The sequence below is a fragment of the Poromitra crassiceps genome (genome assembly GCF_964638095.1).
Source record: "Poromitra crassiceps genome assembly, chromosome: 1".
In the NCBI taxonomy this organism is placed as follows: Eukaryota; Metazoa; Chordata; class Actinopteri; order Beryciformes; family Melamphaidae; genus Poromitra; species Poromitra crassiceps.
In genome coordinates this window covers 114,062,411-114,134,499 of record NC_139623.1, presented here as the reverse complement: position 1 = coordinate 114,134,499, position 72,089 = coordinate 114,062,411, and the positions used below count along the sequence as shown (strand labels likewise).

Here is a 72,089-nt window from a genome sequence, read left to right as displayed (position 1 = left end):
CACTACACAGCTGTCCACCTGTCTTCTCTTTCCTGGGAAAGGACTGTGGCGCCTGTTCACGCCGAGGCACGGTCACCACACCAAGAGCAGGGGGGAGAGTCAGGCTAGGCCCCTGCAGCCAGCGAGGGGCCCGGGGAATGGGGGGTGATTCATGCCACAGAGAAGCAGGAAGAGCATCTTGGAAATATTGCTACTACTAGCTTGCCAGATAGGAAAAAGTAACAAGGAAAAAGGAAAAAGGGGGAAACATGAGAAAAAAATACATCAAATATGAACATACGCAAAATGACTAGCACTCGTCAACTATGTTGATCATTAGCTCTATATGGGACTAATATTACCTGGAGACTACATTGATTTGTAATAATTGTGGTGTACAGCGCTTTAATCATGCGCAAAGCGTTATGTCTATAATTTGTCAAATAAATTCCAGTGCAAATCTATATAAAAGGGGCAAGTGGGCAATCTCTGTCTGTTCTCTGTTCTCTGTTTACATTTTTGTCACACTACTGATGAGCAAAATCATCTTTTGACATCACTGATGTTATAGACACTGAAGATGTCATAGTGATGTCATAAGAGCAAAATCATCTCATGACATCACAGATGATGAGGCATAGGCATTGATGATATCATAGACATTGTGACATCATCAGTGAGGTCACAAAAGCAGGCGAGGCTACGCTGCGAGCGATGTATAGTTCATCCTCGGCGTGTTTGGTCTCATCTACCATCCGACCACCTGCTACGACACCAAACCTCTGCAGCAGGCCCAGTTCTGGGCCCAACCCGGTATGTTTTAATCCAGTGAAGTTTTCCATTTGTACACAAATAGCCTACCACTACTAGACCTGATCATCGCAGTGGGCTCCTAACGGAGCACTCGCAAGTAAGTGCCGTAGGCTAAGCTTAGCCGCTAAGCTAGTTGCTAACAGCTGCTAGCTCCCTGCTAGTACAGTCTGCTCTACACAAACAACATTGCCTCCTACCCGTAGTTCTGTGTACTGGCAATTATTTTCTCTATCCACAGCATGCCTCCACTTACCTTAGCTGAATCGGACTTATCCTGCGTGAGGTCTGAAATCCAATCAATCGAGTGCCTCTTCCATGATGTCCCCCAGCGGCAAACTCTACTCTCTTCCCGCCTGGCTGGACTGCAAAGGGACGCTACCTCCAACCCTGGGAGTCCAGTTGGAAGTCTCACTCCTGGCCCATCCTGCGCATATGTGGCGAAGAACGGGAGAAGGGTCTCCCTCCCATTGTTTTCTCCCAGCGACGACGATGGTCTATCCAACTATCAAATTTCTATACTTCTATACTTGTGCAGGTAACTGAGCTAGCAGCTAGTGCTAAGGCTACTAGCGTTAGCTCGCAGACTTCCGCGAAACAGCCATCGAGGCATCGAGGAAGCATCGTATTCCAAACTGTAATGGTCTTTCAACATTAGAAAACGTGCAAATCAGCATAAGTAAACGTGATCCTATACCTTCCACATCCTCCTCAGATGATTTTAAGTTTGCATTAATATTAGATTGCTTTTGAACTATGTTAATGATTGTATCTCAGATTTTGGTCTACACTTTTTATTTCTTACTGAATGATGGCTCTCGTCCACAGCTTCAGCGACACATGTAGAGGCCTCCCCCCCAGGCTATAGCTTTTTATTTTCTGCTAGGCAAAACAAGAGAGGTGGTGGAATAGCAGCCATTTTCTCTCGATAGATAGATAGATAGATAGATAGATAGATAGAGTACTTTATTAATCCCCTGGGGGAAATTCTTGTGTTACAGCAGAAGCCAATGTTAGTACATCTCAGTAAAAACACACAAGAGAAGAGAAAAAGCCAATGTCAAAAATATGTCAGACATAGAAACCATGTCAGAAACATGTAAAAAAAAAAAAAGCACAGCATTTAAGTTACCCTATCTACAATAAAGTTAAATAAAATAAGATAAGAAATTACACCTAATTTACACCTGTAAGCACATGTTCTATGTGGCCAAAATTGACATTGTGCAACATAATTATAAAGTGACATACAGATTGTGCAACAGCAATGATGAAATGAGGGTTCACCTCATTTCTATGGGAGGGGGGGGGGGGGGGGGGTCAACCAGTTTACCTGCATTGAATGCACTTTTGGAGATTTCTCAACTTTTGAATATCTGGCCATGGTTATTAGAACGCAACAACACATTCTTACATTAACCATTTATAGACCCCCTAAGCACAATCAAAAAATTTGATTTGAGTTCTCTGAATTACTATCAATGGCTCTTCTCAAATGACAGTGTAATTTTACTTAGTGATTTTAACTTGCATGTTAATGACTGTTCAGATACTAGAGCAATGGAATTTATTTGCTTCTACTCTAGATTTTATCCAACATGTGAAAAATGCCACCCACAATTGAGGAAATACACTTGACCAAATCTTTACAAAGGGCATCGATGCTGATGTGTCATCTATTGTACAGGTCCCAGTTTCTGATCACTCCTATGTCTTTTTCAATGTTTCCTCCAAGGACGTGTTCAGATGCTGAGACTACTCTGGCTGAGTGTTTACCTGACCTACTTGATTGCTGTAATAATTTCTCCGGTTCTCTTAATAATCTCACTGACAACGTGAATAGTGCCTCGCGCGACGCTGTCGCCCCTCTTACAACCAGGAAACAAACCCGGATAAAATCAGCGCCATGGTTTTCAGATGACACCCATGCACTCAAACAGAGCTGTAGGAAACTTGAGTGCAGGTGTCATACGACAAAACAACTGATCTCTCACCTTGCCTGGACTGAAAGTTTTAAGAAGTATAAACATGCACTCTCAGCTGCTACATCATATTTCTCCCAACTGATCAACGTAAATAAAAACAAGCCACGTTTTCTATTTGACACTGGTGCTAAACTTACACAGAATGCCCCACCTGCTAACAGCTCTTCTTTCAATGCTGATGATTTCCTGAATTTCTTTACAAATAAGATTGATTCAATTAGAAATAAAATCGCCAGCTCACAGTCTAACTCTTCGATCGTTTCAGGCACTGCGATTCGCACCACCAGCACTCTATCACAGTTCAAAATGCTTTCCCCTGAGGGCCTTTACCAGCTTGGTAACCGCTTCGAAACCCACAACCTGTATGTTAGACCGTAGAGGCATGTCTGTTAGATATAAAATACAGGATGGGTTCACATTTGTTGTTGTTAAATGCTTCTAAAACAGAGCTATTAGTTATTAGATCTACTAAGCATGAGAAATTGTTCCAGAATTTGTGTGTAAATATTGATGACTTTGTCCCTGAAAGTCCTACCGTCAAAAACCTCTGAGTGATTTTTGATTCTGATTTGTCGTTACAGTCTCATATTGCAGCTATTACCAAGACATACATTTTTTATCTTCGTAACGTTGCTAAAATCCACCCTTATATGTCCTTATCTCTGGCCTCCCTAGTTGTGCTACGAGAAGTCTTCAGATGGTACAGAATGCTGCATCTAGAATATTGACTAAGACTAGAAAATGTAATCTACACCCATTCTGGCCTCGCTTCAATGGTTACCAATACCAGTGCATGCTAGAGCTGATTTTAAGGTTCTTCCTTTAACATACAAGGCCTTGCATGGCTTTGCACCACTGAATTTATCTGAGCTTATTACATCATATGTAGCGGCATGCCCCCTTCGCTCTCTCCATGCTGGTCTTCTAGCCATTCCAGTGGTTAAAAGAAAACGGTTGGTTCCAGAGCTTTTGCCTACTGCGCCCCCTATCTGTGGAACAAGCTTCCACTGTATGTTAGGGAATCGAGCTCAGTTGAAATTTTTAAATCAAGACTGAAAACGCACCTTTTTTCACTCCACTATGGCCTTTTTTAAATGTTTTTTAATGTGGCTGTTTTATTAGTTTTTTCTATTATTTGTATTCTAACACCCTTTTTAACTTGATGTTTTTAATGTGGCTTTTATATTGTGTTCGTTTTGTTTGTAAACATCCTTTTAACATTATTTTTAATGCATTGTTTGTTATACTTTGTCCTATGCTTTCTTTTAATTGTAAAGTGTATTGGGCCCATGCTTCATCGTGATTTTGCACTTCAAATAAAAATTGATTGATTGATTAAGGAGAAGAAACAAATTAAAGAGGATGCTACAAAAAAATGCTACAACAATATGCTACAATTAGGCTACACAAGATGGCGCACTACAGGAGATGAGTTAACACATTGTGATTATTTTGAAAAAGAGGTTAGTGAAGGAACAATTTAAACTTTATAGCAATAATGCTTGTTAGCAACTTCATGTTTGTTTGATGGAGGTGTCTGTTATCCCCACACTGTGTCACAATTTTATCTCACATTTAAGGACAGTCCTAACACCTAGGCGAATAAAAGCTTCACTCGCTCGAGTTTGACCTTGCAAATTATTCGCTAAACTTGAACAATTTCAACACCAGCGAATGATGCGAATATCGCATTATTTGTGCTGCAAAGCTTTGCTTTATTTGCATCATCATCATCATTGCCCGGGGCGAAACGGCATCTGTGACACAAGGTGACACATCTGCTAGCTTCAGCATGGGCCTGGGCTTATACCATCTACCATCCAGCTCTGCTAGCTGTGGCCTGGGGCTTTTCACCATCCACCATCCAGCTCTGCTAGCTGTGGCCTGGGGCTTTCACCATCCACCATCCAGCTCTGCTAGCTGTGGCCTGGGGCTTTCACCATCCACCATCCAGCTCTGCTAGCTGTGGCCTGGGGCTTTTCACCATCCACCATCCAGCTCTGCTAGCTGTGGCCTGGGGCGTTCACCATCCATCAACCCTGCTCTGCTAGCTGTGGCTTGGGGCCTCCACCATCCACCATCCAGCTCTGCTAGCTGTGGCCTGGGGCCTTCACCACCCACCGTCCACCATCCAGCTCTGCTAGCAGTGGCCTGGGCCTTCACCACCCACCATCCAGCTTTGCTAGCTGTTGGCCTGGGGCTTCCACCATCCAGCTCTGCTAGCTGTTGGCCTGGGGCTTCCACCATCCTGCTCTGCTAGCTGTCGCCTGGGGCTTCCACCATCCTGCTCTGCTAGCTGTCGCCTGGGGCTTCCACCATCCTGCTCTGCTAGCTGTGGCCTGGGGCTTTCACCATCCTGCTCTGCTAGCTGTGGCCTGGGGCTTTCACCATCCTGTTCTGCTAGCTGTGGCCTGGGGCTTTCACCATCCTGCTCTGCTAGCTGTCGCCTGGGGCTTTCACCATCCTGCTCTGCTAGCTGTGGCCTGGGCTTTCACCATCCTGCTCTGCTAGCTGTGGCCTGGGGCTTTCACCATCCTGCTCTGCTAGCTGTGGCCTGGGGCTTCCACCATCCTGCTCTGTTAGCTGTGGCCTGGGGCTTCCACCATCCTGCTCTGCTAGCTGTGGCCTGGGGCTTTCACCATCCTGTTCTGCTAGCTGTGGCCTGGGGCTTTCACCATCCTGCTCTGCTAGCTGTCGCCTGGGGCTTTCACCATCCTGCTCTGCTAGCTGTGGCCTGGGCTTTCACCATCCTGCTCTGCTAGCTGTGGCCTGGGGCTTTCACCATCCTGCTCTGTTAGCTGTGGCCTGGGGCTTCCACCATCCTGCTCTGCTAGCTGTCGCCTGGGGCTTTCACCATCCTGCTCTGCTAGCTGTGGCCTGGGCTTTCACCATCCTGCTCTGCTAGCTGTGGCCTGGGGCTTTCACCATCCTTCTCTGCTAGCTGTCGCCTGGGGCTTTCACCATCCTGCTCTGCTAGCTGTGGCCTGGGGCTGAGGCCCACTCCATCCACCCTGCTCTATATAACTCTTTATGACTATAACTATAACTCCAATGACTCTTGGGCCCACATACATGGACATGCACGCACAGTCCTACCCTCTCCTTCCTTTCTTTTTGTTGTTTGTCTGTGTTTTATGTCTGTCTCTGTTATGTTTTATGTTCAGAGGTTGGCCCTGCTCCGGTTGAGTGAACGCTGCCGCGTTTGGCTGCCGCTGCTCTCTGGTTGCTATGGCCAACCCCCCCCCCCCCCCCCCCTTCCTTTCCTTTTGTTGTTTGTCTGTGTTTTATGTCTGTCTCTGTTATGTTTTATGTTTGACCCATGTATTCTGTAAAGCGACTTTGAGTTCTTGAAAAGCGCTATATAAAATAAATGCATTATTATTATTATTAAGGTCCAGTATAAAAACAGACAATACATAAAATCATAACATACACATACCCCAATACATTACATTAAAAAGTTGTACCATGTGCCCAAATGCTAGACTGGTACTTAATAGCACTGAGACCAGGTTGAGACAGCAGCATAATAATCAAGTTCTGAGATACATTAAGACAACAGATAAACTTGTACGTCAGATTTCTCAGCAGGGCATGCACCACAAAACATTTCACTAGCACTGCAACACCTTGGCTTTCTGAGCAGAATCCTCATGCAGTCATTGTATGCAACCTGAAGCTTTTGAATGCTAGCCTGCTTAAACTTGACCCACAGGGGGGCAGTATAAAGGGGAGTACAATAGGCTCTAAACAGGCTAATCTTGACCTCATCAGAGCAAAAATAAAACTTTTTCCTCAGCATATTAGCTTGTGCATACAAGACACGCCGCTGCCTATACATGTCATCATCATCGCTCATTTGATCAGTAAGAATGTGACCCAAGTACTTGGTTCTACAGCACACTTCCAGAACCTGTCCTGACAAATAAAAAGAAGGGAGAGATCCTTATCATCTCTTGTTCTGCAAACCATAATGACACTCTTTTTAGCATTATATTTCACATCAAAATCTACTCCATACGCAGAACAAATATTCAGCAGCTGTTGAAAACCAGCACTGCTTGGAGACAGGATGGATCGTCAGCGCTCATAAAATGATTTATCCAGGTGTTACCCAGCACACATCCAGATCTACAGCTACTGAGCTATACAGAGATGCTGTTCCCCACCCCAAAAGGAGTAGAGGCCGAATTACCCCATCTGATCTGCATGGTCTGGTTGGCATACCAGAATGCTAGGATTCTAATAATGCTCCTATGGCACACCGCTCTCTCTCATCTTTAAGTTCTTACCTTTATACATACCAATCACTTCTTTCAGTGCATATAAAGTCTGTACCATATTTGGCTTTAAACCCAAACTGGTTGTCAGTGGTGTCTAAAAAGGAACTTAAACGATCTAATAAAATTAGCTCTAAAACCTTGGAGAGTACACTAGCCAGTGCTATTGGCCGGTAGTTGTCCAAGCTCCCCACCTTGCCCGCCTTGTCCTTGATGACTGGCACTAAGGTGACAGGCAACATGGAGTCTGGCAGCAGCCCATGTGACATGAGGCCTGTAAAACAGATGGAGAGCAGTAGTCTAGTAGGAACGGGGGGTCCCCGCGCACCCGAAAGATATATTTTTCTAACATAGATTTTTGTACTCCTCAAGGTGTCTAATAAACAAATTTTGTTGTTACCCCGTTGAAATAGTGTCCCATGGGTCCGTTTGGCGGCCATCTTTGCGGGCATATTGCGATGTCTGATGAAAATGGATAAGGGTCATAACTTTTGAACTAGACGTCATACAGAGACAAATGACACCACTTTTCTGTATGATTTCTGCATGAGGAATTGATTGAGAGGGTTGTTTTAATGATTTTAACAGGTTTAGTATAGTAAAACTCAAAAACATATGAAAAAAGTGTCTAATTTACTCTCAAAATCTTGCAAAATAAATCTATCTACATATTAGTCCATGGGCCAGAAGGGTTGGGAATAATGCTCATATTGATTTTTGGCAAGGTATACATCTCTAGAGTTAGAAAATATGTGAGAGCATTGCACCAATGGTAGCTAAATGTGTGTTATCACTCGATTTATAACACCATGCAAAACATAATAGTTGCGGGACTTAGGGACATTTGAGGCTAAGTTCATGCAAATCAAGTCTAAAAGCACCAGAATTTGCCCAGAATTAGCCCAGGGCATGCTCTAACAATTGAGCCAGAGTGCCCGAGCTGGTGACCCCCGGGGTCACCATGGCGGCCAAATCCAATATGACCACTGTCCGAAAAAGATTTTGGCTATAACTTTTGAAAGAGATGAGATAGAAATACAGACTTGGTGTCTATCTTATGTTTTTTGACCATTAGAAAGGTGTTGGAATGTTTATCTTTACTAATGAAGATGTGTGTGGACCCCTAATCTGCATATTTCCAAGATGGCGGCTACCTGAATATGAGTTTTACCATAACTGTTGATGCTTTTAGTAAACTCTGTGTCCATTTTATGGTTTTTGAGTTTTAGAAACACATTGTAATACTCAGATGTATGATTGAATCTATCTATAGCACTCTACTTTGCATAGTAAATAGGCTACCAATATGGCTGCTATCCCATTTCTTTTTTACATACACTTTTGTAGTTGTAAGAATGAGTTACCATCAAACTGGTGGAAACAAACAATCTACAGTATTTATCTTACATATTTTATTGAAACAATTAGTGAGTAACACTTAGGTATGTCCATGGGTTGCGGGGGTTAAATTAGATTGAGTGTAAAGTGTTTTTTGTTTATATCCTTATATCCACAGCCAGATTAATCAAATATTGTTGTCTTGACCGCATTGTTGGTACAGGCACTCTTGCATCCACATTGAGGTGCCACGGGCTCCAGCTTTACAGCATTCACAGCACCCACTACATGACTTTTTGCAGCTGCAGCAGAGAATGATGACTCAGGCTTTACTGGCATCTGAAAGATGGGTCCAGTAAGGTTCCCAAGTCTTGGTCATGGGAGTACCAGTACCAGCCCCACGTACTGAACTCTGGATGTTTTGCTGGACAGAGGTTGCCTGATTCCAGTAGAAGCTGGTCTGCAGCAGTCCCCATTTGACATGCTGAATCAGTGCATCTTGGGTGGGAGGCAAGTTCTCAAGGGACTTGGTACCATTTGAGAAAAGCAGATGTCTGGCTTCTTCTTGGCTGGAGACACAGCTCTTGCTGGACATGACAACAACCATAATGCTTCCAGTCTTTGGACATGGACATCTGAGTTGATCGGTTCAGGCTCCAAGGTGAAGGCATCCACGGTCTCAGTGAGATCCGCATGTTGCTTCCTAAGCTGCCCATCCACTCCTTTTCCCATAGCCCTGGAAGGCTGATGTAGTATCACATCATTTTAGCACATGGAAGAGATGTAATGCCAGTGATCTCTGGGGACCAAGAACATTGCAGATTTTGTGAACATAAATGTACTTTCCACATGTGAAGCCGATCCAGTGCTCTGTGAGGCCTAATGTGTAGAAGAAGTGTATTGCAAGTATTACAACATCACTGTCGGACGTATGGATCCTGAGTTTCTATGGCTACTGGCCGCAGCATGTGCCTGGTGCTATAAATCATTCTACTGTAGTGTCTGCTTCAGGATGGTTACAAGGCTGAAGTGCAGATATGTCATATTCAGATCTGTTGGAAGGTATAACATCCTTCTTGGTAGAAAGGAGGAGTTCATCCCAAACCCTGGTCGCCCTCACCTTGGGGTTGTCATGTACAGCAAAAGCTGTGGCTCCAGCCAAGTAGATGATGCTAGACATTGGCTTTTTTCAAATGCATCAAGAGAACCTGCCTCCCACTCAAGATGCACTGATTCAGCATGTAAAATGGGGACTGCTGCAGGCCAGCTTCTACTGGAATCAGGCAACCTCTGTCCAGCAAAACATCCAGAGTTCAGTACGTGGGGCTGGTACTGGGACTCCATGACCAAGACTTTGGAACCTTACTGGACCCATCTTCCAGATGCCAGTAAAGCCTGAGTCATCATTCTCTGCTGCGTCTGCAAAAAGTCATGTAGTGGGTGCTGTGAATACTGTAAAGCTGGAGCCCGTGGCACCTCAATGTGGATGCAAGAGTGCCTGTACCAACAATGAGGGTCGAGACAACAATATTTTAGTAATCTGGCTGTGGATATAAGGATATAAACAAAAACCACCACCGTCATCTGAAGTCTTTTATGCAAAATCAGTCACCCTGGTAAATCAAAAGGACTGAGCACTTCTAACTCAATTCAACCTATAAGTAGGCTACTACTCACTTGTACATATAGGCACCAATATATGTTTTGTTCTGTTGTTTTTGTTTCTGATATTGTAATATTTTGTTCAAATTCTAAACACCTTTGATCAGTATTGATAGCATTTCACATTTATGGAGAGCATTGATGCACAGACTGGCTATTACCTGTATCAATGGGAATGGGTTCTACTCTATTTGTCTAATTGTTTCAATAAAATCTGTAAGATACATACTGTAGATTGTTTGTTTCCACCAGTTTGATGGTAACTTATTCTTACAAGTCTACACTCAATCTGGGTGAAAGTGTATGTAAAAAAAAAAAAAAATGTTTAGCGGCCATATTGGTAGCCTATTTACTATGCAAAGAAGAGTGCTATAGATGGATTCAATCATAAATCTGACTATTACAATGTGTTTCTAAAACTCAAAAACCATAAAATGGACACCGAGTTTCTAAAAGCATCAACAGTTATGGTAAAACTCATATTCAGGTAGTCGCCATCTTGGAAATATGCAGATTAGGGGTCCACACACATCTTAATTAGTAAAGATAAGCATTCCAACACCTTTCTAATGGTCAAAAATCATAAGATAGACACCAAGTCTGTATTTCTAGCTCATCTCTTTCAAAAGTTATAGCCAAAATCTTTTTCGGACAGTGGTCATATTGGATCTGGCTGCCATGGTGACCCCGGGGGTCACCGGCTCGGGCACTCTGGCTCAATTGTTAGAGCATGCTCTGGGCTAATTCTGGGCAAAATCTGGAGCTTTTAGACTTGATTTGCATGAACTTAGCCTCAAATGTCCCTAAAAGTCCCCCAACTATTATGTTTTGCATGGTGTTATAAATCGAGTGATAACACACATTTAGCTACCATTGGTGCAATGCTCTCACATATTTTCTAACTCTAGAGATGTATACCTTGCCAAAAATCAATATGAGCATTATTCCCAACCCTTCTGGCCCATGGACTAATATGTAGATAGATTTATTTTGCAAGATTTTGAGAGTAAATTAGAGACTTTTTTCAAATGTTTTTGAGTTTTAGTATACCAAACCTGTTAAAATCATTAAAACAACCCTCTCAATCAATTCCTCATGCAGAAATCATACAGAGAAGTGGTGTCATTTGTCTCTGTATGACGTCTAGTTCAAAAGTTATGACCTTATCCATTTTCATCAGACATCGCAATATGCCCGCAAAGATGGCAGCCAAACGGACCCATGGGACACTATTTCAACGGGGTAACAACAAAATTTGTTTATTAGACACCTTGAGGAGTACAAAAATCTATGTTAGAAAAATATATCTTTCGGGTGCGCGGGGACCCCCCGTTCCTACTAGACTACAGGACAGCAACCTTAGGGCTTGCATGCTTAAGATGCTCCGCAGTGATGTTATCAGGGCTGCTTACAGGGCTGTTTATTATCTTGCTTGATGTACTTCAATAGCTGTAACTCCAACTGCTTCGCTGTCGGGGATGCTGCCCACTTTAAACCACTCACTCTTGACACAGTCAAAGACAGCTGAGTAGTGTTGTCTCCACAGCTCGGCTATGCTATCAGCTCCAGATACTCCCTCAACTGGGCATGGTAGCAAAGTGCTGCCTCGGTTCAAGGCCTTAACCTCTTTCCAGAAGCCTGTGACATTACAGTTAAGGAGCTTTACAGCCATTGAGTCTTCTCTCATGAGTTGTTCATGCTTAGTGATATAACGGATAGCAGATTTATATCTGGCATGAGTGAGCTTTTTTCGGTCCAGAGCAGGTCCCTGTCTGGGCCTGCCTGCCAGGACCCAATCGCTGAAAGCTTCTCTAGCTGCAGTGAGATGGATGGCTACATGATTATACCAACCTGGCTTACCTATTCTATTTGTGTATGTAATGAATGAGCTACTAGCCTCACACAAGGTTTTGATAATAACATCATACATAGCACAAAGGTGTTTATGGTGAGCTATATCTTTACAGTTAAAATCAGAGCACAAAATAGCATAATATGGTAAAAACACCCTACTCAACAGATCATAAGTTCTCCCATAATAAGACAGGACATCCTCACCTGAGAGTTTAGACCAGTCTAATTTAGCCATAGAGCTGTGATTGACCTCCCGGGTTAGCTCAGGGAGACTGTCTAACTCAATAGAAAACATAAAAGGAATGTGGTCGCTCAAGGATGCCTCATACACAAGCTCCATAGAGCGCAAGTTGGCATGGGCGTCAGCCGTGCAAATACAGTGATCCAGCCAAAATGTAGTGTGCCAGGCTTCACTAATATAAGAATAGCTGTCTGCTGGCAAGAGCACTTGACTGGAAATTGTGAGTTCACTATCATTACAAAAGTGAATCAGATGCCTAGTAAATAGGGAGCCTCTATCTGAGATGTCAGCATTAAAATCACCAACCACATAAACACAAGTACAGAGATTATCCTGAATAAAAGAATAAAAGCAAGTTTGTTTAAGAAATCATCCTCATTGAGTAGACACACATTAAGAATAATGAACTCTTTGTTGTTGTACTTGTACTGCACAGCAATACACCAGTCAACTTCAAGCCTGATGACACTAATCACCGAGTCTAGCTTTTTGTGCCAGAGGATAGCGACTCCTCCAGCTATCCTCCCCCTCACTATACCCATAGACGGGTCAGTTGTTGACTCGGCCACTCCATGAAAGCTAACATTAAAAGAGTTCAAAAGTTGGAAAGAAAAGTCTCTTGCAGACACAGGTCAACAGTTACACGTCGGGCTCTGTCACCAGCACTGCTCCCGAGATGCAGCCCACGACAGTTATATGAGCCAATCCGCATAGCTTAAGCGGACGGATCAGCCGAAGCCCCATTAAGCGCACTACTGCCATCTGCAGGGGGGAGGGGGGGGATTAAGTTGACTCCCACAGTATCCGTCTTGCGAGGCTCTAGTAACGCCTAACCACAGAGCCTTCAGGCTACAGATCAGGTGTATACATCTCTGCAACATCGTTAGACTCTGCACACACTTTAAACGAGCTATACCGATTGCCCACAGTGACTATGCGTTCACAGTTAACTTTACGGCCAAGTTTATCTCCAAGGTAGGTTGCTAGCATCTCTGCATCTAGGTCCGGTGAGAACTTTGTCGCAAAGACACTCACCAGTTGCGTCCAGACGGCTCTAATGTTCCCTTGCGCACCAGTCCCAACAATAGGTTTAGCCCTCCTCAGCTCATGCTTATCTCACCGCTTTGGGTCACTGCCTCGCCCGTTAGAGAAATCCCTCGGCCCCCGCCGCTGCCTTACGACATGGGACCATTTGGGCGAGTTCGTGGCAGATGCAGAGGGTAATAATAATAATAATAAACATGGGTTTTATATAGCGCTTTTCTAGGACTCTCAGACGCTTTACAAAAAAGAAACACTAAAGGGGCGGGGATGACGTAAGTGCAACAGACAATGGACAAACACGACACAGGCACACAGGGATAGGCAGGGGGAGCTAGGAGAAGGCAGAGGAGAAGAGATGGGTTTTGAGGCGGGATTGGAAGAAAGTGAGGGAGTCTGATTCTCTAATGTCCGGGGGAAGAGAGTTCCAGAGCTTGGGAGCTGCCCTGGAGAAAGCTCTGTCGCCGAAACTGCGGAGGTTGGATTTGGGGGTGGAGAGAAGGCCGGCAGAGGTGGATCGGAGGGAATGGGAGGGTTGCTAGGGGGAGAGGAGGTTGGTGAGATATGGGGGGGGGCAGTTGGTGGAGAGCTTTGTAAGTGATGACGAGGATTTTGTAGGTGATCCGGGAGGAGATGGGAGTTGTTGAAGGACTGGGGTGATGTGGTGGCAGGATTTGGTGTGGGTGAGGAGACAGGCGGCTGCGTTTTGGACCAGTTGGAGTCGATTGATGAGGGTGGAGTTGGTGCCGTAGAGGAGTGAGTTGCAGTAGTCCAGACGGGAGGAGATGAAGGCATGAATGAGTGTTTCAGCAGCAGGGTGTGAGAGGGAGGACCGGATCTTCGCGATGTTGCGGAGATGGTAGAAGGAGGTTTTGACAATATGGCGGATGTGGGGCTCAAGGGAGAGGGTGGGGTCAAAAATTACACGTTGCGTGCCTGAGGAGATGGGGAAACGGTAGTGCAGTCGATGGTGAGTGAGGGGTTGTTGAGTTTGCTGAGGGTGGATTTGGAGCCGATGAGGAGGAGTTCAGTTTTATTGCTGTTTAGTTGAAGGAAGTTGTGTTGCATCCAGACTTTTATTGCAGACAGGCAGGAGTTGATATGGGAGAGGGGTGGGTTCTGAGGGGATTTAGTGCTGAAGTAGATCTGGGTGTCGTCAGTGTAGCAGTGGAAGTTGAGGTTGAAGTGGCGGAGGATCTTACCAAGGGGGAGGATGTAGATGAGGAAGAGGAGTGGGCCGAGAACGGAGCCTTGGGGGACACCGTGTGAGACTGTGGAGGGGGCGGAGGAGTGGGTGTGGAGGGAGATGAAGTCGGAGCGGTTGGAGAGGTAGGAGTGGAGCCACCTGAGTGCGGTGCCTTCGATTCCGAGAGCCTCAAGTCTGGAGAGCAGGATGGCGTGGCTCACGGTATCGAAGGCTGCACTCAGGTCGAGGAGGATGAGGAAGGTGAGGGATCCAGTGTCGGCAGAGGTGAGGAGGTTGTTGAGAACTTTGAGGAGTGCAGTTTATGTGGAGTGGAGTGGGCAGAAACCGGATTGGAGGGGTTCAAAGAGGTTATTGGAGTGCAGGTGAGTTTGGAGTTGTGTGGCGACAAGGCGTTCCAGGGTTTTGGAGAGGAAGGGGAGGTTGGAGATGGGCCGGTAGTGGTTGAGGATGGAGGGGTCGAGACCAGGTTTCTTGAGGATTGGGGTGACAGAGGCAGTTTTGAAGGCGGAGGGGACAATACCATGGGACAGAGAGGAGTTGAAGAGATTGGTGAGGTAGGGGCAGAGGACCGGGAGGCATGATTTCAGCAGGGGGGTGGGGAGGGGGTCGAGGGAGCAGGTTGTGGGTTTCGATGAACTGATGAGTTTGGAGATGGTTGAGGGGGTAGCTGGAGTGAAGCAGGAGAGGCAGCGGTGTGGGGGAGGGGTAGGCAGGTCAAGAGGGATGGAGAGGAGAGGGGCTGGAGTAGGGGCTGCTGGGTCAGACACGGGGGATAGAGGGTCTAGGCTCTGGTCAGCAGTGTTCCATCTCAACGTGCTAATTTCGCCTTGATGTGAATGCACAGTTAGTCTTAACAACATGAGACACAGACATCGACAGTATGTCGATGGAAGTGTGTTTATGTTAAATTAATTCAAAATGCTTCTCCAGTTTCTCCTCCTCCTCTGTGGCATTAATCACCCCCCATACCCCAACCCCCGAAGATACCATATCTAACAAGGACACCCGCTTTCCTCGGCTGTTTGATCCCGAAAGTGAAACTGTGTTAGTCACGCACTGAGAGAAAAACCCCATCTGTATTGGAGGCATTAACCCCTTCCGCATTGATTGCAATATAGTCATTAACTATTCAAGAAAGAAGGGATTAAGGATACTGGCCTTCTTCATAACAGGCAGCGACTTCACTTGATTGCATTGCCAGCCTCTCACACATAATTCTCTATAAAATAAATTCATACACATCACAGCAAGCAGTATCATCTTGATCTGTTATATGAATAGGGCCTTTTATGGCAACAACAAAAAAACTAATGTTTTCTTAAAATATAATTGCTTTATGTCTTTATGTATGGTGATTTGCCTTATGATCATCACTGACTGCAAATTATAGATTTTATTCCACCTTTTCATTTACCACACTGAGTATAAGGTAAAGCTTAAAGATTCAAAAATAATAAATCTAACAGTAGCCTACACAAAAGAAGACTTTATTTTGACAAAATAAAACCAATATTGTGTGTCTCCAAAACACTTTGAATTCACACCAAATATTCTCCTCTGACACTAGTGAATGTAGGAGCTGAGGCCTCTGCCTCTCTTTTTCCATATCTACAGCAAAATAAAATTACAGGCCAATCTGAAACAAACAGGTCCGGGCTGCACTGCATGTAAATGTACAATGATAAATATTGTATTCTAATTTCTACCTAATCACAGTCTATGACACAGAAAACCCAACCATTAATATCAGGAGGAAAGGCATACATAAAACAACAACTGCAACAATGACAACAAAAAACATCATTATACTGTATGCCTGCATTCTTTCTCATGGAATATTTTATTTAAAAAATTGAAAAGAAAATAGCTGGTTTGCTATAAAAAAAAATATCAAATTGTATTCTCAATTTCTCAAGACTATACTTTATTCTATTTTTATGCATTTCTGGCTACAGGGGGAATCTGTTTGTCTTTGGTTTTTCCAAGCTGTTGAAATTAAATTCAGTAAATATGACTTGTCTTGTCTTGTCTTTGGATGGGGGGGAATTAAACAGGATTTCTCACCAATAGACACATCATTTCCCACTGCAACCTCTTCACTGTGTCCACAGGCCTGCTGCACAGTGTAATATAGCTGCACAGTGACCTCTAGTGGTCAATAGGTAGTATAACAACCTGTCAATGCCCCCATTATAAGTGATAGGGAGATTTTACAGCATGTTGGTGTTGGGATAAATCTCAAGTGCTGGGATATGAAAACCTGTGTGTGTGTGTGTGTGTGTGTGTGTGTGTGTGTGTGTGTGTGTGTGTGTGTGTGTGTGTGTGTGTGTGTGTGTGTGTGTGTGTGTGTGTGTGTGTGTGTGTGTGTGTGTGTGTGTGTGTGTGTGTGTGTGTGTGTGTGTGTGCGTGCGTGCGTGCGTGCATGCGTGCATGTGTGTGTGTGTCTAATTGTTGAGCTTCTCAGTTTCCTCTGCCCTCACAGTGGTCAACTGGTCATCCTGAGCCTCCTCCTCTCCAGGCACCTGAGAGAGAGAGAGAGAGAGAGAGAGAGAGAGAGGGAGAGAGAGGGAGAGAGGGAGATGTGATGAGTTTCTGGACTTATCCATTACATTTTCCTCACTAAATGCATCTATAGTGTTTCTTTTGCAGGTGTGTAAAGATGTCCGGTCCCTGCTTTTATGTCATTAATTTACATGGTGCAAATTGTCCAAATTTCACCATCTTTCAGGCCTTTCCACCTTTGTGAAACACTGGATCTGCAGTGCATCCCCCTTTCAGATCCTGAATTTGTCTTAAAATATGTTCAATTTTATTCGAGATTAAGTATATTTGCATTTATGAACAAAATATTGAAATACTATGGATGTAGTATAGAATGGCAATTCATGGAAAATTCAAAAGCATATTATGTTGATTGATTGATTGATTGATTGATAGATGATGTTAGGCAGGAGTGTAAAATGCCTGACGTCATCCAGGAGGTTCTGCTGTGTGACTGTATGCACCTGGTGCATTACATCATGTTTCAGTGAACTCTCTCCACCTGGCGGTCTGACAGTGCACAGCTAGTCACAGCTGCTTGTTGGTGCGAGGTCGCCATCCAGTGGTTGTTTGGTTAAATGAGAGACTTTTCATTTTGAACCCTATCCACCATCTCTGATCAAATGCTTCATTCTGCAGTAAGAAGGACTATCTCCAAGAGAAACCGTATGGTGGAAGTGAGTTTAGCTTGAACAGTGCAAAATTTGACAGAATTACAGTCCCCCTTTTGAATCCCTGTCCTTGTCCGGGTAGTGTATCGGTAGATTCCGTGCCTACAACACGAGGGTCGCGGGTTTGGTTCGCATCTGGCTTGGTCGGACGTGCATAGAAGCACGATTGACCGTGTCTGTGGGTGGGAAGCCGGATTACGGGTATGTGCGCTCTGGTCGGTCGGGGCGCCTGTTCGGGGCGGAAGGGAACTGGTGGAAATAGCATGATCCTCCCACATGCTACGTCCTACCAGTGAAGCTCCCCGCTGTCAAGTGAAAAGAAGAGGCTGGCAACTGCACATGTGTCAGAGGAAGCAAGGTGCTATAGTCTACGGCTCTCCCCAGATCGGCAGAGGGGAGGGGGTCCAGCGACTGGGGCAGCATGGGGGAAATTGGCCAAAGGACAATTGGGGAGAAAATAGGGGAAAAATCAGAAAAATAATAATAATAATAAACAAATCTCTGTCCTTGTTCGCTGTCAAATTGTTTGTTCGTTTTAGCTTGTATGCATACCTTTTCTTTTTCCTTTGTAAGTACATTGAGAGCAACGTTGTATATCTACATACTTGGCCAATAAAGCTGATTCTGATTCTGATTTTGAAAAGTGTTTCCATTGTTAAGTTTATAAGACTAGATTATGCCACTGATTATGCCACAGTGTTATTGTGCATCTTGAACTTAGTTTCCATTGGTTGATAATATACACTGCAATATGGCCACCATAAAGTAGGCTACTAAAGTGTAACCAAAACAATAAATGACGTGGTGAAACTCACCTCCCAATAGATGCTGTCCTCGAAGCAGATGGTGTCAGGAGGAGCTCCGTAGATGGGCAGCTTCAAAATGAAACCTAAAAGAAAGGTGATTCTCCATTACTTTGAAGGTCAATCAATTTTCCTGGGTTTCGTGGAGAGTTATTAGTGTCCAAATTCCCATGGTGGTCTAAATGCTGTTTCAAAGCTTTTCAACCCTGACAAGAATACAATTCACTGCACACTTGAAACATTTATGGAATTGTTTGACATGGCAATGGTTAAATTTAAAGATTTTAAATAATGGCACAAATATCAGCTATTGGCCCCTGCAATCTAACAAGGCCAGGTCGAAACCTGGCATAGGCCCGTGTGCTGCTAATTTGAGTGGGAAGAGGGAGAGAATTTGCTAGTGTAACAGACTGTTCTGTATCTGTTAAAGGGATAGTTCACATTTTGTTCTTTTATTGTGCCCTTATGTGCTTTTTGTAATTGTGTATGTGTCATCTATGGACCAAGCGTCTGCCAATAAAGGTTTGATTGATTAAAGTCTAGCCCTATTTGCTACTTGCCAAAGATGATGTTGATTGGTAGAGTTCTTTCTCAACACAATACATCCTGTTCCTCATAGTAGCTCTGGGAAGTTGTGCAAAAACGAAGCAAAGGTCACTGGGGTCACGCTCCTGTATGTAGAAGCTGACTGAAGCTCACTGAAATTTACTTTGTGTGCAGTGTGGATGAAATGTTAGCGATCCTCAGTCAGCTTGTACAGACATGACCGTGACCCCAGTGACCTTTGCTTCGTTTTTGCCCAACTTCCCAGAGCTACTATGAGGAACAGGATGGATTGTGCTGAGAAAGAACTCTACCAATCAACATCATCTTTGGTAAGTAGCAAATAGGGCTAGACTTTAAAAAATGTGGACTATCCCTTTAATGTCTACTCTTATTGTGAAGTCCGGAAGAGGAAGTGGACTGTTCGTTCACTCTCTCTAGCTCTCTCGCCCCTGACCAAGAAGAAGTGGCAGCAGCTTCCAACAACAAGCGGTCTCTGACTCCTTATTTCAACACATGAACAATATATAAAGAACCCAAAAGGCTCGGTTACATTGGTGGCAGCGGTGGTCGAAGGTGACGTTAGCGGTGGTCGTCTCTGACCCGCAATTTTTATTTATTTGAACGTGTTGGACCGTGGTGAGCACTGTTTGGTTAGCTTAGCTGTGTGGCTACAGTTAACTGGCCCGCCAAATCACACTTTATTATTATTCTTTTCAGGTCAGTAAAACGTCACCAAGCACCTTGATACAACAATAGCACTGTATATAAGCGAGCGAAACTGTTAATGAGGTGTTTAATTGTAAACTGTGTGTTTTGTGTTGAGATATGTACCGAGATAACGTACTTTGCGCTAAGCTAACGTTAGCATACTTGCAGGTCCATTCCATTAACGTTATGTGCCGAATTTACTATGCCGAGGAATTTGAACATTTATCTGTCAGTGCAATGGTAGATTTTCATGACCGGAGAATATTATTTGATTGCTTCATTATTGCTTGCATCCTAATAAACAGATTGCCTCCAAAGATTGTGTTGTTGTGTATAATGTGCTAAATCATGTGACATGTAGGCTATCGCATGCAGACAAGCTCATTCTCCATTGTCTGGTGATGGGCACAGTTGGATAAAAATGATAGATGTCTCTAAATTAATATAAATGTTGATGTTGAGTGAATGCCAAATGGACCAACCCTGGCACAGACGAGAAGAGGAAGAATAGAAGAATTAACAACCTTCAAGTCCCTGCCAGCAGCCTTCAAATCTCCAGACTTCGAGTCCTTATATGTAAAATGTGATGTCTGTAATAATTCGGCATACAATACATAGCCTACACCATTCATGCATTTCGATATTTTAAACTTTCAGAATGTTCCTCCTAATTATTCCCATGTTTCCCAGGCGTTATTTTGATCAACATTGTGTTATAGCTAGCTAGCACAATACATAGCCTACACCATTCAGCATGCATTTCGATATTTCAAACTTTAAGAATGTCAGGGCTGGTCACTTAGCATTTTCAGAAGGAGCATGTGTGCCCCTAAGTTGAAAAAACTAGGAGCACACAAAGAATTTTAGGGGCATGATAAAAAAATTATTAAATAATGCGTTTCTCCTTAATAAAGGGATATTTGGAGACATTTTTAAACAAATAACATTTATTTGAATATGAAACGTACACTACGTTTTAAAGTGAATTCATGTGCAACTGAGGTATATTTTCAAAACGGCAAGTTACATTCCTCAAATTAAATTCACAAACCTGTAGAACAAGAGTGCAGAGAGAATACAAATCAAATTAAATAATCAATCCTAGACGTGTGCGGGCTGCAGAGAGAGTGCAGAGAGCTTCAGTGACTACGTTTACATGCACATAATATTCCGCTTTTTGCCCATATTCGGAAAATAAAAACAATATTCCGACTAAATTAATAATCCACTAATATTCCCATTTACATGCAGCCGTAGCTCGCCCTCCCCGACACGTGAGGGATGGGGGGAGAGAGAGAGCTAGATGCAGGTAGGCGGAGCCGCAGAGTTTTTCTGTTGAGAATAAACAGAGCAGCACTATTCTTACGAGCATCACTTGGTCCATTTCAGGAGCTTGCTGCTGAAAAGTTTGGTGTTGCGCATCCAAGTCTTTCATAAAAAAGTAGGCTAGTAGCCTACGTTATTACCTCGCAGGCTCGCAAGCATTGTGGACTTCCGTGGGCACTGGGTGGGCACTATGACTACTCTCTCTCTCTTTAAATTAGGGCTGCCACAAACGATTATTTTGATATTGACTAGTCACCATATTGCACAATTACTAGCTCAATCGCTCTGATTTAGCTATCATCAGCAAGCTTCAAGCTTCAAGTTGTTTTAAGCATGTGCCAAATAAAAATAAAGACAAGATGATAATTCACTCAAAAATAATATTTTCATGAACTTTAAAGTTTAGAGCATGTAGCAGAATATTTATTTCTGGCATCAATGTACTTGCATGTAATAAATGTAATATAGTGCAAATTGCAAAACTGCAAAATACTACACATTGAAATTGAAAACATATAGTGCAATGAAATATGTACTATCCATTGAATGAATAATGCAAAATAAAATTAGGGCACTACTACGTGGAATGGAAATGGAACCAAAAACTATTCACTATGTATGCAACCAAAATATCAACAAAAATAAATTGTTTCAGTCTTCTCAGGCATCAAACTCATTTTTAAATGTCGTAAGTAGAGCGCAAACTGCGGAGTAAAATGAGGTTTCCAGTATTCCCGTCAGCAACACATGAGCTTAACGTTGCTATGATGACAACGTTACAGCAGGCTTTTAACGTTAATATCGTTAGCCAATAGCTAACGTTAGCAGCTCAAACTTAACGTTGCGGTTGCCTGTGAGCTAACAAGCTAATTAGCCTTTATCTGCATTCGCCACAACGTGCTTCCTTTTGAGATGCTCGTGCATCATACTCGTTCTGCCATGATAAGCGAGTTCAGCTTATTTAGCAGATTTTGCACTTCACATTATTGTGCGTGAAATGCTCCCACACTTTGGACGTATGAGGACGGTTAGACATTTTTTCTGTGGTGCACTGTGTCCTGGGAGCAAGCTGCAAGCTGCTTGTTTTTCCGCTGACGAGATATCACATGCTTTTTTTCACCAGTCACCATTGGTTCAAGTGAACTGGGACACAGGCTCTCAACTTTAATGCCGTTCTGATTTTGATTTTTAAGGCTCTGAAAAAAAAAACATATATATTGAAGGTCGAATTCTGTACTCGCACACATGCCCCAAAAGGCATTTTAGAATTCGCACTGTTCTATTTTTAGTCGCATATGCGAGTAAAACGGGCGCAGTCACCAGCCCTAAGACCAGCTTCGAGGTGCATTACCGCCACCTACCGGACTGCAGAGAGGTGCAGGACCAGCGGCCAAATAGGCCAGTAAATAGGCGAGCAAAGTCATTCCCGAGAAACGGGAATGTAAGGCCCTGTGTGTTCTCCACACACGGGCCAAAAATATCAGTATTGGCGTTTAAAAATCCATATTGGTCAAAACTTTGGTGGAATGGAGGGATACTGGTCTTACGTATTCACCTTATTCTTTGCCCACGCATGGACGCTTCCGCATTATGTCATTTCGTAATAGTATTTCCGTTTTGACTTGCCAAAAACCCCGCAGGCAAAATGGCCGCGCACACTCCCCTCCTAAAGTGGCAAAATTACTCCCCCATAAACTAACATATCTTGGCCAATACGTATGTAACATACAAAATAAAACAACCCATAATATCTTAATTTTAAGTAGAATGCAGAGGACATGTAACTGTTTAGTTAAACTTGCATTCCAGGAATATTGTGCTCTAAAGATGACGTTAGTGGAGTCGAGGCTGTTTCGTCCTGAAACCCACATACTGTAGGTTGCGCCAGCCGTAACCTATGTGTATATTCGAAATAACGCATCCAAGATAGAAACGTTATGAATATAGCCACGTTATAAACAACAAACTAACGCTGGTGATCCGTATGGAAACAGTGTTACTCGAAATGGTTCAAAGTTATATCAATCGAATTTGGTCATTCAGTGGCATTTTACTGCCATATAACATAACTACCTAGCGGCTAATATTAGCCACAGAAGGAAACTAGCGATGAACCGGAAGAACAAATACGTTTGCGTTGAACGCGGAAGAGAGAAAAAGTGGGCGTGGTGAATAAGGTGAATATTGGACGTACTGATAACTTACAAAGGGAAAACAAATGAAAACACTCATTGTGGTTGCAAAATCCCACATTGTCCCTGTCTGCTGCTGTTTGAATGTGTAATTTTGGACACTTCACTGTGTCCAATTTGGGACCACACACCCTCATGTTGCTTTGCAGATGATATTCAGCTGTATTGCTCTTTCAAGCCCGACAAAATGGAGGAACTCAGCACCCTGCTGGAGTGTCTGTCTGCCATCACGAACTGGATGGGCAGCAACTTCCTTCAATTAAATGCTGCAAAGACCGAGGTACTGATCGTAGCGGGTGAAACTACTGCATCTAAAATAAAGACGCACTTGGGGTCCCTTAAGGATAATGTGCGCCCTCATATAAGAAACCTGGGGGTAATATTCGATCAGTCCATGCACTTAGATAAACACGTAAAATCCCTGTCCCGCACCTGCTTCTTCCATCTTAGAAATATCGCCAAACTCCGGTCCATTATATCCCATACTGAACTAGAAATGTCCATACATGCTTTTATCTCTTCGAGACTAGACTACTGTAATTCCCTATTCTCCTACCTCAACAAATCATCTGTGGCTCAACTTCAGCTGATCCAGAACGCTGCTGCCAGACTGCTTACTAGGTCAAAAAAGTCTTGTCATATCACCCCCATCTTAGCATCCCTGCACTGGCTCCCGGTTCATCACAGGATTAACTTCAAAATCATTGTGTTCGCTTATAGATCTCTGTTCGGCCAAGCCCCTGCCTACATCACTGACCTCATCCTTCCCTACTCCTCTAGTAGGTCACTGAGGTCCTCTGACCAGGCGCTCCTGGTCGTACCCAGGACCAAATTAAAAACCAAAGGGGACAGAGCTTTCGAGGCGACGGCCCCGAGGCTCTGGAACGCCCTCCCCCCTGACCTGAGAGCCGCTCCCTCAGAGCTTATCTTTAAGCGTCTTCTAAAGACCCACCTGTTTAGGGAGGCTTTCAACTAGTCATTCTTAGCCACCCTTTGTTCCCTATGTTCCTTGTTTTTGTTTTATGTTTCTCCCTTTTTATACTATTCCTGTGCCTGTATTCTTTTGATGCTGTTTTTATTTATGTAAAGCACTCTGTGCACTCGTGCTGTGAAGGGCGCTATAGAAATAAAGTTTTACTTACTTACTTACTTACTTACTTTTCAACACAACATACTGCATGCATAACAACACACACTGACATGTTACTTTTCAACACAACATACTGCATGTATAACCGCACCCTCATGTTACTCTTCAACACAACATACTGCATGTATAACCACACACACTGACAACATACTGCATGTATAACCACAGACTGACAACATCTGCATGTATAACAACACACACTGACAACATCTGCATGTATAACAACACACACTGACAACATCTGCATGTATAACAACACACACTGACAACATCTGCATGTATAACAACACACACTGACAACATACTGCATGTATAACCACACACACTGACAACATACTGCATGTATAACAACACACACTGACAACATCTGCATGTATAACAACACACACTGACAACATACTGCATGTATAACAACACACACTGACAACATACTGCATGTATAACAACACACACTGACAACATCTGCATGTATAACAACACACACTGACAACATACTGCATGTATAACAACACACACTGACAACATCTGCATGTATAACAACACACACTGACAACATACTGCATGTATAACCACACACACTGACAACATACTGCATGTATAACCACACACACACTGACAACATACTGCATGTATAACCACACACACTGACAACATACTGCATGTATAACCACACACACACTGACAACATACTGCATGTATAACAACACACACTGACAACATCTGCATGTATAACAACACACACTAACAACATACTGCATGTATAACAACACACACTAACAACATCTGCATGTATAACAACACACACTAACAACATCTGCATGTATAACAACACACACTGACAACATCTGCATGTATAACAACACACACTGACAACATACTGCATGTATAACCACACACACTGACAACATACTGCATGTATAACCACACACACACTGACAACATACTGCATATATAACAACACACACTGACAACATAATGCATGTATAACAACACACACTGACAACATACTGCATGTATAACAACACACACTGACAACATACTGCATGTATAACCACACACACTGACAACATACTGCATGTATAACAACACACACTGACAACATCTGCATGTATAACAACACACACTGACAACATACTGCATGTATAACAACACACACTGACAACATCTGCATGTATAACAACACACACTGACAACATACTGCATATATAACAACAAACACTGACAACATACTGCATGTATAACAACACAACATACTGCATGTATAACAACACACACTGACAACATACTGCATGTATAACCACACACACTGACAACATACTGCATATATAACACACACTGACAACATACTGCATATATAACAACACACACTGACAACATACTGCATGTATAACCACACACTCTGACAACATACTGCATGTATAACAACACACACTGACAACATACTGCATGTATAAGCACACACACTGACAACATACTGCATGTATAACCACACACTCTGACAACATACTGCATGTATAACAACACACACTGACAACATACTGCATATATAACAACACACACTGACAACATACTGCATGTATAACAACACACACTGACAACATACTGCATGTATAACCACACACACTGACAACATACTGCATGTATAACCACACACACTGACAACATACTGCATATATAACAACACACACACTGACAACATACTGACAACACACACTGACAACATACTGCATGTATAACAACACACACTGACAACATACTGCATGTATAACCACACACACTGACAACATACTGCATGTATAACCACACACACTGACAACATACTGCATGTATAACCACACACACACTGACAACATACTGCATGTATAACAACACACACTGACAACATACTGCATGTATAACCACACACACTGACAACATACTGCATGTATAACCACACTGACATGTTCTTCCTCCTTGTCCTGTGTGTCTCTTTGTGAGTAAATGTTTCCAGCTCCTAAACACTAATACGCTTGTTCAGTCATAGTACAGGTGTTTTAGGCATTATGTAATACATATATAGTACAGGTATTTTAGGCATTATGTAATACATATAACCTTTATTGATCTCTATTGGTGACATGATAGAACTTTTCTCCCCCTCAACATGTCCCTGTCTATCTATGGGGCAGTAAACAACACTCTCTTGATACTATGGGTTGATATATCAAAACTCAATAGTATATCGCAATACAAAAATGTGACAATAGTATCGTGGGTCAGAAAAAATTTATTGGGATTTTAACTCATTTTCAACATTTGATAATCAATCATCAGAAATGGGACTGCTTGCCCATCATAATTTCACAAGCTAAATTATATTATTTGCACTTTGTAATGACAATTTTAAATTGTTGTTTACATTCTAGCAGCCAATGGCATCCTAGAAAGATGTGTGGCTCGAAATGTGTGTGCTACAGAAATACAATTCTGCACAGATGTGCTTTTCTGTACTTGTATCTATTATTTATATTGTATCGAATCGTGAACCACATATAGCCTATTGAATTATATCGTGAGATAATATTGTCCCTCATCCTTTTTAAGACGCTCTCCCCTCTATAAGATACAATGAGGAAAATGTCAGATTTGCGTCCCAGCCGTTGCCTCTCTCCCTCTCTCTGTACCTACCGGTGATGAGGCCTCCCAGCAGGGCAATGCCCAGTGTGACGGCCAGGGAGATAGCCTGCCGCACGCCCTGGAACGACGCCTCCACGTTTCCATTCGCTATATCCGGGAATACATCTGCCATCCTGACACAAACACACAGGGGCCACGCATCAAGTCAGCTCAGGTTTGGCATTGTTATCATGCTGTTACATTTCTCATCACAAATAGAATAAATGTACTGGGAAAGCACAATATAAATGGCTGAATGAGTGAGTGAGTGAGTGAGTGAGTGAGTGAGTGAGTGAGTGTGTGTGTGAGTGAGTGAGTGAGTGTGTGTGTGTGTGTGAGTGAGTGAGTGAGTGAGTGAGTGAGTGAGTGAGTGAGTGAATGAATGAATGAATGAATGAATGAATGAATGAATGCTTTTTACTTTTTCTTTTTCATACTATCTAAATGCCCCATACCCAGATCGGCTCACATGACAACAAGACACAGACTTCCAGCTCACTCAGACAAAATCTAATGTTCCACCTTGCAATTTTTTGGGTGATTTGTGTCTTCCATCGATAAATCAAGATATTCTCTGTTGATCTTGTTAAACAAACTAATTCTGTTCTTCATGGCACAATCGACAACATAAAACAATATGCATTTAATTTTTTATTTCCTTTAGTCTGTTGGGTTTTTATTAGGGGTTCAAGCCCCGAAGGGGCTAACCCCTATTGTTTTTGCTCTTTGCTCAGATTCTTATTATTCTTATTCTTATTTTTCCTCATCAGCCGCAATGCAAATTCCTGTGAGTTGTTACATCGCAGAGACCTGAAATTTGGCCCAATGACTGATATTGGTTGTTATTAGATGCTCCAGGGGAAGAAAAAAAAAGAATCCGCCCACGGCGGGTACTACAGCGATATTTTGTGTTTAGGCCTTCGCAGGCCATTTTAGGGCATTGTGACATCATCACCATCACCGTTGCCGTCTGATGACGTCTGATGTATTGACCCGTGGAACGAAACTAGGGTTGGTATTGCCAGAGGACATGTGTAGCATGCTTACATAAAAATATTGTAACTCCAGCTGAAACAATTTTACACAATGACAAAAAAAACAAAAAGTGCTTAATTCGTCCCTGTTCTCCCGTATTACTGTAGCAAACACCACAACAGGAAGTAAGCTAGGGGCAATTTAGAATGTTTATGTTGTCGAGTTGAAACTGTCTATAGACGGTTTTCACGGTATTGGGTTGCTATGGGAACAGTTTGAACCCTAGCTTATTTCCTCTCAGCTATTGTATTAGCAAACATTGCAACAGGAAGTAAGCTAGGGGAAGTTTTGTATGTTTATGTTGTCAAATTAAAAGCGTCTATACTGTATGTAACTAGAGCACACAGACAACAGACAGTCGATCTGATCAATTAGTATATTAGGTTAATAAGCTTAATGATGCATCATTGGAGACAGCTTTGGGTTCTGTTGGTTACAATATCATCTGTAAAACACTCACCCATCTCCATAGACATCCTTGGTTGCTAGGGCAGCAGTGATGGCGCCCACGATAGCACCCAGGATGCCAGGCATGCCGTGCAGGTTGTGAACACCACAGGTGTCCTGGATCTTCAGCTTTTCCTCCAGAATTGGCTGAGAGGAAAAGAAGAAGAAAGGTGGACACTTTGATCCAAAGCTTCTAACAGTATCATGAAACAGTTTAGGCCAATTGGGAATCAAACCGATGCTCTGCCCACTGAGCTACAGTGATGGGCAAGCTACTTGGAAAATGTAGTATTGTAAGCTAAGCGATCAGTTACTCTCGATTAAATATAGCTAACCTACATTGAAGCTATCCCCAGAGAAATGTAGCAAGCTGCTACGAGCAACATGGAAAAAGCAGCTTGCTACATCAAAGCTACTTTTTTCTCACATTGAATCAACTTCATGTCAAAGAACAACTTTCCACCAAACAAATAGGCAGGCAAAGAAAAATCTAATTTTGATTGTTTATTATATTATAAAACACACTGAAACTCTCACTGGCACAATATTCAAAATCACTGCCATCATCATCACTGCCAGTGGCTCCCTCTGGCTCTGCCATCTTTCAAAGTTCGTTGCTGATGTGACTTCGCTAGCACATGACATATTTTGCCCTACCCTTAACCAATCGTCAGTCTTCATTGCCTATTTTTTTTTTTTTTTTTTTATTAAACCTTTATTTAACCAGGTAAAAGACTAATTGAGATTTCAAATCTCTTTTACAGGAGGGACCTGGCCAAGAGGGCAGCATAAAAAACAAACACATTTAGGTTCTATACAGACACACAAATAAACATTTGAAGAGGGAGACTTGAAATTACATAAGTAATGAGATTAAGTACAGCAGCAAGTTCCAATACTGCCATGTTCCAAGTCCTTTAAAATTTAACCAAAGGAATTAGTATGAAATTAGTGCTAAATATGAAATTAGTGCTGGCAATTTTAAGTCTTTCTGGAAGGTGTTCCAGGTAAAAGGGGCAGCATATTTAAAAGCTTTTTTACCTAGCTCAGTGCGCACACGTGGAACAGTCAACTGTAGAACATCTTGTGAGCGCCTAAACCCAACCCAATCAGAGGCAGAGTAGTGCCGGGTCTTGCTGCAAGAGAGGCAAGGATGCTAAAAAGCAAGGATGAGACAACAATACTTGTTGTCCGTCATAATGGAACTGGAAGTGCTTTATTGGCTACACAGGCACACTTGACACATGCAATGTCTCCTCGTGTTTAATCCAAACCGCACCAGAAATCTCCACTGCGTGCTTTGCTCATGGATTCTCTCTGGCGAGTAGCTTGTAGCTTTTGCAAGAAGCTACAAGCTACTTGGGTCTATAAATAGCTTAGCTACTGAAAAAGCTACTTGGTTCAAAAGTAGTGAAGCTACCACCTTAAGCTACTGAGAAATGTAGTTAAGCTATGTAGCTCCGCTACTTGTAGCAAGCTACTGCCCAACACTGCTGAGCTATGTGTAATATTCGGGCCGGTAAATGTTGTTCTGGGTTGGATTAAAGTCGTAATGAAAGATTAATATGATTACTTCTGTACTCTGAAACACCTCAAATCTATAAATACACATGGACTGTCCATGTATTCTAAAATATATACCTGTCTAATCACTCAAAAAACAGCCCCCAGCATTCCGAACCGCCCACTGCTGGTCAGACCAATCAGACGACATCCTGAGGGATTGCTTTGGCCAAGTAGTATGGGAGGAGTTCAAGGCTGCAGGAGACCTGGGCGAATATGCAGAGACGGTGTCATGCTTCATAAACAAATGCACCGAGGATATAGTCCCAACAAAAATAATCAAAATAATGCCAAATCAGAAGCCCTGGGTCAACAGCGATGTCCGGGCGGCCCTTCATGCCCGGACCACGGCCTTCAATTCTGGTATACCAGAACAATACAAGCAGGCACAATATGCCCTCCGAACCACAATAAAAAAAGCACGGAGAGATTATGGAAAGCAGCTGGAGTCTAAATTGGACACTAACAACCCCAGACACCTGTGGAGTAGACTCCATGCTGCCACAGACTTCAAAGGGGTGAAACGGCAGAACCCCAGCACGTCACCCACCATGCCGGACGAACTCAATGCGTTCTACGCTAGGTTCGACCGCTCTGCCAGAGCGCCCACCCTCAACCACAACCCCCACCTCCTCTCCCCATAGATCCGGACCGCCCCCTAACCATCACCGAGGGTGAAGTCCGCCGGTCGTTCTTGCGTATCAATCCACGCAAGGCGGCCGGCCCGGACGGCATCCCTGCGTGTCCTCAAGGCCTGCGCACACCAGCTGGCAGGCGTATTCACAGACATTTTTAACCAGTCCCTCTCCCTCCAGCAAGTTCCCTCCTGCTTCAAAACAGCAACAATCATCCCCATTCCCAAACAGCAGAAAGTGACCAGCCTCAACGACTGGCGCTCAATAGCCCTCACGCCCATAGCCAGCAAATGCTTCGAAAAGCTGGTTATATCACAGATCCGCCCCACACTCCCCCCGGACCACGACCCGCTACAATTCGCATACCGCCCCAACAGGAGCACAGTGGATGCAGTAGCACACGTGCTCCACACCGCCCTCTCCCACCTGGAGGGGAAGGACACCTATGTGAGAATGCTGTTCGTGGACTACAGCTCAGCATTCAACACCATAGTACCCTCCAGGCTGGTAAGCAAACTCAAGGATCTGGGACTAAGCACAGCAATGTGTGACTGGATCCTGGACTTTCTAACAGACCGCCGCCAGGTGGTGAGAGTGGGCAACCTCACCTCCTCCCCACTGACCATCAGCATAGGAGCGCCACAGGGGTGCGTCTCCAGCCCCTTCTGGTATGACCTCTACACCCACGACTGCATGGCGACTCAAACTTCGAACACCATCGTGAAGTTTGCAGACGACACAGCGGTCGTGGGGCGGATCTCCAGGAGCGACGAGACAGCCTACAGAAAGGAGGTGGCCCTGGAACAATGGTGCCAGGACAACCACCTCTCTCTGAACGTCTCCAAGACAAAGGAGATCATTGTAGACTACAGAAGGGGGGGGGGGGTCACGTTGAAACTTAAGTCCTCAATAGAAATCTCAATTGAGGACAATATGACAAAATGCAGAAAATAACTTCAACAAATCAATACCCGAGTGGTTAAGAGAAAGGGCTTTGAAGCCAGTGCCCTGGGTTCAAATCTTGCACACGGTCATACTTTTCTCCCCCCAATGTAGCAAAAATGGTAAAATCTGGACATACCGGAGGCTATATGTAACACTGCTGAATGCACACTGTGCAGATTTTTATCTGAATATAGCCGTTGTGGGAGTGGCATATTTCGACGTTGTGGGGAAGGAGACGATCTACGTGCAGCAGCTGTGCAGGAAACGTCATCGACGTCACTACGATTTCCATTCCGGATATATAATTAGACCCTGACTAGACGTAGTGGTTTGACGTGCAGAAGACGGTCGTTATACGTGAACATATTTACTGGGTAGCCCCGTCTCTTATGTGTACATTATATACACTCCACGGGCGCCGGAAGCAGGGGGACATGGGGACATTTGGTCCCCCTACATTTTTTTATTTATTTTATTTTTTCAAAATCTGAGGGGGCAACTGCCCCCTCAGTTACAATGTCTCTCTTACACCTGAGAGACAGACAGACCCGGGGATCAGTTACAGAGAGCCCACTTTACACTGTTTACACAGCCTGTGACGCTTGTTAAAGCCATGATCGTTGTGGGATTATTACACCTGAGAGACAGACAGACTTTAGGATGGCTTGAATGTGTTGTCATTGGCTGCTGCTATAATGGTATAGTATACGGTTAGTTTTATTTAATTTTTTTGTTGAGATGAGATGACAAGTTTTGCACTGTGTTTCAAAGTAATAATAATAATAATAATAATAATAATAATAATAATAATAATATAGGTAATAATAATAATAATAATAATAATAATAATAATAATAATAATAAGTTCAGTGTTTCTGCCTGTGTTGCTGTCTGTTGTAGTGTAATTGTAAAACGATCTAAAGGGAGAGCAGGTCACCAAGTGAGTGAGAAAAGGAGAAACTACTGAATAATGACATCACTACAGTATAATGTTAATTTAAAATGAGATATTCCTCTAAATATGGCTAAAAATCATCCAAACGTCCAAAAAACTCCCTTCCTGTCCTGTTTTTGTCCCGATAATTGCAAACTCATTCCGGCGCCACTGATACACTCTACTACACCCAAGACTGAAGCATGAAACATGAATTGCAAGGTTGCCCGTACCGAGAGATACTTGAAGCCCAGGACAGAGATGATGCCAGCCAAGAAGCCGACGATCATGGAGCCGAAAGGTGTCAGCATCATTTCACCGGCTGTTCCTGCCGCAACTCCACCGGCCAAGGCGGCATTTTGGATGTGGACCTGAAGAGAGGAGAAGGACATTAAGTTAATATGGTACATCTTTATATCAGACTGAAGCCCAGTGAAAAAGGCAAGAGGTCCAAGCAAATAAACATGTTGTCCCCCACTAGTGATGTAGCTCCACCCTTGCCATTCATTGTCAATGGCGCCCCCTGGCGGCACAAAGTCAACATTACAGTGTGACTAACGGACGGATGGAGGCAAAAATTACGAAGCTTAGAGCGTTTTCTACAAGCTCCATGAAAACAGATTATTTCTGCCTCCAGAGCAGCTCAACCTTCAAGAAAATAAAATAAAACTCTAACCCACAGTGAGGTGAGGCAGATGGATCTCCACAACAGAAATGGGGATAACAGATGAGTAGGAGATGAGACTTTCTCAAGCAATAGTAAATAATTTAGCCATGTTACAGCCTCTTTCATGTTATGTGGGGGCGGGCCCGGCGCCACGAGGGGGCGCCAGGGGGCTTTGCACCCTCAGTTCAATTTTCTGCCCCCTCACTTAAAAAAATAAATAAAAATAAAATGTTGTTTTAGAATAGTTCATCTATAAAGGCCAGTTAGGCAATGTTTGTACCTGACATGTTTCGGCTGCTGTTTCTGCAGTCTTGATCAAATTTGATCAGTTTAAGTTGATGTAGGCTACCCCCTATAAACATAGCTCTGTTGTTTCAGAATTGGCAGGGAAGCGCTATTTGCTGTGCTTTGGTTGTCACAAGGTGTCAGAGATGTAGCTATTTATTAAATTTGAACCTCACTGCATGTTGTAGTGATCATGACGTGATTAAAACACACACACACACACACACACACACACACACACACAGAGAGAGAGAGAGAGAGAGAAATCAGCTGCACCCAAGCACACAGCATGCCATGAGCAGAAAGATGGAGACAACGCATCTGATCACTCTATTTCTTTAATTTAATGAACCTGGCACTGACTGGCTAATATTTTGTTTAGTTTTTTGTCGATTTTTGCAGGAATTGTTTATTCTATGACTTTTCATATAGACATATATGTTCAGAGTGCTCCAGACAGGTCCCGCATTTCACGTTATGCAAAGCTCAGCTCTATTAATGCCTTAGCTGCTGTGAAATGAATGTTTTGTTTGATTTTGAATAGTAGTCTCTCTTGTGTTGTTATTGCGCTTTTCAGAGGTTATTATGGTTAAAAAGTCCAGAAATGGGCATAGCGGGTATATAACCTATGTTTTGCGATATAAAAATATCATATAAAAAATAAAAAATAAACGAAAAAAACGAAATCATCCCCCTCCCCAGTTATAAGCGCCCCCTAAGTCATTTCATCCTGGCGCCGGCCCTGTGTGGGGGTGTGGCATCAAAGTAGGAACACATTATTTGAATTGCTATGTCGACACACAGCCTTTGCAGACTGATTCCGTCAGTTGATTAGATTGTCTTCATGGCATGGCCACTCCCTTCTCAAGTCTTCGCACCGAATATGATTATCTTTTGTTTGATAGCTATCCGTGCAGGAATGTCCTATCTTCATTCCTGTATGATTCACTGTCGACAGCTGTTGTTTTGTCACAAAGTTGTCAAACGACATGACAAAAGCAATAGTACTGTCTCAGTCACTTGATGAGATACCATGTGACTGAGATACTGTGTGACTGAGATACCATGCAACAGTAGAAAAGGGGCATTGCTTGAGGGGCATTGGTTTCTTTGGACAGGTGACATATTCATGATACTTTATCTTGTGAGAAACTCGGTAGTGATTTTTAAACCTTGATGAACCAAGATCTGCAGTACTGCAAAGTCCTGAAGTTATAAAAAAAAAAAAAATCTGCCTCTTCCCCTCAGGTCTTTACGGTGGCTGCCTGGTGACATCAAGTTATTTTTATTATTGCGTGGCCATGCATTAGTATCTCATGGCCACGAGATACTAATGCGTGGGAATGAGATAATTAAGTCGTGGCCACGAGTTAATGCGTTGGAACGAGATAAGTAAGTCGTGGCCACGAGATAATTAATATCTCGTTCCCACGCCTTAATTATCTCGTGGCCACACATTAGTAAGTCGTGGCCACGACTTAGTTATCTCGTTCCCACGCATTAGTAGCCTATCTTGTGGCCATGAGATACTAATGTGTGGCCTCGCAATAATAAAAAATATCTTGATGTCACCAGGCAGCCACCGTAGATCTTTTCTCTGTCATCCCTGATCATTTACATCCATTGTTGGACTTTGTATTGCCCTTCACATAATATTGGTGTGTAATATCGGTGAACTCAAGCATTGTCTACTTGTAACTCACTCTGAATAAGAGCGTAAGTTAAATGCCGGCCTAATGTTAACCCAGAGTTTAGTAGAAATAATATAAATGCTCCAACTCTTATGCTCCAAAGCTGAATATTTTACTGAGACGTTTCAAGCCTCAGTTCTTCATCTGGTCATCTATTGCCTGAGGAAGAGCTGAGGCTCCAAACGTCTCAGTAAAATATTCAACTTTGGAGCATAAGTGTCCGCATTCTATTGTTTCTACTGTGATTTCTATCTAACCCAGCACCCCTAAAAGTGATGTGTGCATTTTTTGACATTTTATATCCCAGAGTTTGGTGCAGGACTCACTGAGATTAGACTATTATGCAATGGTTCTAACAAAGCTATTTGTCAAGTAGTGGTAATTTGAGACAACAATTATGGTTTTTGTCTTTTGTTCATCTCCGGGTTCACTACCAAGTCTTGCCAAGCAACTGTTTCTATTAAGACAGCTGTAAACAGAGTGATATGTATATGTCCAACTGGTTATATTGAATACCAGCACTCATGGAGTGCCTCCTGTCCAATCAAATTACGTAATTGGAACTGTTGTATAATTAACAATACAATCATAGAAGTCAGTGTTGAGCTGAATGTTGCAGTGTGAAAAAGTGGTAAATTAGCTGAGGACTAGGGATAACCCTGATCTAAGTATGTGCAGTGCGGAGATGCTGACGTGTCTCTGTGCTGTGCTGGCTCCTGTCCCCTCACCATGTCCAGCTTGCCGTCGTGTGCAGTGAGGGCAGACAGGGCGTAGCTGGACAGAGTGCAGGCTGCCAGGGAGTAGTAGGTGTTCATGGCTGTGCGGTGCTGGTCATCTCCATGGGCCGTCACGGCAGAGTTAAAGCTGGGCCAGAACATCCACAGGTAGATGGTGCCTAAACAGAGATACAACAGATCATCATATCACACAACAGACCATCAAAATGTCACTCTTTTGGTTTGTCACAAGAAATTAAGTTGAATTAAAGCTGTGATGGGCTTCATGACAGAATTGTTTCACTTTAATACCCAGAAATCCTGTGGTGAACTACAAAAACAAATTTACAAACAAACAAAACAAAAAACCCAAGAGACGAGAGAGGAGGAGAGCGAACTTTGGTGAGTCAGCTTTCTACTGCTGTTTGGATTTCACTCTTACGTTTCGAGTTGGGAACAGTTTTCTTCTTTCTCTTGGAAACTCTCTGATTCATTTTTAATGTATTTTTACAAGATTCAATTTAAAATAATTAACTCTTATGCACAATGAAATGTACTTTCATTTGATAAAGAAAGGAGTATTTTTGAACAGATGTATATCAAATGTGAAAGTATCAGAATTCAAATAAAAAAAACTCTTCTCCCAGCCTGGTCCTGTGGATCCTTACCAATCATAGCGAACAAATCAGAGTGGTAGACCGAACTGTTCCGGTGTTTGCTCTTGTCCAGGTTGGGCCGGTAGAGAACCCGGGTCACCATCAGGCCGAAGTACGCTCCAAACGTGTGGATGGTCATGGAGCCACCAGCATCCTTAGCCTGAAGGAGATTTAGTTTAATTTGCTAGGAGATGAGTTGAGGAATACAGATAGCACTATAGAAAGTGACAGTGTTATGTGCATAAGGAGTTTCATTCCAAAATTAGATATAAACCATTTGAAAAAACGTAAACTGCTAAATTTGTGACATTTGTTTAGATGAAAATGTTGGAGATTATTTCAAGTAAGTATTACAATATTTATTTAAAAAATGTATATATCTTGGAATAGAACTTCTCATATAAAAATGATGATGGTAACTCACCCCCAGAGCACTCAGCAGGATGAACTCATTGACAGCGAACAGGGTGACTTCAAACAAAGCCATGACGAGCAGCTGGACCGGGCTGGTCTTACCCAGGACCGCTCCAAACGAGATCAGCACAGAGCCCGTGCAGAAGTCAGCGTTGATCATGCTGAACAAGACAGAATCAGAAACTACAACTATAGAAACTACAATACAAATGTTTGAGGAAGTTAGCTGACACTAAAGCCCTTTTCCCACATGCGTACCGGAAAATTACCTGTAAGTCAATATCGGACATTTCCCTGAATTTCCCTTCACAACTTAGCGCGCGCATATGGGAATGTAGTCGTCAAATAGCCGGTATGTTGGGGGACGGGGGGAGGGGGGAGCTTATTTGGGGGGTCGGCAAAACTTCACTCAGTCCTCCGTACTTTGCAGCAGCCTGACACAGGACAGACAAAGCGAGAATGGCAGAGGCTTGCAAGGCAAGCTGCCCAACGCTTGTAGCCTATGTATGTAGAGAAAGCAAATGCATGAAGCGAAATGTGTGGAAGTAGTTTGCTTTGATGTGCGCGAATGATTAGATGATGCACTTTGAAGAAGTTGGGATCCGTGTCTGAGAGAAATAGTTGCTGGTTCGATGTTTATCCGTTCACCTGCGTCGCGTTGAAGCACTTTTTACAGACTGGCTTCGTTTGATGTGTCCGGCTTGCCTTCGGAAATCAGCAAGCTGACATACTGCTCTTATTAGGCTATCACAAGATAATTTCGCCAGTTTGCTTTAATGTGCGCGAATGATTAGATTATGCCCGCTGGAACATTAAGCAACGTGTGTAGGCTACACTTCGCCCATGATTGAAGGACCGCTGTCGCGGAAAATGACTGGACCCGTTTCCACTTGCGTCCCATTAAGAGCATACCGCTCTTCTGACTGGATCGAAACTGGTGAAATGTCGGGGACGACGGGGTCGCGCTTATACCGGCACGGCGCCTTTCCCACATGCAGGCATTACACCACGTTCCGGTCATTTTGCGGTACAAAGCGCATGTGGGAAAAGGGCTTAAGTGAAACAGCAAAAGACAGCTAATGGATTGTAGTAGGTACCGGTCTTGAGAGTGAGACCACATTGTGATGGTCTCAGTCTCGTCTCGGACTCGCCCTCCCTCAGTCTTGGTCTTGACTCGGTCTCGGACAAGCCAGACTCTGGCTTTTATTTCAAGACCAGTCAAGACCACAAGGCCCATTCTGAGCCAGGAAAAACCCTGTTTTCCACTGTATGAAATTATTTTCTACTGCAGACCAACAGGTTTACATTTCAAATAAATGTTTGTTTCAACATACCACTATAGACTAATGCTTCCGTTAATTAACAGCATAATCCCACAGACAGAGCATACTGTATGATTCATCATACAGGTTATTATATACTGTATAATTTACCAATCAATGGCTGCAGTTTGGGGGAGTCATAAGCAGCAGTAAGTATATTTATATATGTATTTATTTATGTATATTTTGTACTCCTATCTGATTGTATTTCTCTGCATACTTGCACTTTGCATTGTGTTTACATTTTAAATATGTTTTGTTGCACTATGTTACTTTTTACCTCTATTAGGGCTATTTCTCTGCATACTTGCACTTTGTATTGTGTTTACATTTTAAATCTGTTACTAATATGTTACTTTTTACCCCTATCAGGACTCTAAGCCTGTATCATCTGGCAGGGGGACTAACAATGGAAATCAGTCTTGTGACTGCAATTGTCGTGCATTTAAAAAAAAATTAAATGTTCATTAATGTACACCTGTCCCCTATCGACCAAATAAATGAATTGAAATTGAAATTAAGGTGTTTTTACACTTCATTCTGCTCACTGTGTTGAGCCTTTCTGAAGGTATCTGATAAGGAATTGCAGTATTTCAAATCAAAGGATTGCCTTCTGTCACAGAGTAGGCTATTCACCTTATGTTTGCATGCCCACTTTTTCTCTTCCGTGTCAGACGCAATTGTATTTCTTCTTCTGGTTCAGCGTGTCGGCGGCCGCCCGGTTGCATTGTAAACATCGATAAACTGTAAACTATGAATGAAGTTTGGAAACATTCAGCAGCTACACTGCAGCGAGTGTGGCCAACTTCAGTTACATTCTCATAGCGTTACTGCTGCGAGGAGCCGATGGCTATGCTGACCACCCATAACGGCATAACATTAGTTACAATTAAGCACGTTGACAGTGTTTTGTCACTGCCAGCTGGGTTGACAGTGTGAGAGCAAAATACTAGCTACTGTAGTCCGACCGGTCACAGCCAGCGCTCGTCACTGCTCGTTAGAAATGTCCAAATAGGCGTTATTCTGGTAAACTGGGCACATATTTGCAATGTTAGGTTCTCATCCGAAAAAATATTAAAACTTTATAACAGTTCGTTTTTTTTAGCTTGAAAACTGCTTTTTGGCAAGTCCAAAAATGATAAAGGTAGGAGTAATCTACTTCCGGGTCTAAAACGGCAGGACTATTACAAAATGACATATGCAGAAGCCTCCTGATATGGGCAAATGATAAGGTGAATACTGTACAGTCATTTGTATTTTATTAAAAATTCTAAATGATGATTTATTTCATTGTTAGTAGAGCAATAGTGTAAAGGTTACGCCATCATTAGAGTCATGGCCTCGCATTGGCCTGGTCTCGGTCTTTGTCTCGGTGTCCCTACATACCTAAGGCATGTTTTGCCGTGTGTGTTAGAGAGGGGATTGAGGACAATGAAAAAGAGCAATAGAGTACGTATATTGCATTGTTCAGTATGTATCTGTGTAGCTATAGAGACACTGCGGAGAAATGCACATCATTGCACATCATTCAGTTGTTGATGTTGATGTTGATGTGCAATGCACATCATTCAGAAACCACGCCCAAAACGGGGGAAAACAGAAACCCCCCTCCAATCCTGGCATTCTCCTATGTCGCGTGCATGGTTGCGTGTTGCACAAAAAGATCGTATATACGGAAGATGAACACTCCAACTTACTTCCTTGACAGCTAGATCCACATTTTTCTTCTCGCCAATTCTCAATGGCCTCCTTGTTTTGTAGTACAAAAAAACTTTAATTGGTGATTTTTTTTTACATTTGTTGTCTGTGCAGCCCACCACACAACAGCTTTTAGCTATGTTTAATTGAAGGAAAATGACGCTGGTCTATGGGAGTGAACGGAGCGATTTCCCCCGTGATGGGCGTGGCCTATTTCATGCAGTGTCTCTATAGGCTATGACATGTGTGCTTCTGTGTGTATGTGTATGTGTGCGCATTCGCACTGTACATGCGTGTTAGGCACACACCTCTCCACCCCGATGTGGATCTTGCCTCCGTGCATGCCGTGGAAGAAGCCCTGCATGAGTGTGGCCCACTGCAGGGCAAAGGCAGCTATCAGGAAGTTGAAGCCCACGCTGCTGAAGCCGTAACGCTGCAGGAAAGTCATGAGGAAGCCGAAGCCGACGAAGATCATCACGTGCACGTCCTGGAAACCTGCAACCACAATACACAACATATCACATGCACATCCTGGAAACCTGCAACCACAATAGACAACATATCACATGCACATCCTGGAAACCTGCAACCACACACAAAACAGTAAGACATCACGTGCACATCCTGGACACCTGCAACCACACACAAAACACATCATGTGCACGTCCTGGAAACCTGCAATGGTTGCAGGTGTCCAGAACATGCATGTGATGTGTTTTGTGTGTGGTTGCAGGTTTCCAGGACGTGCAAATGATGTGTCAATTGTGCGTGGTTGCAGGTTTCCAGGATGTGCACATGATGTGTTTTGTGTGTGGTTGCAGGTGTCCAGGACATGCATGTGATTTGTTTTGTGTGTGGTTGCTGGTGTCCAGGACATGCATGTAATGTGTTTTGTGTGTATGTCCTGGAAACCTGCAACCCACACAAAACACATCACATGAACGTCCTGGACACCTGCAACCATGACACACAAAACACATGATGTGCACGTCCTGGAAACCTGCAACCCACACAAAACACATCATGTGCACGTCCTGGAAACCTGCAACCACACACAATTAACACATCATGTGGATGTCCTGGAAACCTGCAACCCACACAAAACACATCACATGCACGTCCTGGACACCTGCAAACACGACGCAGAAAACATATCACGTGCACGTCCTGGACACCTGCAAACACGACACAGAAAACACATCACGTGCACGTCCTGGACACCTGCAAACACGACGCAGAAAACACATCACGTGTACGTCCTGGACACCTGCAAACACGACACACAAAACACATCACGTGCACGTCCTGGACACCTGCAAACACGACACAGAAAACACATCACGTGCACGTCCTGGACACCTGCAAACACGACACACAAAACACATCACGTGCACGTCCTGGACACCTGCAAACACGACACAGAAAACACATCACGTGCACGTCCTGGACACCTGCAAACACGACACACAAAACACATCACGTGCACGTCCTGGACACCTGCAAACACGACACACAAAACACATCACGTGCACGTCCTGGACACCTGCAACCACGACACAGAAAACACATCACGTGCACGTCCTGGACACCTGCAAACACGACACACAAAACACATCACGTGCACGTCCTGGACACCTGCAAACACGACACAGAAAACACATCACGTGCACGTCCTGGACACCTGCAAACACGACACACAAAACACATCACGTGCACGTCCTGGACACCTGCAAATACGACACACAAAACACATCACGTGCACGTCCTGGACACCTGCAAACACGACACACAAAACGCATCACGTGCACGTCCTGGACACCTGCAAACACGACACACAAAACACATCACGTGCACGTCCTGGACACCTGCAAACATGACACACAAAACACATCACGTGCACGTCCTGGACACCTGCAAACACGACACACAAAACACATCACGTGCACGCCCTGGACACCTGCAAACATGACACACAAAACACATCACGTGCACGTCCTGGACACCTGCAAACATGACACACAAAACACATCACGTGCACGTCCTGGACACCTGCAAACATGACACACAAAACACATCACGTGCACGTCCTGGACACCTGCAACCACGACACAGAAAACACATCACGTGCACGTCCTGGACACCTGCAAACATGACACAGAAAACACATCACGTGCACGTCCTGGATACCTGCAAACACGACACACAAAACACATCACGTGCACGTCCTGGATACCTGCAAACACGACACACAAAACACATCACGTGCACGTCCTGGACACCTGCAAACACGACACACAAAACACATCACGTGCACGTCCTGGATACCTGCATTTGATATTTGTAAATAGTATCGAAAAATCATTCGATGATTCTTTGTCTGTTCGGCAGGACGATATTTCCTTGCTGTACTTCCACGTTGCGGGTAATCATCTCGTCGTGGTTGCTCTTTCGTAGACTTCACTCACGCCATTCACAGGTGCAGTGCTGGTTGGTGATTAGCTGGACAAGAGCAAAGTGAGTCGAAGTGGCTGCGTCTAATTGGAGCGCACCCACTCCTCCAAGAATGACGCTGAGGCAACATGGCGTCAGAGTGGTACTGGATTTGTGCTAGTACGCTCTCTGGAGACGGCACTCTTTGTATACGAACAGTAATGTTAGTTTGAGTGTTCTAGTTCACTTTACGTTACATTTCCAATCCTTCCGTTAACAATAAATCTATATTCTATAACTTTGAATCTGTTTCCGTGTGTTTTCGTGTTACTTTCCCAAACCCTAGACTTGGGGCGTAACAGGCATAAAGTGGCTTCACATCGATTCTCATATTAACTCAGACCAAAGGGGGGCTGTGTCGTCACCTGAATTGCATTTTGCCACTTTACACAGTGGCAGTAAGGGTGGCGTTAAAAGAATTCCACACTGGAACCTGTTTTCACTTTTTTGCATTTTCAGGCCCCAAGAACGGGGAAGGCACTAACTAAAAAAAAAAAAAGCCGTTGTATGCAGGGATCGTTGCTGTGTAAACAGGGCCTACTATCAACATCCACAAATCCATGAGATCACTTCCAACCGAATGTGGAGATAGGTCTGGCTAGCAAGACTACAGTACTTCCAACTTCCCTCTATCACTTAAGGCTTTGTCATTCAAAACAACCATTCTTTGTGAATCAGCTCAGTTACATAAGTAATGGTCAATGGGGACTTTGCAGGTTCAGCTTCCCCAGATAGACCACTACACTCGTTCAGCTGCCCCAGATAGACCACTACACTGGTTCAGCTTCCCTAGATAGACCACTACACACTGGTTCAGCTGCCCTAGATAGACCACTACACTGGTTCAGCTGCCCCAGATAGACCACTACACTGGTTCAGCTGCCCCAGATAGACCACTACACTGGTTCAGCTGCCCCAGATAGACCACTACACTGGTTCAGCTGCCCCAGATAGACCACTATACTGGTTCAGCTGCCCCAGATAGACCACTACACACTGGTTCAGCTACCCCAGATAGACCACTACTATACTGGTTCAGCTGCCCCAGATAGACCACTACACTAAAGACTCCATAGTGTTTTTTGGGGGGATGACACGTGACAAAGGTCCCAAGCCAGATTTTAACCCAGGACAACGCGGTTTGTTTTAAATATGTGGCATCAATACTTTTGTAAGAGTATTGTGTCACTTTTTGTTGAAATGGTGATCTCAATGCCCCTCTCTGAGTTTGCACCATGGGGCTCTGTCCTCCGCTCTCTCCTGGTTCACACATAACCTGCTAGAAACTGCATTGTAACTCTCCTTGTTTGGCCTGAACCACCACACAATATAGCACTGTGCCGTGGCTGCTGTCGCCATGGAGACGGATAATTGGCATGACTGGTGGAGGTGTTGCCAACGTCCCCGTTGTCATTTTGGCCCAGATTCTTGGTCCCATCCGCAGGGATGCCAGCACAATGAAATGACAGGTTTACTGGGTGCAATTAGTATAATCCTGAACTGTATTCTGCACAATCGCGCATGTAGCACAGGATTGTGAGTGCCCATTGTAAAACTTGCACGCATGTTTTAGGATTCGACTGATTTGAAGGTGGATATCAATATTTTTCAAAATGAAGCTGCCAAAATATTGGAAGTCTTCAGTGTGAGGGGTTTTATTCTCTGCAGGGTGTAAAATCCTCTGAAACAGCATTCAGACCATCGTGAGACACATTTCAATGACAAACTCTTCATTGAAATCCAGACTAATTCAAATTCGTAGCTGGTTTAGCAGCTCCTTAGGAAAGGTTTTGAATTGTGAACACTGAAGGAATGTGTGCCCGTCCGCATGTCCTCGAGTGCCCACCGCCCGGGTGGGGTCGTCAAAAGGGCCTTTCTGTGTGGAGTTTGCATGTTCTCCCCGTGCCTCCCGGGGGTTTCCTTCATATAGGAACCCCCTTCACCAAAACATGCAATATCCTGGTTGCTAATGTGGTTCCTCCTCTGCTCGTTAAGGGCGCCTGTTCGGAGGGAGGGGAACTGGTTGGAATAGTGTGAACCTCCCACGTGCTATGTCCTACCGGTGAAGCTTCCCCTGTCAGGTGAAAAGAAGCGGCTGACTGACTGCCCATGTCTCGGAGGAAGCATGGAGCCAGTTTCGGCTCTCCCCAGATCGGCAGAGGGTGGAGTAGCAACCAGGATAAATAAATTAAATTAGCACTAATGGGGGATAAAAATGGGATAAAAGATCGGGGGGGAAAAAATATACCGTAAATTCCGGACTATAAGCCGCACCTTTTTTCCCGTTTTTTGGGCTTTTTTGGCCCCTGCGGCTTATATAACGGTGCGGCTTATCTATGGATTTTTTCAAAAAAAAAAAAAAAAAAAAAAAAAAAATCTCTCTTTTTTAGCACTCTTTCTAACTATAAATCCACTTCTGTTTTAATTTCCTCTCTTGCCCTCTTTTCACCACACTGTATGACACTGTATGACACTGTATGACACTGTGTGCACTGTAAATAACAACACAGGTGGTGTTGTGTTATGTTGTTTTGTTGAAATGTTAATAAATGGGAGCATTACATATGGTAATTAAACATTAAAACACAAAAAAAAAAAAAAAAAAAAAACATTAAAACACCCGCGGCTTATAGTCCGGTGCGGCTTATATAAGAAAAAAATAGTCAACTTTGAAGGTGCGGCTTATACACCGGTGCGCCTTATAGTCCGGAATTTACGGTATATGGAAAGGTTTTGAAACTGAATCTATTGAATAAGATCCTCCCCTCCATCATATCGATGGGCAACATTGACTGCATTTTTATTGATTGGCCAATATCATCTTTATCAGTAAACCGATACCGCCTCATAACCACAGCCTATACATCTAAAAAAAATCAATTTATCTGATTAATCTTACTCATGAACTCTTGAACAGCACACACGGCAGCGGTGGGGATCAAACCTCTGACCTTTCAGATATGGGGCAGGTATTGTGTAAGAGGGAGACAGACGCATATTTCCAGTTGACATACCATCCTTATCTCAAGGGAAGGCACAGAACATGCATACACGTCAGATGACCTGCACACAAACCGCACATGATTCTTCTTTAGAACAACGAAGACTGCATTAGTGTTTTGACAGCAGCGTATGTGTGGAGTGTGAGCTTTTGTGAGTTTATCGAGCAGTTTCTGCACATGTGTGCAGGTATACAGTCAGTAGGTTGTGTAAATAGACAGGTTAAGAACTGCACACTGCAGGGCTCCCTTTAATTATTCTAATGCACCAGAGAAATCACATTTCCACAATGTTTTGGATTTTGTTTCAAGTGACGTTTCAAGCACACAAAAAAGGAGTTTGGGGCACATTTCAACATTTCAAGCACAAGGCACTGAAACGTGAAGGTGCTCTTCCATCCAGCTCAGCTCATGACGGTGAAGGTTAAAGATGATCTGAAGCCATTAAATCTTATAGACCTTTCTTTAAATGGCCTAAAATGGTAAATGGCCTGCATTTATATAGCGCTTTTATCCAAAGCGCTTTACAGTCAGTAGGTACATTCACTCATTCACACACCGATGGTGGCAGGTTACCACGCAGGGTGCTGACACACCAACGGGAGCAATTTGAGGTTCAGTGTCTTGCCCAAGGACACTTCGACATGCAGACTGGAGCCGGGAATCGAACCACCGACCTCTTTTATCCAAAGTGATTAGTGGACGACCCGCTCTACCTCGTGAGCTACAGCCGTCCAAAAACAGTAATCTTTATAGATTACCGTTGCCCCTTATTTATCTAATCTTCCCTTTTCGCTTGAACTCCATAACCATGATGGCATCCATAACCACTAGTCCACCTTCAATTTTACTTTGTCCCCGGAGGGCAATTGGCGTTGCAACAAATACATAAAAGAACATAGACACTAGTGCATCCTGGTGGCTCACCTGGTAGCACGCGTACCACGGAGGCTCTGTCCTTCGCGCGGCCGACCCAGGTTCATATGCGACCCGTGGTTCTTTGCCACGTCATCCCCTCTCTCTCACTTCCTGTCTGCCTACAGTTGTCCTATCGAATAAAGGCAAAATGCCCCAAAAATAATCTAAAAAAATTATTACATAAAAGAACCTAGACACTAACCCTGAACTATTCACCTGTCATATCATTGGATATAATCACATGTAAATGACCTGCCACAAATACATAAAAGAACCTAGACACTAACCCTGAACTATTCCCCTGTCATATCATTGGATAGAATCATGTAAATAACCTGCCACACACAACCAGGTTGCAGGTCTGCTGTCCTTGGACCATGCATGTCAATGAAACGCTATACCATGTCAATATCTGCATCAATGTAGGAGTCTCTTGTGCTTCAGCCACCTCCGCACCTCCATGTTTGACTCTGATGAAGACACTGTGAGCGTTGAAACGTTAGTCTTTGCACCTGAATTCAAATAATTTTGTGTCTCCTGTGTATCCAACCCCATCGCAGAAGGCGAGCTGCAGGGCGGGCGAGGCCACACAGCGGCCGAGCTAGTGCATGAGATTTCTAGTCATCATCATCATCATCATCATCATCATCATATAAGGGAGTAAGTGGGCTCTGTCTCTCTGTTTCAAATTTTGTCCCACTGATGATGTCACAATGTCCATGACATCATCAGTGATGGTCACTCGAGCAATTGTGATGTCACTGATGATGTCACAATGTCTATGACATCATCAGTGATGTCATACAGGTTCCCCCAGCCTCAGGCTAGAAGCACAGTGGCAAGTGAGTGACAAGTCTTGAGTGGGAACCTGTCCATCTGATGAGGAAAGGGGCAGGCCCAGCTGCCAAGGCAAATGTTGCATGATACAGCTTTAGATAGTGCTGCCAGACTGAGAGTATTCCTCTGTCCACATTCCCATGTCCCTGTTCTCTGCCGCAGGCCCTCCAACACACCCACAGCAGAGAGAGAGGCAGAGAGTGACACACACACACACACACACACAGAGAGAGAGAGAGAGAGAGAGAGAGAGGGGGGGGGGGGACCTGCAGGCATGGAGGTGTGTAGTCAGACAGACAGACACTCTCTCAGTGTTGGGACTTGTGTTGGACACGCCCACCAACTGCCTCTCTCTCACCCATGGCCATGTTACTATACTTAAGATTGATCTGTTAAGGTGGAGCTGTGGGCGGATGAAGTGGCTCAGAGCAGAGGAGTATAGAGATGAAGGGGAATGTAAAGTGTGTATCCATGTAGCTGTCAGTGTACTCTAACAGCAAATGTAAATTTAAAGGTAAGCATAAAGTACACCTGCAACTGTCAGGATGATAACCTAGACAGAAAATATTCCATGGCCTCTGTACTTGTCTGTGCCTTTCCTGATACTCTTGTTTTGTGTTTATATAATAGTAATAATAGTATATAAATGAATGTCACCTTCATTGGAACATGCCCCCCTTTTTATATTCAGCACTTGTTTCAAACTGTACAATTGGAGAGAAAAGTGTCTTCCTTTTATTTTTATTTATTTTTATTAACTGATAGTCATCGGGCTGCATTTCACCTGAGGGAGGAAATATGCTTTTTCCTTCTAAATGAGAAAAGGACAAATTGTGTGACCACATTATGGCAGGGGCAGCCCACCCTACTTTGCCCCTACCACCCTGCATTTCAAAATTTGGCCCCTTTTTAACCAATTGGCATGAACACAAACACACACCTTGACAAGCCTTCACACACACACACACACACACACACACACACACACACACACACACACACACACACACACACACACACACACACACACACACACACACACACACACACACACACACACTCTCTCTCTCTCTCTCACACACACTCTCTCTCACACACACACACACACACACCCACACACTGACCTCCATGCCAATTTTCAGCATCCTAGTCCGTGTAAACTGTGCCCACAAAAGCTGGTGAACTTTTTGTGGCCCAACCCAACAGAGTGACTTATAGAGCTGCTCTGCTGGTCGCAGCTCTAAATCATTGAGGCTAGCATGTACATGTAAGAGAGGATGAAGAAGATTTTAGGGTTAGGGAAGCATTAAAACAATATCAGCTGTTTCTGTATTTAACATTAAATTATTCATCAATACCAAAGTATTATACATTTTCATCTGCCTCACCTGAGAAAAAAACGTGTAATTGTTAGGCACTTCTGAATCTAAAGTCTCTCACTAACTGAAAGCAAAGGGATGTACCAACAGCCTCTTTGATCCTCAAATTCCATCCCAACTCTTTAACAGTATCACCATCCCGTCATTCTAGGCACGTCCATAGAAACGCAGCCACTTCACAGGCAAAGCATCTCCACCCATGACCCAACCTCTGAGTGATCGCCCTCCTCCCCATCCCTTCCAGAAGGCCACAGGTCAGGTCACTCACTCGGGTAGCGGAAGTAGAAGTCGTTCTCATAGTCGGAGTGGTTCTTCAGATGCTCGTGCCACTTCTTGGCGTCCGTCTCGTCGTCGTACTGCACTAGCACGCCAAAGAGGATGATGAGGATGACCTCCAGGATGATGCAGATCACTGGCAGCTTTAGCCGCATGTTGGTCGCTGCATCTACCATGTTTCTGGGTGCCAGAAGGAAGAGTGGGGAACTGTTGGAAAGGTCTGAAGTCTGTTCTTAGGCTGGGGGATGAATACGGACTAAAGATCCAGCTACTTTCCACAGAGAGAAAGGCACAGCCTCTTTCGGGTACCCAGCGGTGTCTGCAGGACAGAGAGGGGAGCCAGTGTGTGAAGGTGGAGGGAGAAGCCAGCACACAGACACATGGGTTGGTCTTACTTGTTTTGTGTTTTTGTCCTGTTGGTTCACGCCCACCAGACCTGCCTCTGCCACAAAGAAGGCAGGGCCAGTCTTAGCCCCTGCCTTCTCCTACTGTATAGGTTTTAAGGTGGTCTGAAATGTGTGGGCTTACCTTAAAGTAATAATATGTGACTTTTCCATGTCATTGAATGGCTGATTTGCTACTCTCTATCTCCAGTTGATATAACACAGTGTTGATTTAAAGTCCCAACATGTAGAAATCTGCTGAGCAGCAGCAACAGCAACCTCTGCTGCCACAAGTGGTAATTACGTAAGGGATAATGTATACTGAGCCGGTGATTACTGTGGAAATAATGACCGACAGGTGAATGATTTAGCCCGATGCGCAGCGGAGGGCTTAATATTCACCTGAAGGTCATTATTTCCAGTAATCACCGGCTCAGTATACATTATCCCGCTTAGAACACGGCCTACAACTAAATCATTCAATAATCTGACAAAATAATTATTCAAATAGATTTTTTAATAGCGTTTTCAACACAAAGCGGTTTCATTCGTAATTGGCACACAAGACACCACAGCTGCAACTGGTTGGCCTAATTAGTAGCGTCTGCGGACAAAATGCTCTTACCAACTGATTAATCCAGGTGTGGCAGAGCAGCGGTCGGTTGTCGAGAAATAATGACCGGTGAATATTGTTGATTGACCAATCAGAATCGAGTATTCGAGAGAGCCGTGTTCTAAAGAATGCTAACTCCTTTCCCTGTTTGTACGTTCAAATATCAGCCTTATTTTTTCGCTTTCTGCTTGTACTCTCTGCTAAATAAATATGGGCGGCCACCAAATTCTAATGCATCTTCCATATCCATGAAATCAGGTAAATATCCAGTTTATGTTACTCCAAGCCAAACATGGCGGCTTGATCCACTACAGCTGAACTCTCAACTGATGTGAGAGTCTCATGATACTCAGGTCCCACACACAGTCAGCAGTTCTGTCTCTATAAGGATATCAGCTGGTGTGTGGCAGAAAATAAGCTTTTTACAGGACGTACATGTGCGGTACAGCCATCAAAAAATGTAAAAATTCAAAAACTATTTTTTTTTTTTTGCTATACTAACTAGGTCAAGGCCTTTCCTAAAATACCAGTCTTATCTCTGTACAACTCGACCCTTCTCGAGATATAGCCATTTGGAAAAGTTCCAGAAGGGAGTTATTGAGTTTCTCAGGGACCCAGACATTAAAACGCCACTCCATGCGACCACCATAGAACGCCCTATGGAAGAGCTGGAGTTGTCTTACGATGTTGATGGTGTCGTTGTGGAGCTGGAGGGCCTGCAGTACATCACTGCAGGCCTCTACTACATGCACCTCAAAAAACCTGATCCCCTCACAATGCGGAAGCATTTCCACCTGCTCAAAAAACATTTCAGTCAGCCGACAATGACACCCAGGGGACGCCTCGCCCTTCAGCAGTGCTGGGGGACATACATAGGTACTGTAGATGGCCATGTGCGCGAGATAACCCAGTAGATGGTAGGGCAGCTCAAGCTGCGAATGGAAGGGGTGGCCGTTTTTGAGCGATCCTCCGGCCTTCCTTTCCTCTTCGATGCCACAGAGGCATTAAGTGTGGCCAGCGTCAACAACCTGCTGACACACTGTCCCTTGGTGCTCCCGTTTCGGGACAACAATCAGGGTCAGGGGCTCCTCACGGTAGTCAAGGAGGTGTTGGGGCTCCTCACGACCACCCTTGACACCGTCTACAACAGTCGGCAGGGGATTGGTGGGTGCATGCCCTCCTGGACATGTTACCAAGCAGAGCTGGCCATTGAGGAGTTAGTCTGGGGTCACCCTCTCTCCCCCTTGGACTCCACCTGGAGTACGTGTCTTTACTACTTTTAAGTACATTGTACAGATCCCTTGAGGTGTGCTTTTACTTTACTTTTATCCTGTGTTTACTTGATCCATTTTCTGCTGGAAAACTGCTGCACATGCTCCATGTTTGTTTTAATTTGTTCATGTTTTTGTTTTTTCATGTATTCGCTATGTTTTTTAAATCTGCTTGCACACAAATTGCCCTTCTGGGACAAATAATAAACTTGAAACTTGAACTTGAGTGTGAGTCTCGGGACTGACTCACGCAACCCCAACAGCCTAACCCACTCACATGGTTTCCTTGGCCTGGCTCAGTGCCACTGTTGGCTGTGAGCCTCCCCCACTCAGGAACTGGACCAGAGACAAGCTCCAGGTGCTCCGCATCGATAGGCTCTTCCCTCTGTGCGAGTGCCTGGAGGCTGCCCCTTCCATTGTGGGGGCACGCGCTCATCCGGGTCCTCCTTGGAGACCTCCTCCAAGAAAACGAGGGGATTCCGGTCCACATCCTGAAAGGGCCAAAGCTGCCAGGGAAACTGAGGGGCCCCATCCAGCTTAAGTCCTTCGTGAATGACCTGGCCACGAAGGACTCCTTCTTTTACCCTGCGACATTTGGGAGGGCCAGGAGGATTCTCGCAGCCCAGACAATCGATGTTGCCGTTGTCTTGCTTGCTGGCATGGAGGAACTCCATCAATTTCTTCCCGGCCCTCACCTTCCGCGATGTGCGCAAGCACAAACGCGATGAGTGGACCAACTCCCTTTTTTGGGAGGTAGTGAGGGAGGGAGGGAGTGCCTCCAGGCTTTCATGTGTCGCTGCCGCAACACAGTCTGTCTGTGTGGAGTTGGAGCGCAGGGGCTTGACCTGGGCCAAGCACCTGCAGGTCTACCGGGACCGTGGTATGCCATGGATGGCCAAGGACATGGTGAGGATGCCCCAGCGGATGGAGGCAGGGCCTGAGCTGAGGCTCCTCACCTTCGGGGTATACATATCCTATGCTGATGTCACCACACTGGTAGGGGAGCTACCTATGCCCCAGTCGCAGATGCAGGCTCTCAAGCTGCTGTCCAATTACAGCCTGCCCAGGGTTGGCAGCTGCATTATCTTCAAGCTCCACAAGGACATCCCTTACAAATTGGTGGTCCCTCAAAAACCACTTGGGTGTTTAAAGAGGAAGATGCATGAGGAGCCTGCTGAGTACGCCCAAGTCCTGGAGGATGTCCAGGAGGTGGATGTCGCTCTCATCCCTCCATGTCCACCAACGCACATCCACAGATACCTGCAGGCAAACAGAAGCCGTCTGTGGACTCCACAGGAGGACTCGTATGTATCTGCAGACCATGCACGGTTGCCACATGCCCTATCGGGCTCTTTTCCAGGGTGTTGCGCAGCACGTTCTAGCTCAATACTGCATCACTTTCAGAAATTTCTGTTCTGGGTGACTAGTTTAACATAATAATATATAATAAGATAAGATGAAAATAAGTTCCAGCTTGTTAGTTTTTGTTCATATATTGTATATATTAGGGGTGTCACAATACACTCAGTTCACGATACGATACGATACACGATATTGGGTTCACGATAACGATACGATATTTTAACAATATTTTTTTGCGATCGATTTGTAAGTTGAGGGGGGCATCCTCCACGGTAATTTGAGTCATTTCACCATTTTCATCCTCTGTGTCTGTAACGTCCCTCGTCTGTTCAAACAAAGCAATGAAAAGGAGAGCGAGCATGTAATCAGATGCAGATCAGTGCCACCATGTTCAGCTTCTTTTTCTCACGATATGAGATTTCATCTCAACGATACATATTGTCACGTTTTGATATTGCGATATATTGTGGGACGATATATTGTGACATCCCTAGTATATTTAAGCAATATATCACGAGAGCAAGTGTGTTGTGGTGAATATATCCCGCTGATAAGCTGTTATCCCACTCGGCCTGCGGCCTCGTGGGATAACAGCTTATCAGCGGGATATATTCCACAACACACGCTGCTCGAGTGCTATATTGCTTTTATAAAACGGTTTCCAAGTATACCGTAATAATATAATAATAATAATACTATAAGTCCGACTGGCATCGTATTCTGATAGAGTCAGTTGAAACACTACTGTAAGGCGGGACCTCTAGCAAGAAGATAGACGTGCGGGTGATTTGATTGGATCGTTCTGGAGACTGAAGTCGACATTGGCCAATCCTGGTGCTTAGAGCTTTTTGCAAAGCTCGACACCAGAGCCGTATGCCGACACCAAGTAACGTTATGTCTTATTTAGAAATGTGGGGTTAAGAGTGAGGGCGCGCGAGAGAGGGGTTAAGACATTAGCCCGCGTCTATTCTTGTACAAAACATCATTTTCTGCGAAGTATTAGTAAAGTTATAAGCGAAGATCGATTCACAAGGATCTGAAAGCTGTCTCCGCCATTTTGTTTTTGAGGTAACCAAAGCCTAAGAGAGTTGCGCCATCATGCGTCTGGCTGCAAGCGAGTAGCTTTTTGTTTTGACACTACTGTAAGGCGGGACCTCTAGCAAGAAGATAGACGTGCGGGTGATTTGATTGGATCGTTCTGGAGACTGAAGTTGACATTGGCCAATCCTGGCGCTTGCTGAGAAGCTGAGAGCTTTCTGGAAAGCCCAACACGGAGCTCGAGCGCAGAGCTGCCTTTTAGTAAGAGAGTTGCCATGGCAACCAATAACCCATGGCCATGGGTTATTGAACTCGGTTACTGGAATTATACAATGGCTGTGAACCAATCAGATTGCTTGATTTGAGAGAGCCGTTTTATAAATATATATATATCTATATATATATAGATATATATATATATATCATTTAATATGGCCAAACACCACCAAGTGTGAGCATAATGGTTTATGGTGAATGGACTAGATTTATATAGCGCTTTTCACCAGTCTGACGAACCGCTCAAAACACTTTACACTAATGTCTACATTCAGCCATTCATGCTCACATTCACATAGCGACAGCATCTGCAGCCATCTAACCAGGTCGTCAAGAGCAGTTAGGGGGGTCTTGCTCAAGGACACTTCGACACGCTGGTGGGAGGAGCTAGCGACGAACCGGAAACCTTCTGATTCAGGTGGGAGCTCTACCTCCTGATCTACTGCTGCCTCGGTATGTAAAGACGATACCGCGTGTTCTTGAATCATAAAAACATCTTGACAGATCAATAGATCATTCACAGACCTAACATCTTGGTGAAACCTCAGTGTCTGGTCACCGCTTAAAGGGGTATAAAACTGAATGAGATGGAGGTTAGGAGCCCTCTTATCAAAGAATGCATTTCAGTTTAACCGACCATAAGAATGTAGGTCAGGTTATGACAACAGAGTCCTAGATTATTGTCTGCAGAGTGTAAGAAATATTGACACAAAGAAACATTTAACTCATAAACCCTCCCCCTCAGAAGACTTCAATAGTGAGTGTGCACATCCTAGCTGTTATCCTTATATGTCAGGTTTAAGAATGCTCTTATCTTTGCCCACAAAGGAGATAGGAACCTCAATAGTTAGAGCTGACTGTTACACACATCCTAAACATGTATTCTAGTCCAATTTACCCACAGGTAATTTTCCATGTTCTAATTGTGTTCAGTGTAATGCTATAGACGAGATAATTTATTTGCATCACTGGCAAAAAGTGATCCCCACGTTTGTGAAGATTATCCTGCTGAACACAAATTTCCACTCCCACAAACCTTTGTTAACCTTATTACTAAAAAACTAACCTAAACTACGTCTGGTGCAATCTAGTGATTAGCTCCCTCCTTCAGCTGGCGTCTTGAGGCAGAAAGCTAGCAACAATTTTTGGGTTAGGGTTATAGGGTCAGGGCCAGGGTAGTCTCGCTGGCCAGCCTCCCCTCCCTTCCGTGAGAGGAGTCTGGTCACCATTATGGAATTTTGCGATGGGCAGCGTTTAGCGGCACTGCCCTTGGAAAATAGTTTCCAACAATCCGACTTGCCATTTTCAGCATGTAGCAACGAGCTAGTGTGTAAGTTTCTGCCATTAGCTTGCCAGCTAGTTAGCTTTGTTGTTTTCACTGCGGCAGCAGGGGACTATTTACAGCAAGGGTGCTGGAATTTACAGCGACACACAGAGAGGAGGGAGTGGAAGCCGCTCTGATTGACATGGTCGGAGCCAATGACAGAGCTTCTTAAGCGGGGAGGGGAGATCCGGCAACGTCTGAAATCTACGGTTCCAATGGGAGAGCAGCTGTAGAGCAGGGGAGGGCTTATGCCAGCAGCCTGTTTCCGTGCCGCCAGACTCCTCTCACGGAAGGGAGGGGAGGCTGGCCAGTGAGACTAGGGTCAGGGTTAAAATCGCTAAACCGGAAGTCAAATTGTGGGAGATTGTTGCTCAGTTCATGGAGATGTGTCTTGGCTCGTGGACTCTTGTCCGCCTAACACCGGAACTACTTCCTTCCGGAAGCAAGAAGGAAGAGGTCGCCCTCTCGAGCCTTCTTAAAGGCACAGCGTCATAATTTCACCAGGCAATTCAACCATTCAACAATCAAAACAGCCAGAAATACACAGGTAAAAATTATCATATTTGAGTTGAGGAGAATACCGCCTATGTGCCGATCTGTAACAGTACATAAATACATACATGCTACATACATACATACATACATACATACATACATAGCCTACATACATACATACAGTACATACATACGGTACATACATACATACATACATGCTACATACATCATACATACTGTACATACTGTACATGCTACATACATACAACATACATACATACATACATACATACATACATACATACATACATACATACATAATGTATACATACATGCACATACATACATATTTATTCATGTTAACTATAAGCTGACTCTTCTCAAGCTACAACTCAGGGTGCTTTGGAATAGAGACTAAAGGAGGCAGGTTAGTGTCATTTTGAAAGACACACAGACATTGCCTTCTAGGCCTGTTCCTCATTCAGTTTACCCAATTTGTTGAAGAGATACTGAAACCAAAACCGCATAATTCCATATACCCTTCCGCAGTCACAATAGAAAAGGATACAGGCCTGTAGCTGAGATGGTGGTGTTGGTTTAGGGATAGGTTTATGCAGATCCTCCTCCTGTAAAGATAAGAAACGTCACTCACATCCGTTTTATCGGCCTATTCCATCAGCGGAGACGGCCTTCTCTTCAGAAAGGTAACTGATAGGAATGCTGTTATGGTTTTGGGGAATCCTAACTATTAGCAGAGACCAGAGGCGTCAAAGGCAAGTATGAACTTGACAGTGGAAGTGAAGAGCCTCTATTGAGCATCCTGCATGCCCAGCTGTCTGTCACAAAACCAGCCAGTCTGACTTCAGAGATTGTGCATCTCCAATGATTAGGCCAATAATAATCATTGGCAGTGTATGTGAGTCAGTAGACTTTATTACCATCTTCTATCATTATGTGAAAAACTCTGACCCTCTAATCTTTAGAAACTATTAAATTATACTCGCGAGGGATGGCCAGAATGTCAGAAAGTCAAACCAGTTGAAATACATCAAGGCAATGTTTGTATGCCCCACAGCAACTGATAATGTAATAACTACCGGATAATATCAGAACTTGTCATAATGTCAAAAGGTAATAAGATATTTCCTATAGGACGAATCAGTGTGATGTCACTTGCCACCCAGAAATGCAGAACCCCGCGGCAGTTAATAGTATGAGTTGTGCCAAACAAACGTTAATATCTCAAAAACTATACATGACATCGCTTATATTTTTTTACATTCTGAGTTAGAGCAGAACTAGCTCAAGAGTTTGATGTATAATATATGCATGTCGTGCTAAGGTTGTGTGAACTGTCGCAGTTTTTAAAATGCAAACAGAGTTAACTGGCTAAGAGTCAGACGCTCAAGCCTCGCGCCACTTGGGCTCCATAGGGTTCCATTGCTGTTGCCACCCAGTGACGCGGTTTGTTTACCAAAATGCTGCTCGGCTGATCCCTCGTATATGGGTATCTATCTAAGAATTTCGAAGAAAAATAAATTAATACTGTATTAGTATTAGTATTAGTACTGCATAATGCAAATGACAACATATATGTTTTACTTCCAATGAAATATAATGTTTGACACGATGGAGAATAAGGTTACTTTTTTGATCCCGTTTGAATTGTGCCACGGGGTGCCAACGCTAATTTTGTCAATTTGAAAATTAACTTTGCATGTCAAGAAAGTCACTGTTTGTCGTCAAACTGAAACGTAGGGGTTAGTTTCGTATAAAAACGACATAGTTTGTGGAAGCTCGTGGCATGTCGCCGGTCTTCGGCTTTGCCGGTAGAGAAAGTGACGTCACCTAGGCGACAGTGCATGTAGTCTTTCTGATTTATAACTTCTAGTGCAACAGTTTATCGACAAACTGCGACTTTCTTGACATGCAAAGTTACGTTTTAAATGGACAAATTTAGCGTTGGCACCCGGTGGCACAATTCAAACAGGATCAAAAAAGTAACCTTATTCTCCGTCCACCGCCATTCATAATATGAATTTTTCGCAGAGCTGGTACAGGGAGAAACGGCAGTAACACTTTAGACCGATAGGGACCTAAAACTTTGTTCCCTGTGCATACGTTGAGATGAGCCTCGTCTTGTCTTTTTGTGTGAACCATTCCTCCTCAGCTCCCCCAGCAGTGAGAGCTATAGGGCATGTCCAAGTCAACAAGCCATCAAACACAACTCCATTTCACTTAATTAACCACTTAGGTTGTTTCTCTTGAAACTCTGGTCAGGCGAAGGTCCACAGGTGCAGAGTCCTCATACTCTTACTGCATTGCTTAAATGTGTTAATGATACCTGTATGGTCTTGCTGGGAAAGCTGATGGACAACAGGATAAGATACTGCCCACTGTCTTCTCAGGGCATTGATGTGCATTAGTGTGGTGATTGATGTGTGCTGCTTTGAAGTCAAGAAAATAAAGAAAGCCGTAAGGCTTCTAGAATACATGCAGAGAACGGAGCACAGTGCAGATCTGGATGACAACCAGACTACAGACAAATAGATGAGCTACCTGATTCTTGTTGTGGTAGTCTTGTGAGGTCAGTTCAGTCATGTTAAAAGTGTGCAGTCAGGACACAGGAAATTGTCTCGTCTTCATCCCTAGTCTTTTCAAAACATTCTGAGCTTTAGTTTGAGTCTCGCAGCATTATTATTTAAGAAATCATTTTAGAAATTATTTATTATATATAGTACCTCCTTTTGTTACTGAAATACACAACTACAATTTAACCATAACACTACAAACTTGTCCTTACACATGTGTAGGCCATTTGTTGTTGGTATCTTCCCAGCACTTTTTTTTTTTTTTACCTTTTGATGTTGTAACTCTCCAGGGGGCCGAGTCACACCTGCAGTCCCCTGCCAGATAAATGGACTATGACCTGGGATTAGTTTGGCTCTACTGAATGCCTGAGATATGTCCCTGTCATTCCATCCAGAGTGAACTCTGTGCTATACTTTTGTAAGCCAGGCGTACGCTCATCTCGTGCTAATGAAAATACCAAGCATCTCTTCTGTCATCATGACCTCCATCTCTGATAGTATAAGACTGAACATTTCCTAAAATACCTCCACTCTATGCCATGCTGTGCAAATCTAATGACATAATATTGAATGATGGACCGAGGCAGGGGTGTCAAACTAATTTTAGTTCATGGGCCACATGCGGCCCAATTTTGTCTCAAGTGGGCCAGACAAAGAAAATCAAGAATAAACTATAAAGGACAAAACCTAAAAGCAAACATGTATTTTAGTGTATAGCCTAAATGTATCAAATCTACTGTTTTTAACTGTGCATTATAATTGACAGCAAGTTCTGTGCAATCATCTATATTCAAGGGTACTGAAAATAGTTTACAATGTCATGATGAATACAGAAAACATGAATAGGCTACTTATTGTTGAACTTGCTCCTGAAACCTGGTACCTCTTAGACAAGTGCATCACATTGGATTGAAGGACTGGATTGGACCCTTCTGATGGGCCGTGGTTCTGGCCCCGGGCCGTATATTTGACACCCCTGATCTAGAGTCTCTCTGCAGTCTCACTTGTTTGGTCCTGTTGTTCCTGTATTCCAATCCTGTTGTCCACCATGGTAACTGTCTGCCTTTCCGAAGCCCTGCCACTCCGAACGTTAACTTCCATTATTCGGATTGGCGGTCGTTCACCTTTTTTTCATAGGTCCCACCATTACGAAAATTCCTGCCTTCATTATTCGAAATGTCGGCCCTTCCTCGTTTTTCTAAAGGAGCCGCCATTCCGAAGTTTGGATATTGTGTAATTTATAATGCCGACCTTAGGTTTAGGCGTGGGGGTGGGAGAGGTTAGGTTTTGGGTTAGGGTCTGGGGGAGGTTAGGTTCAGGCATGGGGGGAGGTTAGGTTTGGCGTGGGGGCTGGGAGAGGTTAGCTCCACTGACACGCCACAGACAGTCAAATCAAGTTCGGAGTGGCGGACCTTATGGAAATCGGAGTGGTGGGATTTCTGAGTGGCAATATTTCGGAGTGCCGATATTTCGGAGTGGCAGAACGTCGGAGTGGCAGCACGTCGGAGTGGCAGCATGTAACCGTCCACCATACTGTTTACCACTTGTCATCTGTCTCCTCACTATTGTCACCAAGACAACTTCCACTAAGCTATTTTAGCAAAGCAACTGATGTTAACTTGTGAATACTAGTCACTACTAATGCTAGCTTCTAGATACCTTAGCAACAAATATACCTTAAAGATACCTTGGCAAAATGGTCAGTTCCCAGTCAAGAATTGCACAGAAATTAAAATCTTAAAGGTCCCATTCCGTGCAAAAGCTGTTTTTACTTGTAAATGCATATATACTGCTGTCATCCCTCCCTGTAATGAGTGGTCACAACCTCAGAACGGTGCCGCGTCTATGTGCCGACAGGCCGCAGTGCCGACAGGTCGCAATGCCGATAGCCCACAAGCAGAACCAGCTGAGCGAGGCGGCGTGCAGCGTGTCGGTGGAGCTAACCTCTCACAGCCCCCATGCCAAACCTAACCTCCCCCCATGCCTAAACCTAACCTCCCCCAGACCCTAACCCAAAACCTAACCTCTCCCAGCCCCACGCCAAACCTAACCTCCCCCCATGCCATGCCTAAACCTAACCCACCCCAGACCCTAACCCAAAACCTAACCTCTCCCACCCCCACGCCTAAACCTAAGGTCGGCATTGCGGGTGGTCGGCATAGCGGGTGGACCCCCTCAGAACTGCCAGAGTTGGATTTTTCCCTATCCAGCTTCCCCCTGCAGTCTCCTTCAAGCCACGCCCCTTACACTCTGTTCCCCCAGACGGGTTACTGTGATGTCACTCGGGTCCTTAAACATACTGCGCGCGGTCTCTCTCACACAAGCTATCTGCACCATTTTGTCTCTAGCCACAAAATTAACACTTCTAGCTGGAGCGACGGCAACTGTACGTGATCCAGCAACTGCAGAGGTGCATTCGGTAAGTCTAGGCATTTTGAGATGTCCTCTTTAGCGTAGTAACCGTTAAGTTAGCGATAGCTCGTTGCTAACGTTAGTTGTGGACACAACCTATCGTGCTGGTCCACGGACGCTAATCTGATTGGCCTGGGGCGGGCTCTCCCTCAGCGGCCAATGGGAACTGTTAGTTCTGAATATATTATAGAAACAGACCATTCTTGGGAAGCGACGAGATGAGGAAGTGACAACTCCGTCAGAACGAACGGGGTTGCTATAGTTTCGACAAATTAATCCAGAATCATGTTTTATGGACCAGAGACACACGTTTTTAAGAGGTTACAGCTGCACGAATTGGGACCTTTAAATTTAAAACCTTAAATTTGTTTCAAAACAGAGGGCAGTCCACAGGGAGTTTTGAAAGCCAGAAATATGAACACCTGGAAAAATTGGTAACACTTTACAATACTGGTGCACACATGTGCATGAATTTTTGCTTAACTCATGATGAATTAAGCCATTAATTAATGCTTACCGCATCATCAACTAATGAAAGGTATGTTTGATGAACAGACTGAGTCATATATGAATTACTATTAATTAAGTAGGCTATGCCTATATCATCATGGATTAATTCCTCATCAACACCTAGCATTAATTAATACCGTAATTCATGTGTTAATTACCACTATTAACTTCCAGCTGCCTGCAACCGGGAAGTCAAGTGAGTTTCCCCCGTTGCATAACGAAGACGGGATGCGCTGTCCACGCTCCTAGCTCTCCGAGCCACATCTCAGAGGAACGGGGGAAACACACTCGACTTTGGGGAAAGAGTTCTATTTGTTTGACCGGTGCCTAGCTGGCTGTAAAGAGAGGCGTTCGGGGTGCAGCGGACACTGGCGCTATGACTGGGAATCGTCTGTGTGCGCGCCTCGCTAAATGGGTTCAGTGGGTTGCCAAAGCCAGGTATGCGCGCCTGGCTACGGCTATTTCAGCAGCTGTGCTGTAGTCTGTCATTATCATTCTGATTACTTGTTACTATGCTATTTTATGAAGGTTCCTCATGGCTCAGGCTGATTGAGTGATTGATGCTTGGTGCGCACCGGTAAACTCAAACTGACACTAGCCTAAAATAGGCTTGCCCAGTCTGGCATCAGCTGCACGCCGTGGGCCACTGTCAAAGTAGCCACGAGGAAACATACGGTTTCCGGTCAAGACTTTCAGAGTAAAAGTCAAAGTTCATGTTGTAACCAGCTGTACTGAGCAGTACTGAGCTCTGCATGTTTTTATTTTTTAAGGCAGGAAGTAATCGTGTTTGTGTGCCATGTCTTTCTTGACACTTATTCTCGTGGTCTAGCTAGCGTTAGCTTGCAGGACATGTAGATAATGGTGGTCTTGTCTTGTCCCAACCGGTCCTGCAGCAGCCTCCGTGTTCTTATTCTACGAAGAGTGCAAACTTCAAAGCCTAAAGAGTCGGTCACAGTGGTGGCAGCGGTGTGTCGGATGGATACCAATCGCAAGAGAAACGAGCGGGTTTGTTAGAGTTTCAGGTAGCTAGCGTTAGCAAATTAGCGTCAGCAACTTAGCTAGCTTGTGTTGATCCGTGGCGTTTGTTGCGTGTGCGTGGAGAACTGTCGCTACAGTCACATTGGTTCGGGAAGTGAAGTGAAAAAGAAGAAGGACTAAGGACGAGAGCTGGAAGTTCAAGGAGGACCCGCTGGAGAGAGCAACGCGGGCCGTGGGGAGGAGAGGGGAGAGGCCCTTGCACTTCACCGGTTAAGGAAGACTGTTTCCCCAGCTGGTACAGACAAAACTCAGCGGCAGAGGAGGGCGAGTCCTTGCTCCGGTGCCATATGGCACTAGTCCGACACCCCACGAGTCCGAAAAATGACACATTGGACAGACGTCTCAGTCCGACAGCTTGTTAACCCGACAAGGAAAATCTCACTAAGCCGACAGCTCGTTAGTCCGAAAATAATGCGCTCTGACAGCAGCGCAAGTCACTGTTCTCATTCAGTCTAGACTGAAGCCTACAAAACGGCAAATTTCTCCGCTGGTTTTCTCTTCTTTCTCTCTCACCCCTTCCTCCCTCCCTCTCCCTCCTCCTCTCTCTCTTATGAACATAATGCTTTTGATCATTCAATAATTCCAGTAGGCTACTGTATGACACTGCACTGCTAGGCTATAACCTATATAATGGCCTGATGACACGGAGGTCTAATTCATGATCCCACGTGCGTTATTATTCATATCCCCACACTGTACGATATAATATGGAAATGCACTCAAGTTAGAACAGGCTGGAAGGAAAAAGACGTTACGTCGTAGCCAATAGGCCTATTGTGTCTTTCGGAGCGCTGCCAAATTGTCAAGAATAATAATTTACTGCTGCAACCTGTTTTAAACCACATGACGGATAGTGCAGCTACTGTAGGAGTTGTTTCGACGAGTCAACTCTCGACGAGAGTTGACTCGTCGAAACTGTCAAGGTAAATAAATAACATCTATAAACCTATGTCTGAACACAAGAAAACAAAAACGTCTATGTATAAATGAAGACATGATGAACATCATTGAACTGTTTGTGATAGAGCCTATCTAAAATAAATGTGTTTGTGCTCCTACAGCTTAATGACAATCTTAGCTGCTGAAAAATGCATGTAACATAAGCTCCCTCACCTGTGCCTAATGCTCCCTGCGTTACACAGCCTGCGCTTCATCCTTACAACCAATCTATTATCCATCTGACTGATCATGATCTTCAATAACAGTCATAACAAATGATCAGAGTTCATTATCAGAGTCATGTTACTCTCACAGGCGGCAGCGGCATCAGCATTGCCAGATGTACGATAATTATCGTATTTGTACGATAATTTCGACCTCTGTACGATGTACCATCAATAATCCCCAAATCCCCCAAATGTAATTTCATCATTTTGTGACACTCAGTCGAATCCTACGTCTATCACTCTATAGCTGCGCTCCGATCTGCTAGTAGTTCCCTGCGAAGTGGACTGCACAGGGTATCCAGCCATATTACTTCACATGGCTGAATACCCTGTGCAGTCCACTTCGAAGGGGAACTACTAGCAGATCAGAACGCAGTCATAGCTGTTTATGTCTCTAAAGATTATTGTAATAAACCAGCTTGGAGCACTCTGTCGGAGACCAAACAACAAACAACATGGGAATATGGAGTTCCAAATGTCACCGAGGGTCTATCCCGCTGTCTCAATGCAAACCACTAGAAACGGATTAGGCGAACCACTACACAGATAGATCAAACAGTAATAGGATTACGCACAGCACGGCACACGTGAAAGGATGGCACGCAAAGCATGCAATAATACAGTCCACAGCAACTAAGATAGGCTACTAAGAAGGGCTACCCCAAAATGCCCGGGTTACACACATTAAACTGGGACAGAGAGATGACTCCTACAGGGGGTCCCAACGCTATGCCGACCACCCGCAGTGCCGACAGCCCGCAATGCCAATGTTAGGTTTAGGCGTGGGGGGTGAGAGAGGTTAGGTTTAGGATCTGGGGGAGGTTAGGTGTAGGTGTGGGGGGTGGGTTGTGAGAGAGGTTTGGTTTAGGGTTAGGGTCTGCAGGAGGTTAGGTTTAGGCATGGGGGGTGGGAGAGGTTAGGTTTAGGTGTGGGGGCTGGGAGAGGTTAGCTCCAGCCGGTCCCCCGACACGCTGGACACCGCCTCGCTCAGCTGGTTCTGCTTGTGGGCTATCGGCATTGCGGACTGTCGGCACTGCAGTCTGTCGGCACATAGACGCGCCACCTCCTACAGTACCCACAGGTAAGTTGGCCGCCCACAAACAACCGACTCTTCTTCCTCTTCTTTTACGAATGACATACAGGGGCAGGGAGGGAATGATGCACGCAACATTTAACTGGCGAGACACCCCCATCCCCCCTCATGGCACCGTCCGACTCCCCGCGTAAACAATAGCTTTTGGTCGGTGGTGCTGATAGCGCACAGCGGCGGGCTCGACGCAAAACTGGATAGCGGTGAGTCCTGGGCCCTGTCTGCAACGCCGTGCCCCCAAACGTCTACTGGTTCCAGGCTAGTATAGGAGCTGCAACATCGGAATGATAGCTACAGCTGCTGAAATAGCCGTACCGGGCTAAGACACCCGGTAAGATAGGCACACAACACCTGGCCACATGTTCTGTGTCCCTGCACTGCACCTAGCCTCGAGGAGGAAGGAATGCCCATGAATATTAGGCGGCTACAGATGTGGCTGGTAACGCTAGTGGCATCCCGGTTGCAGGCAGCTGGATGTTGATAGTGGTAATTAACACATGAATTATGGTATTAATTAATGCTAGGTGCTGATGAGGAATTCATCCATGATGATATAGGCATAGCCTACTTAATTAATAGTAATTCATATATGTGTTTCCAAATTCCAATCATGGAAGTTGGAAACCCTCATTAGTGTTTTGCTTGCACCTGTGTTTACCCTGCCTTTTCGACACAAAATGGCCCCCGTGAGAAGGGTCTATACCAGAGTGCCTTGCGGGCCGTCGGGAAGACGGTGAACAGAGGAATCGCAATAAAACTCTTCAAACATGTTGCATTTTTATTTTTGTTTCAAGGATGTTGGTTGTTACGGTTAGGGTTAGGCAAGTACAACTTGGTTAAGGTTAGGGTAAGGGGTTGGTCATGCTTAAGACAAATATTCAGCTGAAGTTGTGGTTTGGGCTTTTGGCTTTTGGCAATAAGTAACACAATGACAGAATGTATGACTATTTGGGTCATGGGTTTCATACACTTTCTGTCCTAAAACATCTTAAAGCAAAAATCTTATGGGGAATCCCGGGACAAGATTTTATCAGGTATGTGGTCTAATTTGTGGCTGTTTAGGGGGTCCTTGATTTGAAAAAGTTTGAGAACCACTGGGTAAGGTGTATGCTGATTTGGTCACCGGGGTTCGTATCTGGGTCAGGCCACAAACAAGCGATGTTCCAAAGATTGATTATTAGGGTTAGGCAAGTAAAACAATGTGGTTAGGCTTTGAGTTTGGTCGTGGTTAAATAAGAAAACCCTACCCTTAACCAAGTTGTTCTTGCCTACCCATAACTGGAACAACCAACATCCTTAAAACAAAAATAAAAATGCAATGAAACATGTTTGAAAAGTTGTCATGGTGATTCCTCTGTTCCCCATCTTTCCAACGGGAGCTTGGCTTTCTTCGGGCCGCAAGGCACTCTGGATATACAGAGCCGCAGGAATGACGTATTTTTGTAGTCAGAACGCGGAAGTCCCGGACTTCCTGGTTCTTCACTGTTTCTGTCTATGGGATTTTTGAATGGGTTTTTGCCGCGATGCTTCAAATACGGTCTCTGGGCAACGCAAGATTAATCAAACGCGAACCAGATTTCAGTCGGATAATCTTCACACATGAGGACCACTTTCATGAGCTTTGTAGCGTAAATGCGAGCCCTAGAAGTAAAAAGCTCAAGCTAAGCTAATCCAGAACTACACACTGTCGCATAGGCTTCCACGACACGTCAGCACTCAACCTGGACTGTTGTTGATGTGTGCACTGATTACCCCGGGCTGAACGGGGCTGAACCAGGTGAGGGAAAGAAAAGATATGGTGCCGCGTCTATGTGCCGACAGGCCGCAGTGCCGACAGGTCGCAATGCCGATAGCCCACAAGCAGAACCAGCTGAGCGAGGCGGCGTGCAGCGTGTCGGTGGAGCTAACCTCTCCCAGCCCCCATGCCAAACCTAACCTCCCCCCATGCCTAAACCTAACCTCCCCCAGACCCTAACCCAAAACCTAACCTCTCCCACCCCCCACGCCTAAACCTAACCTCCCCCAGACCCTAAGGCTGGTTTCACACCGACGACCCAAGCCTTGCCTTGCCTCAACCCACGCCTACGCCGAGCTGGGCGTGAACCTGTTACACGCTTTTGCGATCACACCGCACGCCTTTTGCACGCCGAACCTGGAGCCGAGTCACAAGCGCCTCTCCTCTCTCCCGACTGTATTTTTTCACGTGTTGTCCAGAATTGTCATGGGTAGCCTCTAGGTAAAATAAATCTGATATATTTAATGTTCTATTGATGCTGGATATGTATAACCAGGTCTGACTATAGTCGGACATTTTAGAGAGGTGATCTTGCAAGAATATGTGCTGGCACAACAACATTGTCCATCTTGCTTCTTCAGTCGCTATTCTCTCTCATGAAGATTTGTTTGCCGACAGGGAGAAAGCCCCACGTGATAGCCACCCGTCAATCTCTCTCTCGCTCTCTCTCTCTGCTCAATACTGTTGTAGAAACTCCATTTTATTTTGAAATTCAGTTGACTTTGCCAGTTCCCACGGATATTGTCGCGTTTTCCTTTCATGGCTTGACAGAAAAGCCTGCCTGCACGCGCCTTGTCGGCGTGAAAATAGAACTCTCGCCTATTCGATAAAATCGGCAAGGCACAGGCAAGGCGTGGGTACACGCAGGGTTCACGCTCAGGCGTCCGGTGTACACAGCCTCGTTGACTAAAACGGACGCCTATTAAAAAGCGTGGGTAAAGGCAAGGCATAGGCAAGGCTTGGGTCGCCGGTGTGAAACCAGCCTAACCCAAAACCTAACCTCTCCCACCCCCACGCCTAAACCTAAGGTTGGCATTGCGGGTGGTCAGCATAGCGGGTGGACACCGAATATCCGTGTTCGTCCTTTGAAGTGGTGACGTTATTGATGTATATATCCCCATCGACTCAACAGTGTAGTCTCATTTAGCCGTTTGCTAGCTAGCCGCCCTTTTAACGGCACGTAAAAGTTTCAAAACTCATAACAGTGGTCCTCATGTGTGAAGATGATATTACTAAACACTGGTTCGCGTTTGATTAAGCCAGCGTTGCCCAGAGAGATTATTAGAAGCATCGCGCCAAAAACCCATTAAAAACTCCCATAGGAGAAAACAGTGAAGAACCAGGACTGTTAGCATCGATTATTTCCGGACTCGTTCCTGCGGCTCTCTATTGCTCAGTTGGTAGAGAGAGAAACTCCCAGAGCTGAGGCCCTTCAATATGGCCACCGGACTGAAGTCCCCAGGCGATATCCCCTATTTGCGCTTGCGCACCGGTTTGCGTACCTTAACGATAGCAGTCACAAGCATTGTTGGGCAGTAACGCATTACTGTAATTAGTTAATTTTTTAGTAACTAAGTAATATAAGCGTTACAATTTCCAAAACAGTAATTAGATTACAGTTACTAATCCAAGTAACGCATGCATTACTGCGTTACATCATTGCCTGCCAGAATGCAGTGTTTTCTATGTAAAAGAAGAAAAGAAAACATTTTATCCTCACAGACTCAGGTGGACCTGTCGCGCACACATATACCGGTACGTCATAGTGTGTGTGCGCGATACAGCGTCAGAGCGTGCACGCCGGCTTTCAAAACAAACCGAGTCAGAAGAAGGAGACGAGCAAGAGAAACGGCTACCTGGAGAGAGAATATGCGGGGATGGAGGCTAAATTGAAGGCGACGCTGGGTGAGGTAGACTTGGGTGTGTTCACTGGATTAACAGATACACTTTGGGTAAGTGTTGTACACTTTGTTACTTCCTAACCTTCTCGTCAAAGCCTTTCTCACCGTAGTCAGACGGCCCATGCAGGGAATGTTGACAGATCATCACTTTTCTTTCAGCAACGAAGCTTGAAACGTTTGCATTGAGGCTGTTGTATTACCACTCCGACAGTAGCAGCATCTTTCACTCACTTTCATTTCATGTGAAGCTAGCCAGTCTTAACACACCACTTCCTGTACTTTCTAACCGAATTTCAAAGTAAAATGCCTTTGGCTTTTCTTTTAACATAGCCTATATAATACCAAAGCGAAAATAATTAATACAGTGACATGCTAGACATGTAACAACTTAAGTGTAAGGTATTTGGGGTAAAAATAAAAATAAAGTAACTAGTAACGTAACTAGTAACGTACCTAGTTACTTTTTGAAAAAGTAATCAGTAAAGTAACTTTTATTACTTTTTTTAAGGAGTAATCAGTAATCAGTAACTAATTACTTTTCCAGAGTAACTTGCCCAACACTGGTCACAAGTGTCCGAGTTTTATGCGTCTCACCTCACGGGAGCATATTGTAATGATTTATACAGAAACGTAACGAAACGCATGCGAACGATCGATAGATAGAAAGGCAGGCAGGCAGGGAGGCAGACAGAGAGACAGAGTGGGAGCTCACTTCTATCAACAGAAAAGTTGGAGGTGTGTTGGCTGACACTGATAAAATGTGAAATGGAGTTAACAAAAGGAAGAAAAGGGGAAACTTATTTTTCTAAAATTAAAGCACTTCATTTCAAGATGCACATTTTTTCAAAGCACTGTTGTATGTTGTTTTTTAAATGCTGCCATTATTTTACTTGAAATGAGAAAAGAACATGTATTTATTATTATAATATGCTAGTTATTTATAATTAATCCAGTTAAATATGAAAACTGTAAATAAACATTATTGATGTTTATTTTGATTTAACAGTCAGTCGTTGACTACATACAGACATTGTACCAAGATTCAAGATTCAAGATTTTTATTGTCACTCCATGGTACAAGTATCACGTGTGAAATTATTGTGCTGTGGACTCCGTTTACAACATAGTACAAATATAACAGGGCATATGAGTGCAAAAACAACAAGAGACACAACAAGCAATAAGGCAGTATAGTGATAAGACAAGTCAGAGACAGTGGCATATTCACTGCACATATGTGCACATGTCATGTGCATACTTTAGACGTGCTTAAACATTTTAAATTCGGCGTATTTGACATACAGGTGCAAATAGCATATACCTTATTACACATACAATTAAACATTAGACATACGTAATGGTAGCAGCTACAGTACGGTACAGTACGGCTACTACACTATTTGTGTATGTTAAGGAGTCTCGTGGCCTGCGGGAAGAAACTGTTCCTCAAGCGATTTGTGCGTGCTTTTGGAACCTTGTATCTCCTCCCTGAGGGTAACAGGGAGAACAGGCTGTTGTGGGGATCGTTTGTGTCTTTGATGATCTTCAGGGACCTCCTGAGGCACCGCTGGTTATACAGTTCATGCAGTTCTGGCAACTCACTTCCTGTTACGTGCTGGGCCGCGCGTCTCACTCTCCGTAGCGCCCTGCGGTCCATGGTGGTACAGTTCCCGTAGTGGGGAAGCAGCCAGTCAGCAGGCTTTCAATGGTGCCTCTGTAGAAGTGCCTAAGGATTTCTGGCCTTAGCCCAAATTTCTTCAGGCGCCTGAGTCCGTGTAGTCGCTGTTGGGCCTTTTTGACAACAGTGGCGGTGTGGCCGGCCCAAGTCAGGTCCTGGTGGATGTTGACTCCCAGGTACTTGAAGCTGTCCACCCTTTCCACCACTGTGCCGTTGATGGTGATTGGGGGGTGTGCGCGCCCCCCCCCCCCCCCCCTCCTGTAGTCTACAATGATCTCCTTGGTCTTGGAGACGTTCAGAGAGAGGTGGTTGTCCTGGCACCATTGTTCCAGGGCCCCCACCTCCTCTCTGTACCATTAGGCTACTGCAATCATTGAAGTAGCCTAAGTTCAATGGCACTGAATCATAATGCAAGCTACGTTACAATGTTCCGGGACCTTTGCTTGAGGAAATTTTCTCTATCTGGACCTCTTTGAATTTTAATTGAGTACCCCTGCAATATGCTGTAAACCTCTCCATGCGCAATTTGGATAGGCATATATCTCACAATAACATCACATCATATACTTGTTAAAAACATCTGTGATTTGATGCAATTTGGGTTATTTTGTTGACTGGGAAATAGAAACGTGTTTGTAGCGGGGAAACAGCGGAGACAAAAGAAAATATGGGAGGATTTAGAGTGGACTCGTGCCTAGGACAGAGAGAGATGAGGAGAGAGCTTGTTGACAGATCGTCTGTGGTGCCAACGACCCTCCGGGTTATGGGATAGGTGAAGGTGAGTAGCCTATTGCGAGTAGGCTACAATGCCCATTGTCCAACAAGTTTTGTAGGGCTGTCCCAGCGAGTCGACGTAAATACGTCGACGCACGCTACGTGCTTCGACGCGTCACGTGTGGCTAATTTTAGCGGCTAACTGTTACTTTTTGTTACTTTACATGGCAGTAAAATGCCACTGAATGACCAAATTGATTTAACTTTTAACCATTTCGATTTCCACTTTCAATACGGACCCCCAGCATTGGTTAGTTGTTAACGTCGTGACTATATTTATAACGTTAATAACGTACTCCGGTTTGCGGGCTGAATCTGTGTGTTGCGCAATAGCTCCAACCCCTCAGCACTCTGGCTGTAGACCCGAGTTATAAACTGGAAACCGGAGTAGCCTACGTTATAAACGTTATAAATATAGTCACATTATAAACAACTAACCAATACTGGGGTCCGTATGGAAAGTGGAAATCGAAATGGTTAAAAGTTAAATCAATTTGGTCATTCAGTGGCGTTTTACTGCCATTTAAAGTAATGACAAGTAACAGTTAGCCGCTAACATAGCGCTTACCCATCAGCGCAGCGTCATTTGACGTCAGCACACTCTTCTAACAGCCTTGTGTCTGGATGATGTGTGACCAGATGGAGCATTTGTCTTTCTCCAAAATTAAGAGCACTGTTACTGAAAATTGCACACCATTGTACTGTAAGATGATGATTTTATGTTGGACTGCTGCTAAACTCAGTTGACATTGCACAAGGTTTTTGGTATTCCTCCTGAAAGTGACTTGAATTTAATTTATTCTACTATTTTATTTTGAATTGCACTATATTCATTTTATTTGAGGACAAGCTCTTGCTTTAATTTTATTTGAAAGATTTTATGTTGGACTGTTAAAGAGAATGAGATGGTTAAATAAAATACAGAAATTGAGAAGTTTTTGGTTATTTATTTGTTTTGGGTAAAGTTATTGTTATATAATAAAAAAATAAATAAAAAATAATCGTTAGATTAATCGACTAATCGAAAAAATAATCGTTAGTCGAATCGATAAGAAAATAATCGTTTGGGACAGCCCTAAAGTTTTGTACAAAATAGTTAATTCTGGACTGTTACTTCCTGGACTCAGTCTCCCATAATCCTCCACACTACACATTTGATCCTTCCCCTGATTCACCCATGCACACGCCTGCCAGCAATCACCCATACACACCTGACAGCACTCTGGACTAATTAGCCCCAGTCACTCTGAGGCCATTTACACCTGGTGTTTAACATGCGTTTTCTGTGATCAGATTGCAATCAGATTGTGTTTTATCGCTTGAAATGCTCCGGAGGTGGTCAGGGATGCATTGCGTACACATTGAACACAAGTGTAAATGCAATGTGTCTCAATCTGGATACAGCAACTTTATGCGGACTGAGAGGGCAACCATTTCTTCAATCAGATTGCATAAAACGCATGTTAACCCCAGGTG

General features: G+C 44.2%; 1 protein-coding gene across 1 annotated transcript; it reads right to left on the bottom strand.

Moving 5' to 3' along the window:
- Window positions 1-15,867: 15,867 nt before the first annotated feature.
- rhbg (Rh family B glycoprotein) lies at window positions 15,868-49,256 on the bottom strand. Its single transcript, XM_083643629.1, has 10 exons — window positions 48,889-49,256; window positions 40,306-40,492; window positions 36,988-37,138; window positions 36,576-36,723; window positions 35,920-36,086; window positions 32,782-32,919; window positions 28,485-28,618; window positions 27,002-27,123; window positions 18,425-18,498; window positions 15,868-16,919 (listed from the first exon to the last, which is right to left on the bottom strand). Exons 1-10 carry the CDS (start codon window positions 49,070-49,072, stop codon window positions 16,842-16,844), a joined length of 1,383 nt encoding a protein of 460 aa, XP_083499755.1. The 5' UTR covers window positions 49,073-49,256; the 3' UTR covers window positions 15,868-16,841.
- Window positions 49,257-72,089: the final 22,833 nt, after the last annotated feature.

What these genes read in the sequence shown, in the direction of transcription:
- rhbg (XM_083643629.1), bottom strand. Translation starts at nt 49,072, where the DNA reads ATGGTAGATGCAGCGACCAACATGCGGCTAAAGCTGCCAGTGATCTGC. An exon ending in ATCCACATCGGGGTGGAGAG is followed by an intron (nt 37,139 to 40,305) that starts GTGTGTGCCTAA and finishes TGTCTTGTTCAG; the next exon opens with CATGATCAACGCTGACTTCT. An exon ending in ACGACGGCAAGCTGGACATG is followed by an intron (nt 32,920 to 35,919) that starts GTGAGGGGACAG and finishes TCCTCTCTTCAG; the next exon opens with GTCCACATCCAAAATGCCGC.